This window comes from Haliotis cracherodii, unplaced genomic scaffold (assembly GCF_022045235.1).
Source record: "Haliotis cracherodii isolate W230 unplaced genomic scaffold, xgHalCrac1.p SCAF_3, whole genome shotgun sequence".
Lineage (NCBI taxonomy): Eukaryota > Metazoa > Mollusca > Gastropoda > Lepetellida > Haliotidae > Haliotis > Haliotis cracherodii.
Genome location: NW_027266286.1, coordinates 7,159,769 through 7,214,234, shown reverse-complemented (window position 1 = coordinate 7,214,234; position 54,466 = coordinate 7,159,769). Strand labels below are relative to the sequence as shown.

General features: G+C 39.5%; 3 protein-coding genes and 1 long non-coding RNA gene across 4 annotated transcripts in view; 3 read left to right on the top strand and 1 right to left on the bottom strand.

Moving 5' to 3' along the window:
* The first annotated feature begins 2,396 nt into the window (after positions 1-2,396).
* On the top strand, positions 2,397-17,075 carry LOC139473709 (uncharacterized). The gene is made up of 12 exons (XM_071256429.1): positions 2,397-2,686; positions 3,686-3,845; positions 8,225-8,395; positions 9,305-9,396; positions 10,355-10,578; positions 11,631-11,881; positions 12,213-12,435; positions 12,907-13,002; positions 13,425-13,636; positions 14,699-14,899; positions 16,065-16,239; positions 16,960-17,075. The coding sequence occupies exons 1-12, from the start codon at positions 2,397-2,399 to the stop codon at positions 17,073-17,075; spliced, it is 2,211 nt and encodes a 736-aa protein (XP_071112530.1).
* A 6,651-nt stretch (positions 17,076-23,726) lies between these two features.
* On the top strand, positions 23,727-30,227 carry LOC139475831 (uncharacterized). The gene is made up of 4 exons (XR_011654026.1): positions 23,727-23,815; positions 25,895-26,084; positions 29,802-29,846; positions 30,154-30,227. It is a non-coding gene; the product is annotated as an uncharacterized lncRNA (long non-coding RNA).
* Positions 30,228-35,895: 5,668 nt separating this feature from the next.
* LOC139475960 (uncharacterized) lies at positions 35,896-39,573 on the bottom strand. The gene is made up of 4 exons (XM_071259179.1): positions 39,420-39,573; positions 38,380-38,484; positions 37,090-37,149; positions 35,896-35,915 (listed from the first exon to the last, which is right to left on the bottom strand). Exons 1-4 carry the CDS (start codon positions 39,571-39,573, stop codon positions 35,896-35,898), a joined length of 339 nt encoding a protein of 112 aa, XP_071115280.1.
* Positions 39,574-52,175: 12,602 nt separating this feature from the next.
* Positions 52,176-54,466, top strand: part of LOC139474109 (uncharacterized) — a 15,799-nt gene continuing 13,508 nt past the window's right edge. Inside the window, exons 1-2 of the mRNA XM_071256978.1 lie at positions 52,176-52,468; positions 53,608-53,767. Coding sequence (XP_071113079.1) covers positions 52,176-52,468; positions 53,608-53,767 — 453 coding nt within the window. The remainder of the gene's footprint in view (positions 52,469-53,607; positions 53,768-54,466) is intronic.

Genomic DNA, 54,466 nt, shown 5'->3' with positions numbered 1-54,466 from the left:
TGACCACCCCACGAGTCTCTCTCAACAACAGAAGCATCCGAATAACATTCCCCACGCCAGACTCTCTCTCTGCCATCTGTTGTTGAGATACAGTAACGACTCTCGTCTGAGAAGAGGACTCTTCTCCACTGCTGGTGACGCCAATGTTGGTGCTGTGTTGCCCACTGAAGACGGTCCCGGCGATGACGTGCTGTCAGAATGGGTCCTAGGTGTGGCATGTGACAGTGTAGGTGTCTGTTCCGTCAATAGTCGACGCACGGTGTCCGCACTAATGTGTCGCTGGTGTGTCCCCATGATCTGTCGAGCATTTTCAGCAGCAGTAGCAAAGTGATCTGGAAGATGCTGTCGCATAATCTGAAGATCCTGACGTCGGCTGGTGACCCTTGGTCTTCTACTACGTGGTCGGTCAGTGTAGTGTTGGTGGTCTGGTACCATTGCTGGAGCCTGTATATGGTCCTTACGTGGACTTGAAATGCACAGGCTACTTGCCGGGCGGTTTGTCCAGCTTGCAATCGTCCAAGGCCTTGGTATCGCTGATTTCTTGGCAATCTTGGCATGTGGTAGCAATTAAATAACGGATAAATGTTAACCGATCTGGGTGGATTTTTATAGGGGAAGAAATTGGGGAACGCATGTGCATTTCAATGTGCACCGAACGCACGTGCATCGGGTTACCATGGCCGTTGCCGTGATGCGTTTGAGCGTTCGGTTTTATTGACATCTGCTTTTTTTTTATCATCAAATTTCATTTTTCCGGACAAGGTAATGTTACATTTTAGAAACTTTGACAAAAATTACCTAGATATTTAAACACAACTTTTCATGCAATGTCACTTGGGTGACGTCTTTTTGCGGTTCAGTATATATAAGCCCGAGAAAAATATTCTCGAACAATGTAACCGTCAATCTATGAATTATATGATACCTGAGCACTGAATATACTCTTCAATAAAAGAAACGCAAAGCCATAATTTGTGTGAGGTAGCAAAATTCATTTACACGAGTGCCGTACAAGGTATTGAGCCATAATGATGTGGAGAGAATACTTGGTGATTGTAATCATCTCAGCTACTGGTACATAGGAATCTGGGGTGACGGTCAACTGCCATCAATAACACCGTATACGGCAACTGAAGGCAGCATAACGAATTTATCCTGCCGAAAAGTTGACACTGTCTGGTATCTTTGTCGCACATGTCATGTCAAAATAAAAAGTTGACACTAACAACGGTATAAATGGCCCAAATTCTTCCGATTCAATGCATAAACGTAAACATAACGTTAACAATAGAATATTTAATGCACAAAATATGAACGCTTAAAGTATTATAGCTAAAATTGATAATATTACACTTATATTACAAATGGACTGTACATGATCAAATTGGATCCAAAACAATAAGTCTGTGGTTGAGTTATCAACGATTCAAACATGTTGCAACACCTTTGTCAAGATACCTTTGTCACCGTTCTGATAACTGCAGGCGTCGAAATTAACGATACATGACACCATGTGTTCTTGAAGGCAATCGTGTTGGAGATGGTGGCATTATGATCTGGGTTGGTATAACGACTTCAGGAAGGACTGTAATTGGTGAGAATTTTTATGCTGCAAGATACCTGAGTGGTATTTTGCAAATGGCTGATAAGGCAATACCACATGTTGCTGGAGTATCTGACTGAGAACGATGGTGATGTGTTGCCCTGACCTGCACGATTACCTGATCGAACATGTCTGGGATGAAATGGAACCACGTCTCCCTGATCCTCAAACAACGTTTCAGAAACTCGGACGTAACCTTTCTCAGGGTGTGGAATGCCAATTTCCAGGTCGTTCTTCAACGTTTAGTGGTCTCAATGACGCGAAGGTATGTGGCGTGCATCAATGCTGCAGGTGAACACGCTGGCTACTGACTGTGAGCTTTGCCTCTGAATCCCATCGTGTGACATATGCCATAAGGACTGCATATGGAGTGTTCCTTCAGTTCGTTCCATGTGGCAAAATTCCATCCACAGCAAAAATGACCGATTATTTTTGTATGGGACAATATCGTGTGCCTTAGTTAATTTGCTGGTTATTGCATATTTTCATTGACGCATTCATGTGTAATTACACAGCTGTTTTGTTTCTTGTCCCCAATGGAATCTGTTTAGGCAGATGTTCGAGGCTAGAGTCTCTGGCGTTAGCGTTTTGTTTTATGAATAACTAATTGGTTGTGTTGGGTACAATATTTATGGACGGATAATGTTGTGTTGAAATGGTTATTTCTTGAAATGTCAGTCCCTTGAAGTTACAAGATTTATCCCAGAAGGAAAACGGGTCACGGCACAATATATATGCAAGCAATTATAGATAAGATTCAGTCTCAGTGCTGCCTTTGTGTCGTCCCCACACAATGCCTCTGCTTCTCCTCTTCGTTCCCCTAGTGGTGGGGGACTACCCCTTTAGAAATACCTCTCTACCCTGGGACGACAGAGTTAATGACCTCGTAGGTCGACTCACCCTCGACGAGATCATACTACAAATGTCACGTGGGGGTGAAGGTGCTCAAGCTGGGCCCGCCCCTGCTATACCCCGCCTGGGTATCAAACCATATTCCTGGGATACGGAGTGTCTCCGAGGGGACGTTGGGGCTGGAGACGCAACCTCCTTTCCCCAGGCCATAGGACTTGGAGCCTCATTTAGGTAAGACCACCACAGTACAAACACATACACAATTACTCTTTTCTTCATAATGTTGCACGATGTAGGTTAGGTACTAATGATAAAAATGATAATCTTACTTCAATGACAAAATCAGTCAATTTTTTTTTAAATTGGGAGTGGGAGGGGGGGGGGGGGGGGTGGGGGTATTCATGTCCACATATGCTGTGATATATATGAGATAATTCATTTAGTCATAACATCTAAGTAACTGTACGTTAAAGTCGGTTTTTCAGTTTCAAACATAATTGTCTGTAACTGAAGCTATCGGTATGTCTTTGATTTGTAACGTTCAGTAAAATGCCTGGCAAAAGTGGTAAATGTAACAATAAACTTATCTCAAGACGTTATGAGAAGAGGGGTGGCTATACCTTTATTGTCAAACAGTATTCCATCAGACCAAGCCAACATTTGAGGTATAATCGAACATGATCCTGCTACGGCTTGTGCTGAGGACGATCACCTTTTTTGTGCACACCTAGTATATATATATAAATACGTGCTTATGATAGTCGGAATCGTACTGCGGGCTATGACCATTAGTGTTTTTGCTTTTATTAACTATATGAATACAACGTGGCCCCCATGGTATTGATAGACATTTGTTAAGAAATTGTCTTCGTTGTCAATAATTGCCCTGACATCACCAATTAACACTATTCCTTGTTTAATAGTAAATATATAGCATCTGTACATACCTCGGACGATGCAATTTGCGAATTAAGTTGCGTTAGGTACATAGGTTACAGCTGCTTATATTGTCGTTTCAATAGTGATATGATATTACACAGTTTTACCCACATTTCCAAATCTTCCTTTACGAATGCAAATGTTTTATCGGTGTATTCATCAACGTGACAAAGGGGAATTTCTTGATAATACGATTTTATGCGAACATCAAAAAAGGGTCACTGTACAATGTTACTGATGTGTCAAGTGAAATGGCAGCAAAATGTAAAACCGTTTTGCCCCATCCTACAGCCCTGACTTGATATTCCGGGTAGCCCAGGCCACGGGTGAGGAGGTGAGGGCCAAGTATAACAACTATACGAAGTACGGGTCATATGGCGACCACAAGGGTATCAGCTGTTTCAGTCCAGTCATCAACATCGCGAAAGACCCCAGGTGGGGCAGGAATCAGGTGAGAGACACTGAAGGGAGCAGGAATTAGGTGAGAGTCGGAATCGGGTGAAAGACACCAGAAAGGGCAGGCATCAGTTGTGAAACGCCAGAGGGCTGCCAAAAGAGTATCTTAACAGTGACAGAAACTAGGCGAAGGACTCACTACCTCCAATGAAGCTCTTTACCTGTTGTCTTTTTTAAAACTGGGTAGAGACAAGGTCAAAATACAATGCGAAATCCCAGGAATAATCATTATGTCATTCTACACTTATCTTTGAGGTTATATTCTATAACACTTCGCCCAGAGGCATAACAAGGAATGTGTCATTTCACGTGATGTTTGCAAAGATAACTGCAGACCGTTTTGCAAAATGTATATTTAATCATGAAAGGGGATCCTCATGTATGACTATCTGTTTGATCTGTGTGACGTATATAAGTAGACTGATATTATGGCTTTTCTGCATCAATGTTATTACTGACCGTCCTTTAAAATGTATATTTACTCATAATATGTTTTTTTAAAGTAACACCATCTGTTGATCTGTGTGCCGTATATACTTAGACTCTATTGATACTTAGTTTTTGTGGGTGGGGAACTCTGAAAAATACATGGTCTGAATATATAGTTCACCATGAATTTTGTTTTCAATTACATCGGTATTAAATGCCAATGCAAATGGAAAGTCCAATGATCCCCAAAGCAACTATACAATATATGGTAATGAAGCCACAAAACCCTTTCAATATCCAACAGAAATCTCTGCATGATGCAGAGTCGACTATACGATTGCGGGCATGGGTTTATGAATCACTATTGAATAGTAATAATACCAGTAAGGTATATGTAAATGTTTTCATAAACTACGTTTGCCTCTAATATATCTATAGAGTACTAGTTCTTTTCATGAATGGAGCCATCTTTCTTTCTCAAAGAAGATTCACGCAAGGACTTTATGGGAAAAAAAACCATGAAATAAACGATTATGCTTCAATGTCTGCTATTAAAACACATTGTTTCATGGTGTTTTCCTGCTATCATCTGTAATAACTTAAAGTCTTTCTTTATTATATGATTTCTTTATACTTTCCTTTTAACATTCTTTCAATTCTTTACATTTTTTTCTCTTCTTTTCACATATAAATGTCTTTCTTTTCTTAATTACTGCTGGGGCTATTGGGTAGCCTAATGGTTAAAGCGTTCGCACGTCACGCTGAAGACCCGGGTTTGATTCTCGACATGGGTACAATGTGTGAAGCCCACTTCTGGTCTCCCCGCCGTGAAATTGCTGGAATATTGCTAAAAATGGCGTAAAACCTAACTCACTCATTCACTTTATAACTGTTATTTTCAGATTGACTAAAATACAAAATATATAAACAATAATTACTATCTTTTATCAAATGATATATTAATGCATGATAAATGAATTAACCTAATAAAATTGACTACTTTTTAGTGACATGACATACTATGCAAATGTAAACAGAAAATGTAAACAGACGCTGAAAAACACTTTATAACTAAATAATTTGCTCTAAAACATGTAAACACGTGTAGATAATGATAAAATAATATATATATAATTTTTTTGGCAAACTCACCATTGTTCTTGGACATCTTTGAAAAACCCTTTCTAATTTCGTTGAATCTTTCATGCATGCTGCATGCTTTCTGGGGCCACACGGAAAATAATACATGACTCAAAGCAGTTATTCCCCTAATTATAATTAGTAAACATGAAGTTGGAAAGGAAAAGAAATGAAATATGAAGTAATACTTGCCAAAAACAAATATGATTTACATTTTAATACTTTGATAACAAAACAAAAAGAAATAACAATTTTGACCCTTAAATCATCATTATTTGATATTGATTCATAAACACATGCTCATGACATGGTCGGAAAATCGTGCAGTCGACTCTTCTTGTGGCTTGGATTTCCTGTCTCTAATATAGGCCTCCCCAGAGAATATCAAATGGTCGGTCCCTAAATGAAAACAACAAAACCCTCCACAATCATTAATCACCATCCCTGCCAAAAGAATTGAACGATTTCCACTTGATCAGGGGCATGGGGTTATGAACCAATGGAACTACATATTTGATATAACATCATCTCACCTCATCGTTTTGTAAGGAGTTATCGCAACCGTACATCTAGCTACTTGCAATATTTTAGTCACGTCATTGGGAACGTGTTGTTTTATCGATGTAAAATAGGTATATATACTGAATCGCAAAAGAAATGTCACCATGGATAGATATATGAGAAACCTTATTTGTCCAAATACTGCAAATATACTTTGAGACATATTAAAAAGATGAAACTTGGCAAAACTGATCATCAAGGTTGAAATTAAAGTGTCAAATGCTTATAAAGTGAAACACAACACTTGTCTCTGAGAAATTGGCGTAATAAGTCAGTATCTCGTGTATCCGCCATGTGCATTGATGACTGCCGTGCAACGTCGATAGGTGGAATGGATGAGGCGGTTGATGAAGGCCATAGGAACGCCTGACGCAGTTCAGCTGCAGTTGTCGGCCTTGGTCGGACGTCATTCAGACGTCTTTGAATCTCGCCCCACAGGTGCTTAGCGGGATTTAAATCGGGACTGAGGGCAGGCTACTGCATGGTTCTGATACCATTCTGCTGGAGGAAGTCTCGCAGTGTGGGCACGGGCGTTATCATGCTGAAACTCGTGGTTGCGGCGACGTGCCAAATGAGGTATGGCGTGTGGTCTCAAGACTCGATCAATGTACCGAGCTGCCGTGACATGATGCCTCTCCTTGGACCGAAGACCACAGGACAGACCCTCTGTGCAAGACCAATTCCATCTGTCGCACAATCTGACGATCCTGACGTCGGCTGAAGATCCTTGGTCTTCCACTACGTGGTCTGTCATCTGTAGTGTTGGTGGTCTGATACCGTTGCTGAAGCCTGCATATGATCCTTACGTGGACATGAAATGCATTGGCTACTTGCCGGGCGGTTTGTCCAGCTTGCAATCGTCCAAGGGCTAGGTGTCACTGATTTCTTGTCAATCTTGTGGTAACAATTCAATTTCAATTTACACGGAACTCACGTGCATCGGGTTACCATGGCCGTTGCCGTGATGCGTTTGGGCGATCGGTTTTTTTGTCATCTGCTTTTTTTATCATCAATTTCCTTTTTACGGACACGGTAATGTTAGATTTTAGAAAGTGTGACATAAATTACCTGGATATTTAAATGACAACTTTTCATGCAATGTCACTTGGGGTGACGTTTCTTTTGCGGTTCAGTATATATAAGCCTGCGAAAAATATTCTCGAACAATGTAACTGTCAATCTATGAATTATGTGATACCTGAGCACTGAATATACTCTTCAAAAAAAAGAAATGCAAAGCCAGATTTGTTTTTTTATCATCCAATTTCCTTTTTACGGATAAGGTAATGTTAAATTTTAGAAACTTTGACAAAAATTACCCAGATATTTGAATAACAGTATTTTATGGAATGTTACTTGGGGTGACGTTTTTGAAACCCTTGAACGTTAAAACTAATAAGCAAACAATAACACCCAGGCTGTAGACTTAGAATTCCAAGATCTGGTATTGGGTGACAGCAGTTCGTTTAAATAATACCATTACAAAACTGCGTCACCTTGTTAATACACGGGACACTCGCATTTTTGCATCCATTTCATGCTCGCATCAATATCATGACATACAGTACACATGGTGTGCATGTGAGAAGTTATGAGGCTCTATGTTTACATTTTGCATGTGAACAGTTAAAAGTTGTAGCTTGGTGTAATAAAATCGTAGAACAGGTCTTCAGCAACCCATGCTTGCTGTAAAAGTCGACAATGCTTGTCGTAAGAGGCGACTAACGGGATCGGCTGACCTAGTTTATGCATGTCATCGTATTTTAATTGCATGGGTCGATGTTCATGATTTCAGTCACTGGATTTACAGACTGCCTTCACATAGCTGGAATATTGCTGAGTACAGCCTTAAACAACAAACATACAACTGGAAATTTCCAGACAATGCCATCACTTCACAAAATATTCTTTGACTCTTTATTACAGTCTGTGGTGATCGGGAGTTTTACACATCAAACCAGCATCTAAATATAGTAACTTCCTCACAACTGCTCACATTAAATAGTACCATATTCCTGACAACTAATCACTGTCCAAACACAGTGCAATAAGCTTCTAATGAATCTAATGTTTTAATGTTCTAATGTTTAACAATAAAATACACTGCCATATATAAGGTAAATGAAAGGGGGGAAATACATATGAATTGACAGTCATATTTATATTCATAATTTTAAGGAATAAATACTTAATCGTGAATCCATAATCAAGGTAGAAATAGACATGATGAATGTCTCTGCACAGGAAACGTATGGAGAGGATCCATACCTGTCAGGAGTCTTTGCTTCAAATTTCGTGAAGGGTCTCCAGGGAAGCGACCCCCGCTACATCAGAGCCAACGCCGGCTGCAAGCACTTCGATGTCTATGGTGGTCCCGAAAATATACCGGTTTCACGGTTCAGTTTTGATGCAAAGGTAACTTGAGGTCAAGGTCAGGTATGAGAACAATAAATGGAAATGTACATTTAACTGTTAAAAAATACCCTGACGAATATTTGTTTTTTTCTGACACTAAGTATACACAAACATCTTTTCATTGTTTTGATTTTTCAGGGGTCATTGAGTGAGTGTGTGAGTGAGTTGGGTTTAACGCCGCTTTTACCATTATTCCAGTTATATCACGGCGTGTCAGCTTAATGTGGGAGGAAAGCACGAAGTATGGTGCTTACAAACCAAGAAACATAATCGGGGCGAGCTGGGATTGGAACCCACAATCATAGGTTTCTGACGTGCTAAGGGACGCTACACTGCACAGCGAATCGCGACGCCTTAGACGACAGGTCCACCCGTGGCGCCTGAAAACCTTGAAGAGTATTGAATTCGACTTGAAAGTGAGGGCATTGGTCCATGTGGCATCCAGGGGATCATGTGAATATGTAAATAAGTGTTTAAGGAAACCTTGAGCGAAAAAGAAAGCATGAATTTATTGTCCGACATTTCGGATCATCACGATCGTGCTTAACAGGGGAAATAATGGAGAATTGTTCCGTGTGGGGATTCCCCATTAAAAGTAGTTCCGGTCAAAAATCGTAAAAACGTCAAAAGGTTAAGATTATGGAAACAATGTGAACGTCATTCTTAAAGTTTGATGCACAATGAACGGGTCATGTGATCAGCAAATAAACCAATCATCTCATGGGGAATCCCTTAAACTTCAAAATAAGAATTTATAGAATATTGAAGAATATTTTGAGGTACATACATTGAAATTACGTTATAGCTGATAACGGCTGTCCTTGCCTGACGTTGTCCAATACCAACATTCATATAGTATTAGAATAGAATCATTCATTGCTTCATGCAAAATACATTTGTTGTTAAAAGGTGACTGAAACAGACTTGCACACAACGTTCCTCCCAGCATTCCGCTTCTGTGTCATGGCCGGCACCTACAGTATCATGTGCAGCTTCAATAGGTGAGAAATAACATTAAAGAAACAAGTATGCTTAAACAATCTTATTGTATGGCTTTTAGCAACAGAACCCTCCCTCCACCTCTCTCCCTCGATCACACAATCTAAAAGTCCTTATATTATTATATCCCTACTGTTATTGCTATACATAAAACACCAATAGCTTCACAAAAGCTTTCACAAAATCTGCCTAGGATTGAGTGCTAATATGCAGGAGCGCCCATGCAGCATTTGCAGTCTTTTAAGTTCATGAATGCTTAGACATGCTACAAGCCTTTCGTAATCATCTCAATTTGTTGTTCAGTTATAAATAAAACTATTATTCAACTAATGATGTTATTGTTACTTGTGTTAAGATGATTCTATCAAGGCAAGGCCCCATTTGTTCTCAACGTGCAGTGAAGCTCCATTGCTGCTTCTGAATTGTTATGATCAGCAGGAAGTAATGACACAGTATCATAAATGCTATAGGTCGGGATATTGTGACTGAATAATATGCTACTTTCACACATTCTTTCAGGCTCTTCAGTATTTGCAGCTGTACATACGGGGTTTTTTCAAGTGCTGAGAGGAGTGAATGAATATGATCATGAGGCAGTTATTTTGAAAGGCAGCTGTTGAATTTGTAGCTGGATACATTTTTGTACCCCAAAGTATGATGTGATATTGTGTCAATTCCACCTCCATGGAATTGGCATATGCATACAGTTTGGTCTTCTTCCAAAAGGACAATCCTTATCAAAGGAAGTCCGGAAAATTGATAAGTACAAGTCTTCATCTTGGACATTGTGGTTAAAATGCTTACGGATGTGTCCTTGAAAAAAGAGCCACTCATGTATGCACTCACTGTGATACAAATACTCCCCAGACAGTAACACATTATTCACTGAAATCCAAGGCTAGCTACTATCATCAAATAATGTGATCTTATCATGTTGACATTTGATTCCCCATTTTCAAGAATAAACGGAGTTCCAGCATGTGCCAACCAGAAGCTTCTGACGGATATTCTAAGAACCGAATGGGGTTTCAAAGGTTACGTGGTCAGTGACGAAGGCGCCGTTGAGATCATGACGGGTCAACACTACTTCAATAACTCTGTCGACGCTGCTGCATCCTGTGTGAAGGCTGGATTGAACCTCGAATTGACCTATCACGACGATCATCCAGTCTTCTTTTCAATTGGTAAGTGGTGTCGATGTTGAAAACACAATCGCCTTGCATAACCGTAATATTTATTTTCTGATTGTTACGTGAAAAGCACGCTTCACGTTCTGCATCAAGAGGTATTTTGTACAACAAACAACAAACGTGAGAACAAAATGATGGGAAATGAATGTTTGCTAAGGTGGGTTGTAGTTTTAGGCGCCACAGCTTTTGAGCCCATGACCATCGTTAGTTCTAATAGGCAATGAGAGGGAGAGGGGAGACTGTTTTTTCCATCTACCTAACGTTATTTCAAGCACAAAATGAATCTGCACAATAATGAAAGCATGGAATTTGGTGTACGTAGAAATATATCTAGACAGCTTAAATGTCCATCTGATATATATTACCTTCAGATGTTGATGAGATTTGAGTGAGTGAGTATGGTTTTACGCTATTTTCAGCAATATTACAGCCATGATAAGATTTGAAGTAGCATCAAATATCACAAGCAAACAGTTATAATGTAAAACATAACATGTTGCAAGTCAAGAATATCCAATTACAATGGTACTGAGTAATTATACATCAGTATTAACTATAGACCCGTCTGTAGATAGTGTTTACCAACAGAGCTGAGGTTGCACTGTTTGGTGTATCGCAAACTCTGTTGGCCGTACGTGGCTCACAAGCAACCCATGTTGTTCTCCAACATAAACAAATAGAAAGTGGAGCTCATTCACTTCCTGGCTGACCTGTGAATATTCGGGTTTGAATTTGGTTTCAGCAACCAAAGATTGTCGTTAGAGGTGACTGACGGGATCGGGTGATCAGGCTCGCTGACTTCGTTGATGCATGTCATTGTATCTCGATTGCATAGATCCATGCTCATGATGTCAATTGCTGGAGTGTCTGATCCAGATTCGTTCATTAATAGACAGCTATCATATAGCTGGAAAAGTATGGCGATAAGCAATATACAAGCAAACATTACACATTGACCTGCACATTGACGTAAACAAACATTTATTACCACAACAGACACATTGTTGCAAACATCAAGGCTTGCAAGGACACTACATGCATTTCAGATGATGCTGTTAAACAAGGCAAGCTTACTGAAGACGAGGTCAGGACCAGAGTTAAGGAGCTTTTCAATGTCAGAATGAGGCTTGGAGAGTTCGACCCACCGGAAATGAATCAATACACAGAACTAAACATATCGATAATTCAGAGTGAGGCTCACAGGAACTTGTCTGTTGAGGCAGCAATGAAGACATTTGTGTTGCTGAAAAACCAAAACGTCCTTCCTTTAAATCCATCAAGCTACAAAAATGTGTCGGTAGGTACAAGCGTCAGGTAAAGATGAATGCAATTCAATTCGATACACAAAACATCAATGCCACAGAATAATATGTGTCCTATATTTGATAAGGCAGAAAGGACGTAACCGGCAAAATTATGATGAAAAAGGTATGATTGGATCACTGAAAATCAGTGACGACACAGCTGGAAATATTTTGGAAACATGCCAAGATTGCCAATGTTAAGTTTTAATACTGGCAGTTGTTCCTTTTTCTAATAATTCGTCCCGGTATATCTTATTGCCTCCCCCCCCCCCCCCCCCCCCGAGTCCTTGCCTGAGTACATAAAAATAAATCCTTGTTGATCAGGTTGTCGGACCAATGGCCAACAATACATATCAACTGTTCGGAGATTATGCTCCCACTATGAACCTCGAATATACCACCAACCCATTACAAGGCCTACAGTATCTCTGGTCTACAGTGAGGTATGGGGCAGGCTGCACGGACAACAACTGCACTCAGTATAACTCCCAGGAAGTCCAGACAGTAGCAAGTGGCTCTGATCTCATTTTCGTTTGTCTGGGCACAGGTGAGCTTATATAATGTTGTTCGGAAAACTTAAACTGGTCTTTCTATTTATTGCTAGGTCCCCTTTTCTAAAACTCTATATTTGCCTTTAGTTTAAACAGTGACAATAAAATAAGAACGAAGAACGTTTTCAAAAGTCATCGTTTTTAAGGTGTAACATTTTGCCTGTTGTACTGACTTCTTGCGTACCAAGATACAAATTGATTGCGTTTTCAGTCACTGGTGTAAAACGTCAAGGTGAAACAATGTTCTCAATCATAAACAAAAGTTTAAAAGATTTTCCTCGATTTTACTGAACGTCATAGTGGCACATTTCATTCTCATATCAAACACTGAAATTAAATGTATTTACTACGAAAATAGTTCTCTTTGCCCTGGTCAGATTCAGAATTAGTTGGAGCTTCGAACATGATTTATTCTATTGAAAACTGGATCAAAAGTTGTAACCGATGTTCCATGATATTCCATTCAGGTCAGGAAATAGAATCTGAAGGCAACGACAGAGCCAACCTAGACCTCCCAGGGCTACAGCTACATCTGCTGCAGGATGCTGTCACCTTCGGTCAGGGTAGGTGGCGGCAGGACAATTCAGCAAAACTGAGACATGCGGTATATCACATGTTCAGTGTTATTTATACTGTAATAATTTCTACTGCAATATTACCCACCATTACTCCCACGATATTAACTTTTGGAATCTACTGCCGCCATGACTAGGTATCATTACCTCTTCCCAACCAGCTTTTGGTTCCAAGATCAACCAATGATGGGTTCCTCAACATAACATTGCCTGCTGCAAATCCAAACGTCTAATTTATCATGAAGCTAATTTCCCTGACACACGCAACAGTAGAGGTATTGCAAGGAGTACATTTGGTGGAGGGAACAAAAAAGGAAAAACAGCCAAACCGTGGCCAAAGTATGTTAACACCATGGAAGAAATATACTTGTCAAAGTTACAATGTTATACTATTTATCTACTTTTTCCAGCATCTGGTGCCAAGGTCATCCTCCTTCTATTCAACGCAGGGCCGCTCAACATTACATGGGCTGTTGAGAGTCCCAATGTTCAGGTTATCATGGAACTATTTTTCCCAGCACAAGCAACAGGCGAGGCACTGCGGCGAGTACTATTGGCGGAGGGACCGAACTCAGTTCCTGCCGGGAGACTTCCGGTTACTTGGCCATTGTATATCAATTCTGTAGGTTAACATGTATAACTCAGCACCATGTATGGTTACACTATTTTAGATTGTTTAACTGTATGAATGGCGGGCGCTATCGGTAGATCACCACATGCTTACCCTTCACACAAACTCCCAATCTCATTACAATCAGACCTCAGTTCTCGCTACCGCTAAACAAAGATCTGAGGACATCCCATTAAGTGTCACGTCTTAACGACCTTTTATCCGACCAATCGGAGCATCGCTTACCAGATTAAGAAAATGACAATCGGAATGTGATTTCTAATCATGCAACCTCGAAAACTTTAACTCCGAACGATAGTTACGACTAAATCCATACAATCTAAACTATCTTTTAGCCATTCCAGAATGTTCTTTAGTTCAGGTTTCAAATTTGTAATCGAGAATTTGGCAAAATATGTTTCGAAGCGAAGTTTGCCAATTTGAAATTCATGCCGTAAAGCACAAGAAAGCTGCCTTCTGGTCATTCCATTGGTCGGTCAAAGTTCGCGCAAGGTCGGTCTGATGTGACCCGTAATGGGATGTCCTCAGATCTTTGTTTTGCTGTAGCGAGAACTAAGATCTGATTTTAATGCATTGACAAACACCTGGTGTCATCACTGATGTTCACTGATACATTCATGTACTGTTCACCGCTATTACACCGAATAGAATCTGTTTTGAGGTAAATCAAAAGCTCAACCTATTATTCCGAGCTGACGCATTTTCAATATTCATTTAAAATTTAACCATATTTTTCTTAAGCCAAGAGCAATGCTGAAATTATTTCTTTTGCGTTGTAAATATATCCTGTAAAACCTGTACAACCTATTGCGTAAAACCTATTGCGCGTGTAACCTAAATATTTCTTTATACAGTATGTGATTGATATGATTTAGGACTGCCAGGATCAAACATACTTGAAATATGCACATGAATAGTAATACGCTAAAGAACGAACTTTAATGGAGTAATGGTCAAACATGCATGAACATCGCAGTCATCTTATGTCGCCTTAGCCACATGTTATCCTGAACTACGTGTAGTTGTGCTATCTGAGTACATTTTTTTCACAAGTTACCTCAGATGACTGACTACTCAATGTACGGACGCACATACCGGTATGCCTCCCACCCAGTTCTCTTCCCCTTCGGCTACGGTCTGTCCTACACCAGCTTCTCCTACGACCTTTTGGAGTGTCCCTCTCAGGTGACGGCTGGGGACAACATCACTTGTACTGTTTCACTAACCAATCGAGGGGCTTTTGATGCCGATGAGGTATGTATTTATGAAAGTTAAGTGAGTGAGTAAGTTTGGTTTAACGATTTTTTTGCAATATTCCGACAATATCACGGCGGGGTACACCTAAGATGTATTTCACACATTGTACCCATGTCGGGACGGAAACCCTGGTCTTTGGCGTGACGAGCGAACGCTTTAGCCACTAGGCTACCCGACCGCCCCTTTACCATTAAGCCTCTGATGACATGTTTCTTACATAATTGGCGCGACGGTCAACACGACTCTTCACCTGTCAGACAACTTCATTACCAATTTGTCAGTATTGATAGTACTGTGAACAGCTTAAAAGGAGAGTGGGGTGAAGGTTTGCTAAATTGATGCAGTACTAATCCCTACTATGAAGACCAGAACTTGGTACCATGAACCAATAAATATGCAAAAGAGGTCACTGAGCAGGAACTACAGTCAGGGGTTCTATACATGGATGCAATAACAACTTGCTCAATAACGACATGTTTCGTTATACATGCTTGAGTTACTGAATAAAAATTAACAAAGCATTTCATCTTTCGTTGTCTTTCAAACTTTCCGAATGATCAAGAACGATCTATTTCATTATTCGTCTTTCAAATATCATTAGTAAATGACGATATACATGTATGTATAGACGTATGTCTCCCAACATACAGAAAGGTGTATATATTCACTTAATAACCCATCCGGCAATCATTTGTTTCAATATGGAGAACATCTCAGCTATGTCTCCCTTCTTGAAAAATTTACAACCTACTCAATATCGAGACAAAAGGTCGTTGTAATGTCTGACAACATTAAGGACGTCACCTCAGAAACAACTTCCTGGTAAACATTTGATAGACGAATAACAAATGGTTTTGCTGTCAGTTTGACGCCTTTCCCAGTCCCGAATGACGGATAATGAACTCATTTACCAGTATTTGTTTTACGAATCTTGAATGACGAAAAACAAACAACGAACTAACTTCTAGTTGTCACAAAATAGGTGGTTCGCGCAGGTGTTGTATTCCTAGGCGAGTGAATGAGAATACATCTTGGACTCAAAAGTGTCCTTATGAGGCTTTTCCCAAAAAGATATTCATAATATTATATGAAGAGAGATCGGTAAGGACGTATGAATCATGCATATCTGTACCAAGTATTAGAAGAGAATTTCTTATTTCAGGTCATCCAGGTGTATATATCTTGGGCTATGGTCCCTGTGGCGGTTCCACAGCTTCAGCTGGTGGCCTTCAACAGGGTGTTTGCACCGCGGGGAGTGCAGACTCACTGGAACTTCACCATCTCGGCAGCAGCCATGGCAGTGTGGACTGATCAGTATGGATGGGTTGTTGAGCCAAGTGAGCTTCTTCCAATTTGTTATTGATTATGATTCACAAATTAGACACCTAATGTTGTATTACACAGTAACATTGATATCTCACAAGGGTCAGTAAATAATCTAATCTGGCTGTAGAAGTTAGTAACAGGATCAAGGATGTTTTTCGTCATGGAAAGATATCACAAAGTCATCTATCCTCGCTTGTTTCGATATATACCTTAGAACTGTTCGCATCCATGGCTTCTTTTTTGAAGATAGGCCACCATCGCTAAGTATCTTATCACAAACGAAGCACACAGTTTCTCTCCTCTTTTTAGAGACATTTGAGTAGATGGCTATAGGTAGTCTTGTGCCATTCAAGCTGGAAACAAACGAAGCTGTGGTTGTGAATGAGTAAAGTATATTTATCAAAATAGAATTGGCTTCACTCCCACATCAAGCTGGCACGCCGTGATTTAACTGACATACTGTCCAAAATCGGCGTTAAACCCATCTCATTCACTCACAAACAAAGAAGTGATGCCTTGATATGGCAGTAGGTGTAGACAATTTTGTCAACATCATTCAACCTCCTGATTCAATCATGTGTTTCCAGTTTGTCCTCAGAAACAAAGTTAAAACATTTCTGCTATGAGGTTCTTTTAGACTGAATGTTCCCAACTTTAGGACCATAAATAGGTTCAAAATATCCATCAAGCGTGGACGTCATGATACACCTTTATTTCATTGTTCTTTTCAGCTGCCTTGAATGTATGGGTAGGAGGTCAGCAGCCCAGCACCAAACCAGCCATCGATTCTAATGTCATTACATTCCGACCGACGATTAATGGACAAAAAAGTCTTGGTCGATATTGAGTAAAGCTCTTTCTTGACTCTCTTTTTATTTTGCTTTAGTTACTGATCATACGCCATTCTGAAAGGTGTATTTAGGATAATTCAACGTGATAACCGGTAATGACTAATTCTAGGCGACCTGTATATGTTAGGTCCTGGGAAGCTAGTGATTGATAGAATGATTAACTAACATTAACCTCTGTTTTTTTCTTTTGACGTATATTTTATACTGTGTATCTGTCTTGGATTCCTGTTATTTCATGTGTCTAGGCCACAGTAATTGTTTTGGTAAATATTGGCTACGTCGATGTCGCCACACTCAACAAAAGACGAGCCTGTGGTAAGCTGAGCCTGCTATTGTATGTAATACACGGGCACATGAAGAAATTGACCTGTGGGAGACCAACAATTTGATATTTTTGGGGGAAATTGTTTGGGGGATATTTCATGGACACTGGACATTTTCGAATGAATAATGCGGGGTAGGATTTTTCCTGTAACCGCCTTAGGGAGGTTACAGCAGTTGCTTAATGCCAATTGGCTGTTTTAGAAATCATGTATCTTCACTGGTTAATTGTCAATTATCGGAACAACTTTCTCCCTTTCATCATGTCTTTTTATCTTTTTTCACGAACAAGCTTCTGCCAAATGTGATTTATCCATTTATAACCTACAACATAAGGCTATTTATTATATACTTCAGTGTGAAAGACTGAGTTTTCTGAAGTTGAGAAAAGTGATATGTTTATTGCAGTGAACATAACACTTGATATTTCACTGCAGTGAACATAACACTTTGACAGAACTGTTGTCATACAAACGTTACTTCCCCTTGAATTGTCTCACATTGTCGTAAGTGTCAAGCCCGTACATAAACAGTTGACGTTCTTTTTAAGTTAGTTCCACATTGACAAGGCAAAATAATGATAGATGGTAATTTATGGAGTTAATATCACTTCTTGTCATTTGTTATTCTCTCGAAAATGTTTCGTTCTAAACTGTTAATTTTTCATTGAACTTGTCAATCGAGACAAAGCGCCTTTTTTGTTACTTGACCAGCGTGTATTCTTTCGCTTCCAACAGCGTCCTCCTAGTTTTCAAGTATATATATAATCATGTCGAAATGTATGACAAAGTATTTTTGTACCCCTAACTATTTTTTTAATACTTTTGTTTACATTTTTTGGAGTTTTGGCAAACACGAAACTACTTTTTTAGTCGCAAATACAAAATACAAGGGTTGGTGAACTGTCCCTGTGTGTCAGGTAGGGAGAATTTTTGTTATAAGGTTTTACATTTGTTATGAAATAATTCCTTTTTCCGGGAGAAAACTACACAAAAAGTATCTAATAAATAGGATATTTCATGTGTCGAATGAAATATCATGTTTCTCCAATCTTTCCTCCGTCACTCGATGACAGAAACATGATATTTCACTTGATACATGAAATATGCTCTATGTTTTATTTATCCAAATAAAATATCAGTTTACACAGTTTGTTGTTGTTGAGAATGTTCAGACCTACCAGACGTTTGGTTTTCCTTGCGCTGTTATGAGAGCAAGTGACTTAAGGGCGATTGGTGGAACGCTGTCTGCGACTATGCTTCTGTCATAGGAGTAAACTTTTTTATGTCTCTTTAGCTTCTTATATTAAAAATTGACGATGGGTAATAAAAACAATAACTCCTCATGACGAGGAATGACGGCTCGGGACTTACAACTTTAATTAATCTTTCATTCCTCGTCACGAGTCAATTATTGTCTATATGGACATCCCAAGTTTGGGCGTGAGAGCTAACGGACCATCCGTTTTCATTGAAAGAATCGATATCACGACAAGGGTATCCTGTCACTGTTATGTGACGCAACAGAAAGATACGGTACCTTTGTTTCATACATGACACTAAAGGATAAATTGTTTGCATGGCAGTAACTGTTATTTAAACCAATTACCCGTGGCATTTCTCAGTTTTGTTTGTCTGTTTACTTGTTTAATGCGTTAAACAGCAATACTGCAGCTAAATGACGGCGATCTGTTGATAATAGAGTCTGGACCTGACAATACGGTGCTTGACCATCTGTTGATAATAGTCTGGACCTGACAATACGGGGCTTGACGATCTGTTGATGATAGAGCCTGGACCTGACAATACGGTGCTTGACATCATGAACATCGATCTACGCAATTGAGATATGATGACATGCATCCAAGTCACCGAGCCTGACCACACGATCCCGTTAGTATTCTCTTACGACAGACATGGGTTGCTGAACCCGGATCAGTTCTAACCCGGAACGTTATGGGGTCAGATACAAAAACAGGAAACGACACCATAAGTATCCATGTACACATCTATAAATACATAGGTCACCTCTACTTATATCCTGGTTTCTGCAGTCGTCCTACAACCGGTCATATACACAGCAAGCATGGGATGCTGAAGACCTATTCTACCCCGGATCTTCACGGGTCGGGAAAAAACCGTGGAACACCAGAGAGTATTATTGATGGCCCTTGTATCAATTATCAACTTTGTGACATTATCACACATTCGTTATCATCTGGCAATACATCAGATACTATGTTGTACGCAGGGTATATCAAATACTGTGTATTTACTGATGATGTACCTACTAAGGACCCCTTATACATATTAGATCTATTACCAAACTATAGGAACACACCTTGCATTCTATTAGGAGGAGGAGACCGGTGCTCGTGCCGGTAATTTGTCTGATTAGTCGAGAATAATATTGCTGGTGAGAATAGAGATTCTTTCGAAGCCCCCTAAAATCAAAAGATACTGTTGTAAACAAATTTGGTCAAAGCCTCATTGACGTATGTATTTCCTCATTATGAATGGTGGTTGTGGTGAGGAAAGAAACACTAGTGAAGATACATGTTTTTTTGTCACAATGGAACAAGCTTGAATGATTATTGTCTATCTACAAACCTTTTCTCTTGTCATAAATTATTTAAATTCATACCAGAACATAATAATCACACCACCCTCGTTTGTACATTACCAGCACAAGCTGTGCAATCTGAGCAAACAGTTTCTATTCGTCATGAACGTTATATATGGGACGAGAGTTGGTGTGAGGAGTTTCGTAACAGATTGCATTCTGACAGTTGTAAACAAGTCCTCATTATGTGTTACTTAACTGACAAACAGCAGCATTGATACGTCTGTAGACGTGTTTTTACGTGCATTGCTACAAGCGGCCTCTATATTTAAGGGGAATGCTAGGTTACTGAGCGATAGTTCACAGGGTAAAGCATGTCATAATAGTGAACTGGAGGCCAGGCGAGCACTTAGATGGTACAGAAGCTGTAAAAGTGCAGCTTTTTCAATAACGTTAAACAACTTCTGAACAAATACAAGTCTATCACAAGATAGCTGCATATTTTAGAGAGATCGCATGATGACAGTGATTTGGAAGCACGTTACATACAAGAGTATTAATAGTACTTCTCAAATAAATATCTATGCATATGATTGGTACGAGTATTTTAAGATTTGTTTCAAGTTTCATCTTTGAATAAAGATGGGTTTAGAGCCACACTGGATGTTCATGATGCTGTTGATGAAGCAGCTCTGCGTCATGAGCTAGAGTCCACAATTACAGAACAAGAGAAACTAAATGGTAGGGGGAAGTGTACACGCAAAAATCACTTTCTTTCTTGTTTTAAACAAAACGCAATTTTAGAATTAGTTAGTATCAGTGTTTGAAAATATACACTCGTTTTTCTCAAAGTCAATGTAGCGAGCTCACAATAAGTGTGAAAATGTCATGCCGTTATGGGGCCTTCGTTTTCCGAGCTAAACAGGCCTGAGTTATCCCCCTTAGATTATGACGTAATTGGTGCCAATTTAACTGGGAAATCAGGCTTAGATATTTTTTAACCGGATATGTTCAAAACATCATGTAAAAACAGAACTGCCATACATGCATACTTTATTCAATAGGATTTATTCAACAGGCCAGTTTCCACGCCCTTGGCGTAAAGGTATAATAGTGCCTATTTATGAAAATGGCCTAAGAGATGATCCTAATATCTACAGAGGTATAAGTTTCGATAGTGTATTAGGGAAAGATATTTGCAACAATAATTAACAGTAGATTGAAAACTTGGGCCGAAAAAATAACAAAATATGTGAGGAACAAGCAAATGATGACTCCATCTTAAAATGTAACAAGAGCAGTGTCACATTTAGCGTTAAATGGGAAAAGGTCACTATTAAATGTTTGATAATTGCTTTGGACATGTTGAAAAATACCACTCGGAACATCTTTCAAAATATTTGATTCAAAAATTAAACCCATCCGTGTTTATGGATGCGAAATATGGGGACATTAAAGATTAGAGGTAGTAGAACCTTAAGGGCCCAAGATCTAGCATGTAAATATCATCTTGGTACAGGTATTAACATTCCCAATGTAATGGCTTTAGAGGAAAGTGGACGGTACCCATTGTTTATAAACAGCTCGATGAAATGCATTAAATACTGGCTAAAACTATATGCTATCTAATAGACTTCCGCGTAAAGCATACAAAGTGTTAATCTTGATTCAGTAGGTAGACAGAACTGGGCAAGTAATGTTAGATAAATTCTGTTTAGTTCAGGTCTGGGCTATGCTTGGGTTAACCAAGGTATAGTTAGTTATCGTAGACTTTTTCAAGCCAGATTGTTGTTCAGCAAAGTATGGATAAATATATTACCATCTAGTATCAGATATAAATATTAAACACTTTTTAAAGATAAGCCTAGAAGCAAAGACATATATACATGTAATAGATTCGACTTGTGTACATTTGCTACTGATTTTGATCGTGCCCCTAGTTTTGGATGTACGAGGCTTAATATTGAAACCGGGAGACACCACAACATTCCTAAATCTGAAAGATTATGTACATATTGTAATCTAAACAATATCGAAGATATGTATCATTTCGCCTTTATATGTCCATCCTTAAAATATATTCGAAAACAATACACACTAAATAATTATGTCATTCGGTCGTCAAACAATATATTGGCCTTTTCGCAACCTCAAATTATTAAGATTTCACATTGGTTATATTTCAAATATGCCTTCAATACCAGAAATGAAACATGATTCTACTTGTACAATTATCCTGTACTGCAGTGTATACACTGCATATATTTGGGCCTATGGCATACATGATACATTAAACATTTGAAAATATGGAATTGCATCGAACATCATTTTTGTCATCGTGCGTCAAATTTTGAAATGTCCTCCAAATGTCTACCATTAAACTTTCTTGAAAATTTACAGGGATCTTGAATGTTGTAATCTTGAACAATCTTGACGCGCTTTAAAATCTTGGTAGAAAGACCATGCTCGATTGTACCTCAAAAGTTGTGAAATGTAAACATCAAAGGCTAGAGCTTATGGAATATTGCTCGAGAAAAAGCTTAGGGTAAGTCATCCCCCTTAATCATACGGTGTCGAAGAGGGTGTTTTGTAACTCTGAGTCTTTATTCCAAGATGATGCGGTCTCACTGGTCTCCTTTATTTCTAGTTCAGGTGGGTACATCAGTGTAGTGAAGTAAATTGGCTTTTTGATGGATATTGAATGATCATCGATATACCTGAAGCTTATTACTTCTTGGCCAAATTACTTTCTCTTTGTCAATCCGATTAGACATCTAATTCATATGCATAAACAAAAAGATCAACAAGAAGGGGGGGGGGGGGGGGGGGGGGGGGGGGGGACAATTCAAGCCCAGAGAGATGCCTACATTTTGCCTAAATGCTTACACGAACGCTCACAACTCGACTTTGGGCCAATCCGTGACCACCATGCATCCAAAACAAAAACCTTTTTTATTATTGACGTGATTGTTGATGGGGAATGTCAGTCTTTTCATGAGCAATTGAGCAACATTTGTTAATGACATGACACGAAATGCTGTACATTTGTCAATGCTGCAATACATACAGCTTGTTCTCTGACAGGAAGAGCCATACAATTGTGGGGGAACCATGACACTTTGTTGTTTCAGGAAGCCCTGAGTTTATACAGTGTGACAGTGCTATGTAGCCACATCCCTCGTAAGATCCTCAGAAGAAATTCACAATCATATATGAATCCAACAAGTACCAACATGAATTTATATACATTTAAACAGACACAGTTATAGTTTGTCCTGTATAGCTGAATTAAACAGGCTACTCACATGCATGCACGCACAAAATTATCTATTTTTTCCGGAATTGATATGATTATATATGTTTGGTCTAGACTCGATTATCTACAGACCGCCATCATATAGCTTGACTATTGTTGAATGCGGCGTTTAACAACAAACAGACACAATCATGTTATTTACAGAGTTAAAACTCGAGCAGAGCTCATACCATGTGTGTCAAACTAATAATAATTTAAATGTTTGATTCTATTATGGCGTATTTATGGGTAAATTATGGTTTGATTATAATGTGATTGTGATCGTTAAAGCTTCTAACGGCTAAACGCGTCAACAAAATATTTATTTATCAGAACACGTAAATCAACTAGCACCATCAACACGTTTCCCGGATTTACCACCTATGTACTGTTACACTGCCGCTGGTATCCTTCACGCATTAGCGCTGTGTCGCACTTGGACAACAGACAGCCAGATCTCCAGGCGTGAAACGAGACTACAGATGGGCTATATATGATACGTCCCTCCAATCAATAAGAGTTGAGCCGTAACTTTGGGACGTGCATCAGTTGAATAAGGTGAGTCGGCCGCATGCGTTAACGTTTCATTCGACTCGATATAAATAATATTACCACAATTTACCATCGAATTGTAACTACATGAACTTATAGTATTTGAAAAAACTTAAAGACCTGTGAAGCTCCGGGTTAGAATAGGTCTTCAGCAACCCATGCTGGTCTCAAGAGGCGACAAACGGGATCGGACGGTCAGGCTCGCTGACTTGGTTGATGCATGTCATCGTATCCCAATAGCGTGAGACCCGTGAAGATCCGGGGTAGAATAGGTCTTCAGCAACCCATGCTTTCCGTATAAAGCGACTATGCTTGTCGTAAGAGGCGACTAACGGGATCGGACGGTCAGGTTGATGCATGTCATCGTATCCTAATTGCGTGGATCAATGCTCATGATGTCAATCACTGGATTGTCTGGTCCAGACTCGATTATATACAGACCGCCGTCATACAGCAGGAATATTGCTGAGTGCGGCGTTAAACAACAAACAAACAAACATAGAGACTAAACGTCTTTAATTAAAGCCTTTAGTATTTGAAAATTCATACTTAATTTCCTTTGATGCTTTTCTAATGTTGAGGGGTTTGACAGGTTTTATGAGTCGTCATCGAATAAAATCCTTCGCATGGTTACATGTAAACACTTCGCAAATGGTCGCGAACGCATGGTATCTCTACTCTTTCACTGATTCATAAACACAGCCTTATGTTATATTCCGAATCGAAAAATTGATTCTTTGGGTTTTGTTTGTGATTATGGAAAGGATTTTGTCGCTTTTAATTATTTCGCAATTCTTCATCGACAATCCTGTACCTCGCTGTGTTCTGTGCCACTGCTTAATGTCTCAGCGCTTGTGAACTGAAGAGCCCCACAGTTGCCGTGTTCTGACGGCGGTGTTCTCGTTGCGCCAGTGCATGTGAACTCAAGAGTCACGTTTAGCGGTGTTCTCGTTGCGCCAGTGCATGTGAACTCAAGGGTCACGCGTAGTGTTGTCCTGATTGCGCAAGTGCATGTGAACTCAAGGGTCACGCGTAGTGGTGTTCTCGCTGCACAAGTGCATGTGAACTCAAGAGTCACGCGTTGTGGTGTTCTGGTTTCCCCTGAGTATATGAACTAAAGGGGGTGCTGAAATTTTATTAATAAAAAGTAAAGTATCCCTGTAAATTCTTGAAAAACATAATTATGCTTCGGGCCTTTGAACAAAAATGGAATTGCCTGCCACAAAAATTTCATTCTGCAAGGTGTTCTTAAAAAAGTATTCAGGCGCGTTTTTTAAATGAAAAAGATACCTGGTTTTGCAGATGAAGCTGAAAAATATCTTATCTCGATACAAAATCCCAGGGCCTTCCCCAGCATAACACGCGGTGATATAACTGGAATACTGTTAAAAACGGCGTAAACCCCAACTCACTCGATCACTCCTCAGCATATCAGATAGTCGGAGCCTCATCGGTTTCATGGTGATGATACAGGCCTACGGACTGTGTCACCTTGGCCTTTTCACCTTCACCTTCAAAGGGGTGTTTCTCTTTTTTGACAACATCCAGCATCAACTCACCTAATCCATACCTCACGGCTCTTTCTCTTCCCGGGACTTCCCGTGTTTAAACCCCGGTCCTTATTACGGAAAATATTTTATCCGAACTGTAGGCCTCAGGACTCCATTTCAGAAGCCTACGCTTTCTTAATTGGGCTACGCTTAATAATACAGGGGGCGACCTTTGCAGAAGAAAAGTTGTTTTAACTTAGAAATAATAATACATGGATCTTAGATTTGAACAGGAATTAACTTCATGGAATGCAAACATAAACTTGCACTTATTGTTGAATGTACATCGAGATTTGCCATGTGTAGTGCATCGCCATGTATTGACTTTCCAAGGGGGTAATGTATCAATTTAAGGAAGATCACTCCAAAATAAGTATCCGGATACAGGTCAATGGGCCTATATACGGAAATATATATTCCGTTTTTAAGCCCACTAGCATAATTCCGCGTTGGTCTAAATACGGGAAGCTCCCGTACTGGTTGGGCGTAATAAGTTCACATTATATAAAACATCGTTGTCTATTCGTTTGTCCAGATGAAGACACTGGTTCTGCTGTTAGCTTTTGTTCTGTTGCTGAGCTTAGTGAGCGGCACTAGAACCGGTAACGGGTACTGGGGACACACGCCCTGCTGGGGACGGAGACGACGGGGAACCTGTATGAGGCGCGGGGTATGGAAGCGCGGCACCCCCATTCGGATTCGAATCCCCTCTGGCAGGGATGTGGGTAGGTGAATTATTATTTTATCATTATAATTATATTTTACAGTTTAAGATAAACATATGCAGCAAAGAGGGTTTGGGTGATCCTGGCAGCCAGACTGGTTAGGTTCATCAATTAAGCGCTGCCTAGTCGAACCCACCTTGAACTTTTCGGAGAATGTGAAGACTCCCCAAAACTGCATTACCCTGGTTATCAGAAGGGCTGCATTCCTGCCAAACTCTTCCAACAATTCCTCCCAGCTTTCTCGTCCTTAACGTTTTCTGGTCGCATATAATTCAGGTCCCCACGGGAATCCCGCAGTTGCCACCAATGTTAGATCGAAATATGGTCCAGATAGCACAACGATGATATCTTGAGACAAAGTTAGTTATTTTGTCACATATTTGATAACAAAACATGTACGTGCGCACACAGCAGCACTCGCAACCAGACAAACGTCTAACCTTTCGTCTAACGTCTAACATTATTCCCCCAGCAACCTATCTCGCGTCACATATACTGTCACATAGAACATTATTACCAGTTGTGTGTTACCCAGGCAACATCGATCTCGTTATATTAATGAACTAACTGTTAACATTTAACTGGAATTTCTCAACATCACGTTCATAGAAGGGCGGAACAAGTCCACTCTCCATGGCAAAATCAAACGATCCATAACATGTTGAGATACTGTGTGAGAGATCATTGTGTTGGTCTAATTTCTTTATCAGCTTTAATTCTCATTATTTTCTTTTTTGTATCTCAACTTCAATGTTTTTAAGTCGAATTTCGTTCTCTTCCCATTTTCTGCTTCCATTTTTCTTAGCCAAGTTTAAAATTTCCATAGCCATTTTTGCTCTGAAACTCTTATTTCTTCCAAGCCCAAACAGTTTATTCTTCAAGCAAAGCGGAAGCATTATGATCCAAAATTTCTTCCTCATCCAGGTATGTTTTTTAACTTTAACCGGACATTGGCCTTAATTCAACCTGACTTGGTGTCAAATTTGTAATATTTGTCTAATTCGGCCATTTCAGACTTTTTGAGCACAGAGACTTGTTCCGTCGAGGATGGCTAACAAACTCCTTTACACTAAACACCGTATTGATTGTTGGCTTCACACGATATTAGACAATGAAATGTTTATTCAACAATTTGACTTTTGAATATGTACTAAGTTTCGATCCCGGGCGAGCTCCCAATTTCTGTTACGTGTCGATTCCCAAATTGAAACAATTAGTTAACCCAGAAATCTGTATGTAAAAGAATTTAATGTGAAACAAACAAACGACCAACAAATGATATACAATCAATAATTACAAAGGCAGTGTGCAATGGTGTGGTAGTACAATGTTCAATGGCAGCATCAAATACAAAACAATGAGACCCGTAAATAGTGAGTAAGTGAGTGAGTGAGTATGGTTTTACGCCGCTTTTAGCAATATTCCAGCAATATCACGGCGGGGGAGACCAGAAATGGGCTTCACACATTGTACCCATGTCGGGAATCGAAACCGGGTCTTCGGCGTGATGAGCGAACGCTTTAATCACTAGGCTACCCGACCGCCCAGACCCGTAAACATCCGGTTTAGAATAGGTCTTCAGCAGCCCACGCTTGTTGTTAGAGACGACCTACGGGATTGTGAAACCAGGCTCGCTGACTTGGTTGATGCATGTCATCGTATCCCAACTGCGTGGGTCGATGCTCATGATGTCAATCACTGGATTGTCTGGTCCAGACTCAATTATTTACAGACCGCCGTCATATAGCTGGAATATTTCTTAGTGCGGCGTTAGGCAACAAACAATCTATACAAAACAATGATGGAAGTCGTTACAGCTAATGGTACAGTGGCCAAGCTTCAGAGATAGTCCTTGGCTGGATATCCAGGATGAAAACAGTGACCTTCACGCATCCGCTGATCTTAATGTAAAATAGGATAAGACAGGCACGCGCCCACTCCACTTATATAGTCTAACTACCTACCAGCACTTTCCACACAGTGGTGGACCAGTGTCACCAGAACATCACAAAATAGTCCACATGTTTCGTTGACGCTTAACATCCACCCATGCTATTCCGGAATTTTACAAATTCAAGCATCTAAATATAATAACATCTGTCATTATTTTGCCTTGTCAATGTGGAACTTGTGGGATAACTGAATGTCTGCTTATTATCATTTTCGTTTTTCTCATCTCCATGTTCATCTACAGAGGAAGCGAGCGGGAGAAAATGCGAAAAAATGAAAGTAACAAAAATGCCATTTTTTAGAACATTCTGATTGGCTGTATGATATACAAGATATGTGAACAAATCGTTAATAGTTTGATCGTTATTCTGTTATATTTAACGTATATCTCTTTCTGTATCGGTGTTTGGGGGCCTGAAAGACCCGATTCGCCATGGTGAAAAGAGCAAATAAATATGCAGAGTTTACTTTCCACTTCTCGGATGGTTTTTTAATTGAACCCGACCTTTTTATTATATTATGATGACGGGATGATATGTATATATTCCACCGAGTCAATGGATGGATGTGCAAAATACTGTTTCTTTTGTTTTCGGCAGCAAATGTGGAATCAGCGGGAGACGATTACAAAATGAATTGCCCCGAAGGAAATCGTTGACAAGCATAGCATTCCGACTTTAAGTTCAGGCGAAATTGACAGATTCTTGTTTGACACTCAAAGATGGACTGGTCGCCAACCAGTTCTAGTCCTCGCAAGTTAAGGTCATATACTTCAAAATGACACAGTCAGTAACTCAAAGTCTATGCTTAATATGAGTCTGTGATTGTTCACATAAATTGGGGAAACAGATTCCAGCTTCTCATGTGCACAGTACGAATTGAAAAACTACAGAATGTGAAGAAAGTATACACTTGAAAAATCACACTTTTCTCTTCTCAGTACTATATTCTGGAGTTTGCTTTTACACCGCTTTTAGCAATATTCCAGCAATTTTAGCAATATTCAACCATAAATGGGCTTCACACATTGTACCCATGTCGGGATTCGAACCCGGGTCTTCGGCGTGACGAGCGAACGCTCGAACCACTAGGCCCCCTACTGTGAAAGCGCGATCCCCATATTCCTTTCAGTGTTGGGAGATACTCTTTGGCAAGATGCGTGTAACATCGGTTCTGATACTCGTATCCAATATATTACCAAAGACTAACCATTTTTCTTTCAAATGTTACATTTTCAGTGCACCATCAAACAGGGGCGCATACTTTTTTTGCCCGGCAGTTTAACGTGACACATTACACAATAGAAGAAAATGTTGGAAATGTATTTTTTAAGAAACAATCAATGAAATTATCATGTATGTGGGGTAAGTACTGCTTAAGTGTTACAAAAATGTTTAGATTGAGGCTCGAAAGGTGGCGCGATAGTGAATCGATAGTGGATCGAAAGTGCCGAAAAAGAACTGCGATCCTCTCAAATTGTAATACTGCGATGGCACAGAGGTATCTCGAATATGTCCCAATAAATCTCGCGTTAAACTTCAATGGTGACACTAAAATGCTGTGATAGTCTCGCATTAGTGGCAGGAAAAAAGGTGAAGTTACCTTGTGTATACTGTTTACTCTATAGTCCATCATTGGCGTTTCTTGACTATCGAGGATAGATTTGTACACAGGTCGAATGCTAATTATATACTTACACTTTACACATCAGACGTATATACAGCATGGATATCGGTTTTGTATAATTGACTGTTTTGCTATTTATAGATCTTGGAGAAAGGGACACAAATGACGTGGATTCAGACTTTGAATGTACGTATCAAGTTCAAGTTCCTAAAAACATAAATCATGTATTTATCATTTCTTCATTTTTATAATTTTCTTCACTCGTTAGCCTTTTTCACCCTATGGGATATGTTCCGGCAGATACTCCAGGCTGATTATTCTCTGGCGTTGACGTTTTATGTTGAAAATAATTTCCACGACCAAAAACAGCAGTCAATGTCTCGAAGTTAACAGAACACAAAGTCATTATCGGCCATGCATGTTATAATCACATAACACTGTATCTAATACATTAAATTTTATAAAGTGCAAACGAAATATTTTTGTTTTCCAGTTGATGACGAATGAGACCACCAGGGAACAATACTTCCACGCTGTCACATTTAACAATTAAAAGTTGGACACTTCTGCCTTTGTATTAATGATTTCAGCTTCAGCTACCGTATCTCTTTACATCTCCAAGCAGTTAAAACTGATATTCTACTGACATGCCCCTATCATCGTGTAAGACTGCCTTGAGTAATACACTAAAAGAAGGTCTTTTTCTGACTCGAGGACATGTGTCTGGCCCACTGGCCCACGCGTCTAAGACGTCGCAAATCGCTGTGCAGAGTTGCATCTCTAATGTGAGCAAGAAATCGGGTTGGTTCGAACTTCGGATTCGCCATAATTATGTTTTTTCGTTTATCGTTTTTGCATACATCTTCGGATCCGGCTTTTTTCCCGTAATTTCTGTATGTTTGATTGTAACACGCCCTGCGACCAGCAACGTCTGGTCAAGACAGAAACGGCTCCGAGGTCCGCTTTTGTACATAATTTGTGAATTTAACTCTGAGTGGTTGGGAAATCATAATAAAAACTTGCCTTGCCTTCCCATGTTTAAAAACACAAATGATGAGAAATTAGAATGATACAAGTGGTCTTGTACAGGGACTTTGACGTACGGTGAATGGTAACGGAAGATTACAATTGGAGTGAGTTGGTCTTAACGCCGCTTTGAACGGTATTCCAGTCATATCACGGCTTGTCAGCTTACTGTGGGAGGATTGGCATAGATGTAAACAACGGCAGTTCAAGCTTGTGGTCAAAGGTTAGAAGGGGCATGACAGAAACCATTTATTACTCAAACGAGTAACAATATAAGGCAAATCGTTAGTCGCTTGAGACATCCTATTCCATCATTCTGCCAACGACACAGTCGTGTATATAGAGGATATGTGCACAACCCTAACCCTAACCAACATAAATATATAGAGATGTGAAATATCTCTCTTTTCCCCCGTCATGAGATGAGAGAAACATGATATTTCACGAGACACATGGAATATCCTATTTATTATGTAGTTTTTGTGTAGTTGTCTACCGGAAAATTAAATTATTTCATTACAAATGTAAAACCTTGAAACGTAAATTCTCCCTACCTAACACAGAGGGACTGTTCACCACCCCTTGTATTTGCGACTTAAAAAATAGTTTCGTGTTTGCAAAATTAAATATAAACAAAGGTATCAAGAAATATTTCGGGTCACGAAAAGTCTTTTCCAGGCATTTAGATATGATTATATACGTGTCAGCTTACTATGAGAGGGTTGGCATAGATGTAAATAACGGCGGTTCAAGCTTGTGGTCAAAGGTCAGTTGGGGTCTTACACTTGTTCATAGTTACATGTCCCCTTGATGTTCCATTCAGTTCAGTTATAATTCAGTTCTTGATCATGCCTGGTGTCCTAAACATTCAAGTGTTAGGAACAGAAAAGATCATCCATCTGAAGATTTCCAAGCAACATGATAAGGGTTCACGTAACTTCAAATTATGACATTCATTTGGGCCAAACAGAGCCCATATTATTCCCCCGTTATATCTGTGTATAAAGGCGAGGAATGTTTTAATATTTCACTGATATAACACAGACATACAGAGTGGCATGGTGACATTTCCAATCATAGAGTCTTGAAATTCACCACCTCCCGGAACAACAGCTGTCAGTACAGAACAGGATATGTAGGTGGTAGGCAATCTGCTGGGGTGTGAGTGACAGCTATTTTTATACGCAGTGATAGAAAATGTGTAGCTCTGTGTCAGTGCATCGGGGACAGTCCACGAACATCATCAATGTGGCTATTGTTTCTACGTTTGTTTTGTGTTTTTGTTTAACGCCGAACTCAGCAATATTCCAGCTATATGACGGCGGTCTGTAAATGATCGAGACTGGGCAAGACAATCCAGTGATTGACATCATGAGCATCGATCCACGTTATTGGGATCAATGACATGCATCAACCAAGTCAGCGAGCCTGACCACCCGATCCCGTTTGACGCCTCTTACGACAAGCATAGTCGCCTTTTAGGTAAGCATGGGTTGCAGAAGACCTATTCTACCCCGGATCACGGGTCGAGTACTGTTTCTTAGTATGATTAATGTTTCAATACAAATGGACACCGTGTATTCGAATGTCTTTACAATCCGGAGTCTACTTCGATTACAGATAGGCTTAGATATACAGATTATAAAACACCAAGTACAAGTTTAATACGCTTGTGCAGATTTGGGATTCTAGATTTTGAAAGCTACAGTTCCAAAACCAGACATGTTTTTAAATAAAACTGTAAGCCTGAATACTATTTTAAATGAAAACAACATTGCAACAATGCAATATTTGTGGCAGAGAGTTTGTTTTATTGAACAGTCTGAAGCATTTTTTTCAAAACGTTTCTGGGACAAATATCTTTTCGATAAAGTCCCTACTATTGTTAAAGCTATTTTCATCTTCCACTATTGTTAAAATCTTTGATTCACACGAAGCACAGCTTGTTGATAAGCACGGCGGAATTACGAGGGAAATTGACGTGCCTTGTATGTATATAGTTTCTAAAGGTTTTTTAATGATAATTTATCCGTTTCAAAACAACATAGTTATTAATTATTAACAGCCATCAAACCTATAGGTGTTTTCGGATTATTAGAAAAGTTGTTGAAGGAAAATGACGTATTCCAGTTGTTTTAGAGTGCCGCAATATTACCAATTTTGCCAATCTCATATTTGAGTTTATGCAACGACGAACGGCAATCGATTGCTCAGGGATCATTCATTTAGCGCGTATTGTTGTTTTCATTCAGCAGTATTCCACCCATATCACTACAGTCTGTAAGTAATCGAATTTGGACCAGACAGACCATGACCACTCACATGATCATTCTTTCGACCAGCATAGGTTACTGGGGACGTTTATTAGCCTGGAATCCCGAAGGGGTTCCTTCAGGTTGCATTGGCCTTTACTAAGTCGCGTGCACGGTTTAACATGTAATAATTTAACACTTTCTTATCAGTTTGCGGCACAAGAAAAATAGTATGTAGTTTGTTTTTTTATTGATTATGTTATTATCATTGACCCTTTGCTGTTTATTTTCGTGAACGTTTATTGATTCAGATGAAAATTGTATTTGTAAATTGTAAAAGAATTTGTTTCACTCTGATGCTTGATGTTATGGTCAATTCCAACAGCACCTTGACGTGGATAGAGAACTTGGTGACCTATTCCGTCCCGGGTCTCAAGTGGTCGGTATTTGACAAATCAACCAGATTTCCGGCCCTCAACTTGGCGTTATTTGACAAACCATACAGATTCCCGGGCCTCAACTTAGCGGTATTTGACAAACCATACAGATTCCCGGGCCTCAACTTAGCGGTATTTGACAAACCATACAGATTCCCGGGCCTCAACTTAGCGGTATTTGACAAATCATACAGATTCCCAGACCTCAACTTGGCGGTATTTGTCAAATCATACGAATTCCTAGGCCTCAAATGTGCGGTATTTGACAAACCATACAGATTCCCAGGCCTCAACTGGGCGGTATTTGACAAATCATACAAATATCACGCAACAAAAAAAACTCAATTCTCATATAATTTTCAATTTCTAATTTTTCTTATCAAGACTAAACTACACACTACCCTTTCGATAAAGGCAATTTCCTTTTTTTGTGGAAATTAACTGTAGTTTTTTTATATATTTCAGCTTAAAGTGTCGTCTTCAGATAGGTTCAATGCAGGTATGACCCAGTGTAACATTTGTCGAATACATCAGCGTATGTTATTGCTGTCCTGATGGCCTTCATTACAAATACACCGCGATATAACTGGAATACGGTTAAAAGCAGAGTTAAACCTCATTACAAATACATATTACAAAATGGAGCGATTGAGTTGTGTTTAACGCTGTGTTGAAAAATATTTCAGTCATAAACTAGCTTGTTGGCTTATTGGAGGAGATCAGGATAAGTGCTGTGGAGTACATCGTCGAGTTCCTGATGTTTACAAAAAATGCAATGATATAACAACGTGAAAGTATGTGCGTGTGTCTGGCTCTGTGTACTGGTACGGACTTATGGCGGTATTATAGTACAAGGCCACGGAGATATCATGCCACATTTCAAGAAGACACCACACTCAGACACATTATACTCCTTGTGTTATCATCTTATTGCCGAGCGCCAGGCAGGGTAACAACAAGTAGCACATTTAACGTCCTCTTCGAATGACACGGCCAGAGCATCGAAACACTGACCTTCAGCTCTCAGGGCAGATGCTTTATCAGCTACACCATGAAGGACACTACTCCGCGCAGAGAAACGTAAGGCATCAGAGTAGAGTTCAAAGAGCGTTATACAACACTTGCTAGTTGTTTGATCAGGGTAACAACATTCTTGACCTCAGTAAAGTTTTCAAAAAATTGTATAGTAGACATGTGGAGAATATTTCCAAATTTCACGCGTCAGTGACAAAAATCATGCTAAAAGTAAATCCCTTTTTTTTATTTGTACCACATGGTTCCGGGTTTTTTCTTGTGTGTCGTCGGTGGAGCACGATACGCTTTTCGCGCACACTCGGTGTCATCACTATTTCAGGAATGATTCATAAACTCACAGAAAGGACATAGTCGCAATCATATTATCGACTTAGCTTTCAGCAGAGAATTCTTTTATGAGTATGGAAAGAGTTAAGTCGCATCTCTTTGAGCCGTATGACGACGAAAGGAACAACGGTGGACTCATGTGGGGAATCGAACCCTATATCACAAAACAACGCTTCCATCACTGTGTACGTACGAAAAAGGCCATACACGTTTCCATTCTCGCATGTGTTAGCCAAACTGGACATCTATACAAACAAAGCTTGTTATTACATAGTTACGTCCATAGTCATTTCGCTCACAATGTACCGACCAATGTTTATATATGGCTACGGTTCCTATTAGTTTCTTATCTTTATTTGTTTTGTTTTTGTAGAAACTTTCATGAATAAATTGTTGCAGATATTAAAGGATACATGTATTTGATATTGGAATTCAGTGACGGATAATTCATCAAAACCTAGATATTGCAGAACTTACAAACAATTGTTTGAACCCGAGCGTTAACTACAATCTAAAACTGTTAAACGCTATCGTCATATTACACTACATTTTAGATGGCATTTGGGATTGCAAAGAAATGACAGAATCTGTCAATTATGAAATAATGGTGAATAGAAGATGAATTTCACGTTTTGCTCATATGTGTTAGACTGTTATCTATCAGTGTAGAATGGATTAATAATGTTTACAACCCTTAATGTAAAAATTACTCTTAATGTAAAAAAATACAAAATAACTTTGAAAAAAATCTTTGGAAATGTGTTCAATTCTGAACATACATATTGTGAATGTAAGATTTGGAACTGACTATCAAATCGTTCACTGTACATTTATTGGGCATTTAGTGAGTGAGTAAGTTGGGTTTAACGCCGCTTTTAACAGTATTCCAGTTATATCGCGGCGTGTCAGCTTAATGTGGGAGGAAAGCCCTATATATAGTCTCACTGGTCTCCTTTATTTTTAGTTCAGGTTGGTAATCAGTGGAAAGGATATGGCTATTTGGTGGTTATTGAACTTCTATAACAAAAAAATCCGATTCATATGCATAAATAAACATATCCGACATGAAGTAAGAAAGACACAAACCATGTATACACACATCAAACTTTTTATTGATGAAATTGCCAAGTAATGTGAAAACAATGTGCAGGTGCATTATTAATCTTCCAGTGCGTCCACTGCAACAAAAGAGGTTAATGTTTGTTTAACACCCTCAGACGGTTTCATAATTATGTAACGATTTATTTGCGTTAATATGAACAAAATATCCTTTGATTTGATTTACTGGAGGGAAGATGTTTATGTACTTAACTACCTGATGAGATGACGGTGCATTCTTTAAACCGCCGAATACTTTCTTGAAAGCATTTAGCATTGTGACTGACTGGCATGTAGTTGGTCTGGAAATTGGCAACGACTACTTTCTAATTTGTAAAGTTCAAATACATATCCTGGTGTACGATTTACTTGTTTTAAAATGTTAGTGTTCTTTTCACATATCATGGTCAAATTGAAGTCCATTTTTAATTCCAATTGGCGATGGACTACAGAAAATTAAGGGTAGGCCATTGCAAATCTGCCATTATTTTATCACTCGAACATCGAAAACGCATTAGTTTTTATTAGTTTTCTACAATAAAATATGCATAAATACTATTTTATTTTTGTTAGCGTTATCAAAATCAGTTATCCTATTCCTACAACTGCTGGTATAACGACAAGGTTGCAGTCAGTAAAATTAACCTCGTCATAACTAAGTAATCCTTGTACTCCAATTTTTTAACGACTAGAACTGACTGCAGTGAGACTGGGAAAGAAAGTTCTTATGACAAAGGAAGGTTGACAATGTCCAACTACCAAAGGTCATGTAGATATTACTCGTGGTTCCAAACATGTATTACGTCGCCTGTGTCTACCTGTGATCGAGTCAGAATTGAATATCAAGGATTTGGACAAATAACTGGGATAACAGATCAATTAAGAAATCATTCTTGGTCCATTGAATGATCGTATTGATCGCGAAGGACGACTTGAACGGCTCATCGATACCATCAATAATCAAATTCCTTGTGGACTAATTTTATCAGACTGAGTGAGTGAGTTGTCTACTCCAGTACTCAAGTTGTACAACGGCGTGTCAGCTTAATGTGGGAGGAAAACCCAACGTGATGCAGGTCTTAGACGTTTAGAAACCTAGAGTAAGGTATGGTGCTGACAAACCTAGAAACATAATCGGGGAGAACCGGGATTAGAACCCACAATCATAGGTTTCTGGCGTGCCCAAAGGACGCAACTCTCCACAGCTCCTAAGACGACTGGGCCCCCATTTTATTAGATGAGTAGATTACTTACTTTGATCCATTAGATCTCGAGCATCACGCTGGATGTTGCTCAATTCGGCCTTGTCTGCGTCTGTGGAAATCAAGTTGATGACGTAAAAGTATGTTGAATGTTTCAAGCATATTAATACAACAAGAAGCAAAATCCTATCCATCATGATGAGCATATTTTACGATTCAAACATGAGCATGTGTTAATGAATCACTATCAAATGGTTATGATGCCAGGTGCTCGCGAAAAGGTGAGCGTATCCTGCCCCATTGATCGCCTCCGACACAAACGCCTGCAAAGGCAAGTCATTTGTTCACCTACAAAAACATAATTACTTTTGGTATTTGGTACAAGTCACGATAGGGAATTACATCGGACTGATAAGTCATATTCGGAAATGTCTCCGGATGTCTATTGGGAAATATTCTAAAAGCTTTAAGAAGGCCTTGAATGTTGTCAACCTTTGGACAAGAGGAGTAGGAGGAGCGTGCCCCATTGTACTGTTAAATAGTTTTGTGGGCAGTTATTTGTGTAACCCTGAATAATTTTGATGATATATATATTTAACAGATGAGGCGGTTTCACGTATCACCTTCATTTCTAGTTCATGTGGGTAGATCAGTCCAAGGGAATTGGTTATTTGACCATTATTGATCGTTATCAGATCATCTGAAATTTAATTAAAACTTCTTAGCCATAAATCCTTTTTTTTTAGTTTCGAGAAGACATTCTGACTTGTATGCATACAGAAAAAAATCAGCAAGGAGGGGAGCTGAATTGGTGCTCTACTTCTTGCCTAAATGCCCTTTTTTTCTCTATAAACGTCTGATAACATTTGCTTTCCTGTATATCTTGATACGTGTTTTTGTAATTTTTTTACTGGTTTGTTAAATAATGTTTGTACTGGCTTGTTAATTAACGACATATAATACAATTATAGCTTGTCTGACATTAAAAATAGAAACGTACATTACAGACTAATACAATTGGAGGTCCGATTCAAAATCTCCGAAACAGTTGAATGAGTATTGTTTCACAGGGATGTTATCTATAGGATTTCTACACACCCCCCCGCGCCACACAGTTCTGCCACACAGTTCTCCGCAGGCGGTATATGCCAGTCAATAGGGTACGGACACTTATTCTGTTCAAATTTAATATGAACGTGCTGATCCTCACGTTGGGCACCAACTGAGCGGACATAACTTTTCCGAGATAACCACAGATGCTACCCCCGTCATCAAGGATGGCATCTGTAGGATGACGCCGGTTTTGATTTAAAAAAGAGAAAGACTAAACTTTGTATCTTACCAGTGAGTTGGTCAACTTCAACCAGTTCATTGATGTCTCTGGTGGCCAACGTCTCTATCATTTCCTCCTCCGTCAGGTCTTCATGTAGAGCGCGTATAGCTCGACCTGAAATATGAACGTCAACATAAATTATGGAAGAAGTGAGTGAATTGGATTTAATGCAGCTTTGGAAAGTAATAAAGTTATGTCAACCCGCGTAGTGTGAGGAACCGTTTGTTGTATAGGGTTACCACGAATTCAGACGCTAGACGGCTTGGCAATACGTGGCAATACATGTTCAAATAATGACAAGGTACATCTGTGTACCATTCTTGTTTTCCAAAGAAAAGGGCAATTTGGGCATTATAGTAATCAGATTTCACGTAAGTAGAAGTAAGTAAGCCGAGATGGTACACACTTGAAAACTAAATAGAATGGGAACTGTAATGACGTGCCATGGATGATAGAATATAGGATAATAAGTAGCACTGCGTTTGGAAACAGATCTTGCCAAAACATGCATGTCTGTCACATTCTATTTCAGCTGAAATGAGCGTTTGCAGTAAACGTTGATGTATTTCTACAAAGTTAAGAAAACATTTCCTTTGTCCTTTGTCTAGGGAACTGTCTGCTAACATATAGGGTCCATAGAATCTTCAGACGTACCAATTAAATGTATGACTTATAAAGAGAGTGTGTTCAGCCGAATTAGTCATATTCCAGCAATATTACGTCATGCAGCTACCAGGAATGGACTTTACAAAATGTACACATGCGGGTTATCGAACCAGCGTCATGAGCAAACGGTTTCTCCTCCTAGGAGAGACTATACCAACGGGAATAGAGAACTAGATATACCTAACACTGAAAGCAACATAACCCATGTCTTCAAAACACAGAGTTGAATTATTTACTTCAGTCGGGGTGGCGACAAAGAGATACTAATGACTGACAGCCTGATAGATATTTTAATGTACAGGTTTCTGTCAATAACTCAAGGAGGTTAGTTTTCTTTGTTCGTGTCGTGTGGCTCCGTCGCTGAAATGTAACAACCAGCCTACCGTTTTTGTTTCTCCATCTGTTGAACTTGTTTACAACTTTCTTCACACCACCATAACCCTTTTGTGCGACTCTTCTAAACCATTCCCATGCGCTGGTTTCTGAGGGAAGGGCGGCCAAGACAACAAACATCAGCAGCAGAGCAACAGCCTTCATCTGCAACAAATTATTTCAAAATATGTACCGACTATGACCCAGGTAGAAGTACTTTTCTATGTGTACTAGCTACCGTGGTGAATCAATCAGGGATAGTTAAGTATTACCAGTCACAATAGCATAGGCATTGGTTCTCAATCTTTGATTCGAGCGATTATATACAAGTTTTCGTTGTACAGTAAAGTACGGTTATAACGAACTCAAAGGGACTACTAATTTTAGTTCGTTATAACCGAAGTTCGTTATAAGCATATATACAGCATAACTAGAGCAAATAGTCGGGACCAAAAAGTAAGTTCGTTATATCCGTCAGTTCGTTATAAGCGTGTTCGTTATAACCGTAGTTTACTGTATATTACATTTACTAATTGATTTGAAAATTGATGTTTGAAATTTTAAAAAAACCGTATTGTTTTCCAAATTGGAAACACAACAAACAGGAACACAGACGCAAATTTCAAACTAGATTCCAATCAATAAGGTGTCTCTTAACAGGTAACATAAATTATTACCTTATCTTTTTACATAATGTCGGAGTGGACAGCTTTTCCCAATGAATGGAAATGACAGTGAATGCGTAAGGCCTCTGTCGTGGATACTGACAATCATATACATTTATATTATAATGATAGCGCTATTTTTAGGGCATTATCATTTGCAGAAGCCCGCTGTTTTCCATTATCTGCCCGACGAAGAGTAATGCGTTACCGTTATTATAGCTAAAATGGATAGAATTTATTATCAAATAAACATAAGCAACAATATCGGTTTTGAAACATTTACTGCAATCAACACACAACGAATGTGTTGGTTGAAGAAGAGAACAAAAACATGAATGACTGTCACTATAATTCAATAACAGGAATGTTTACTTCTAGTTTAGTTTCATTTAGGCCTAATAACGTGTCGAATACCTTATGCATATAAGAGTGAGTGTGTAAGTGAATTTGGGTTGAAAGCCAGTTTGAATAGTATTCCATTGATATCATGTTATATGTATGCGGGAGAAAAGCCCAAAGACAGACTGTACCACTTCGGCGAAGCCCACGAGCATGGGAATGGTGATGACAAACCTAGAAACATATCGGGGCAAACCGGGTCTCGAACCAACGGTCATGACCAACGGCTTTTGGTGTATCCAACTCTGGGCCCGTGCGCCCTATATATAAAAGAAGCGAAATCTCCATAGCGCCAGGAATGTTTGAACGGACGGGTTTTTTTGTGAAGGATACGCTACCACCATATTCCGTAGCTCATTCACAGCTTCCTGGAGAATATGCGATATCCCATAGCTCCATACAATCTAATTTGACAAGAGAATAGTAATGAAAATTGTTTGAAAACAATCAAATTCGCTATTCCGATTCAGTCAGAAACCATTAGTAAACGTTAGCCAATGGTTATACATGTACTACTCTTACAATGGATACCTGCACATTACAATGGATACACTGCGGCCATGGTCCTTCTGACGTCATCTTTATATCATCAACCCACATATGTATCAAGTTCGTAGACAAATATTAGTTTGGTACATGTGGTAAAATCTGCGTTGCATATCAGTATCAACAGAAAAGCTAAAATTAATCATACTCTCTGGAACTGCAATTTGGCCAATCTCATTAAAATCAGATCTTAGTTCTCGCTACCGCTTAACAAAAGCCTGAGGACATCCCATTACGGGTCACGTCAGACTGACCTTGCGCGAACTTTGACCGACCAATGGAATGACCAATCAGAAAGCAGCTTTCTCGTGCTTTACGGCACTAATTTCAAATTGGCGACTACGCTTCGAAACATATTTTGACAAATTCTCGATTACAAATTTGAAACCTAAACAAAAGAACATTCTGGAATGGCTAATAGATGGTCTACATTGTTAAAGATTTCGAGGTTGTATGATACGAAATCACATTCCGACTGCCACTTTCATGATCTGGTAAGCGATGCTCTGATTGGTCGGATGTAAGGCCGTTCTGACGTGACCCCTAATGGGATGTCTTCAGATCTTTGTTTAGCTGTAGCGGGAACTAAGGTATTATTTTAATGAGATTTGCAATTTGGCTTGAGCCTAGCCAGTTAATTTTGTTTCTGCACATACCTTCACAGACCTAGAAAAAGTAAAGACAAGTCATTAAATTATGGATTGGATGTGAAAGAGCCAACATACCTTGCTAGGGTGAATCGATGGCTGTCCCAGAAATGAACTGATTTCTGAAATGTTATGCCTTCTATATATTCATGCAGGCCTAGGGTGAGAAGAACTCTTGCAGCCATCGTTCGTACCCTTGGCCAGTGGAACATATTTTCTAACACCTTAACCCGAAACATAAAGTAGAACTTACCACGTTTTGCTGCCAAAGGGCATTTTAGACATGGCCATGTTAAATCCGATGTAGTGCTTGTAATAAAGTGTCATGCCACAAGCAGGGTACATGTATAAACTAGTGTCCAAAAGAAACGATAGAAACTTATTTTCAAAATTGTTTTTACTAAGTGAATTGTCTAGTATGAAAACATGCCAATTCGTATTGCACATCCCAAACACAGAGTAGTCGATAAAAAATACCGGGAACACGTGATCACTTCCGGGAAAAAACGTAAATTTCGTGAAAGTGACATTTCCCTCTCTAGCATGTTCTGCACGTGCATAAGAACTGTATAAAACGGCTGATCAGACACGTTGATATCACAGCAACAAAAAGAACACAAGATATGCCACGTTTGACAGCCATCGAGAGAGAGAGAGCCGTTGGAATGGTCCAACAAGAAGCGTCACACGTCGACGTCGCCAGAAGGTTGGGCTGCGTACGCATCACTATCACCAGGTTGATGCATCGGTTACGTCAGACAGGTCAGACGTCAGACAGGCCCAGGAGTGGAAGACCACGAGTAACCATGCCCCGTGAAGATCGTTACATCCGGGTATTATACCTGAGGAACCGCACCGTAACAGCGACGTCCACGGCGGCTACAGCACTGGGACACAGGATCAGTCGACAGACCGTCTACAGGAGACTACGGCAGTATGGTATCCGGCCACGTCATCCCTACCGCGGACCGCTCCTGACGCCTCGACACCGGAACAACAGACTGATCTGGGCCAGGCGAGTTCGACGTTGGCAACGGCGGGACTGGGCACGTGTTATATTCTCTGATGAGATCAGATTCCTCATCTTCAGAAACGATGGACGGCAGCTTGTATACCGACGATTTGGTGAACGTTTGGCGCCTAACTGTATCCAACAGGTCCGGCCGTTTGAAGGTGGAGGGTTAATGGTTTGGGGTGGCATATGTGGTGACGTCAAAACGATGCTTGTCGTAATTCGTGGAAACCTGAATGCACAGCGTTATCTTGATGACATCCTACGGCCTGTTGTGGTGCCCGTTATTCAGCAACGGCCTCGTGGACTCCTTTTCCAACATGACAATGCAAGGCCACACACAGCAAGATTCACACAGAACTTCCTTGCCAACGCCAACGTACAGGTTTTGCCATGGCCCGCATTTTCACCGGACATGAATTCCATCGAGCACTTATGGGACCACCTCGATCGGCAAATCCGACGTCGCCGTGTGCCTCCAGTCAACGTCCAGGACTTGGAACGATGTCTCCTCGAGGAATGGCAACGCATCACTCCCAACGTCATCAGACGTTTGACGTCATCAGTCCGTAGGCGTGTTCTGGCATGTATTGATGCTCACGGTGGACATACCCGCTACTGACTTGACTTTGAGACGTGTGGTGTGACATTTCCCGTTGTTTCTGTGATCAGTGCTCAAACGAAATGTTCATTTTTCGACCCCACCCATCTTTAAAGGCTTGTCATATTGGTTGTACAGATTTTATTGAAATGAAATTTTTGTACAGATGTTGTGAAAGGATTTCTCAAAAGCATAACACCAATCCTAAACTTCTGCATTGTTTAGTTTTTCTTTTATGTCGTTGCAAACAGGTGGTATAGTTTCTTTTGGACACTAGTTTAGTTGCATTAATCAGAGCTATTAGAGAAATCGGTTAACCATGAGCTATCCAATCAAACACAAGGTCAACGAGTATGCATCACCTTGTTCAATGTTCTGGTCAGAGAGTAACACAAGCCGTTACTTCAACTGTTTTGGAGCCTGGTTCAATAATTTGCTCGTCAGGCCGAATGCCCGGGTTCGCGATATTACTGGAATATTGCCAACTGTGGCGTTAAGCCATATTCACTCAATGGAGTTGATCCCCAATCATATAAAGTTGAAAGAGGCGATTTGATAGATCTGGTGGTCAAGCTCGTTGACGTAGATGATGGCATGTAAATGAACTCTGATTTGCCTAGCCCTAACCCTAACCACCATAAAACCATAACTGATTTGCCTGTTCTTCGAATATTAATTTAGTTCGCAGGAATAATGCGGCGTTAAGTAATTCAATTAGTCTATTTTGAGTTAGTAAGTTTCAAACACCGCCTTCTCATACAGTATTTCACTCGTTAGTTTATCACGGACCTATCACTTGTGTGACAAAATGACAAAGTATAGTTGAACAGCCAAAGGGAAACGACCCACACACATAATATGAACATGTAAGTATAGCTTCATTTGACCTGATTTTATTCACAAAAGCTTGGATCGTACACTGAGCATATCCCTATGTTATAATGGACCTGTAATAAGTAACGTTCGTGGGCGTAAAAGCTATCACAGCCTGCCAGCCACGAACAGTTTCCCAAAATACATGTGGGCAAGCTATCAAACAATCTCACTACCAACAGAATTTTTTCTACAAGACAGAAACGTTTATTAATAATACGCTCGCTCGCAAAGGCAATAACAAGTAAAATGGAACCTCATTGATCCAAACGGTATCGGTTTTCAGACAATTTCTCCGGATGAACAAATATCCGGTTTAATGAATCTTAGTTAAACCAATAAGCCACTTTGAAGTGGTTTAAAAAATATTCGTTCTGACAGAGTGTTTTCGGATTAACGGCGCCAAAACTAGGGCGGGGTCACTGAATGGTCCTACCAGCATGTGATATGTATTTAGTAATGAAAAATCTATATTCAACTGAAATTATATTATTAACGTAAGTATAAATTTATGCCGAACCTATTTTCAGTCTGCATCAGGGACATGAATGGCAAGCAACTGACCCTTCGGCAGATTTAACTAATGACATCATTGCTGGTATTATTGTAACGGACCATAGGCCTTTGAAATGCGTCAAGAGAGGAAAGTGGCTAACCTCTATCAAGGACAAGGAGAGCGGAAGGTCCGGGTATCGAATACCAAAAGACGTTAAAAGATGGTACGTTTGTCTGACGCTCGGAATTAATGGGGATACAACAAGGACTGGTAGGCTCGGAGTCACTATACTGTGTCTGAGGGTATTCATGTTGAACTGCGGCATGGTATCTCAGTTGGCCTGCAATATAAAATTGGCATAAGTCTGGACTAGTACAAGCAGCCACACACACACACACACACACGCACACACACACACACACACACACACACACACACACACACACAACACCCCAGGCAACAGTAAAAAGATCACGAGTGTGACGGGATTGGCACTCAAGTGTAACATTCCATTATGAGGTAGTCACGTTCAGTCTAATACAGGATGCACATCATGATACATCAACTAAGTACATTGTCACAGGTGCCTTTAATGTGGTTTTCTATTGTTATAAGCTTACTCCCCTACAGGCAGGTAGGTCTTTTATGGTGTGTTCCATTTTAGCTATAGATATTTTTATTCGGTATTTAAGGTCACATGGCCCATTGTACAGTTGACATTTCGGTTTCATTTGTTTAGTCACGTGATATACATGATATATAAAAACTATCTGCCAGAGAATATATGTTTCAACAATATGGCTAATGAACGTATAACAGCAGAGTTGTTGGATTTTATAAGAATGATCAGAAACATCTTGTTTGTATGCCTATTGTTAAACATCGGAATATATTTTTTCTAAGATGTTCATACTTATCACATACTAATAAAACATGAAATTCATCCTCAATTTCTCCTAATTGGCAGTTTTTACAGATACCCATTTCAACGTCCCTTTTTTCACATTTACGTCTAAAATTTCCGCTTAAATTGTGTAATGACACTCTGAATTTGCATAATGACCAAACAAGCGATGTATTATGTAACATACTTATTTACTTCTCTGGTTCTATAGCAGACTTGATATCCTTATACTGGCTAAAGAAACGAGAAGAGGATATACTATCATGTCAGTTTTGACTATACATATCCTGTATACTTTGTTCAAAAGAGTATAAGAACAAATTTGTATCCCCTTCATCTTGGGATATCCACACAAATGAATAGCCACATGAAAATAAAAAATACCTGACATTGGACGCCCAATTCGTTTTGCCTTTGTCATCGATAGGATGTAAGGATATCTTTTCGGCTCTATCCTCAGAAATTTTAAGCAATATTATGTCTTTCGAAGTTTACTTAATACATGAATGGGATAACGTCCTGTTTTACCTAAGATAGCTTTGTTGGAAGCATATGTTCCAACCACTGAAAAGCGCTTAAAGTAGGAAGCGTGTACTTTTTCAATAGCGTCATTATGTTTTGCGCCCCATATTTCTACTCTACAGAACAAGATTGGTGCGATTTTGCCGTCAATTATAGTATAAGCTGTAGAAAAGGATACATGTATATTTTGCTTGAAAAAAATTATAGATAGGTATAATTGCTTTTGATGCTTTTGATGCTAGTTGTTTGCACGCAACTGACCATGATAGTTTAGATGATAGTCTCAAGCCTAAATGTTTATAAGTAACATTTTTAAGGCGATATTACTATATGTCCATTTTTCATTTTTGGCAATGATATCTCCATTTCTAAAAACAATTACATTTGTTTTTGACAAATTAACTTCCAATCCCCATCTATATCGAGTGTACTTACAGTAAAGCTTATGTCCCTTTATTTTTTATTGTTTCCATTTTCGCTTCCATCAGTATATAAGGGGCGGTCGGGTAGCCTTGTGGCTAAAACGTTTGCTCGTCACACCGAAGACCCGGGTTCTATTCCCGACATGGGTACAATGTGTGAAGCCCATTTCTGGTGTCCCCCACTGTGATATTGCTGGAATATTGCTAAAAGCGGCGTAAAACCATACTCACTCACTCCATCAGTATATAACCTAATAAAGAATCATATACAAACTATGTTATTATTGATTATCTTTTTAAAAGCAACGTATACAATTTCTTTGTTTGTGTACATAAAACACTATTAATACGATCTCCGCATGTTCCACTGTGGCCGGTGTTATTATACTAATTTATGAACAGTTGTATTGTATAGTGATTATCTGAGAATCTTGGTCCATTATTAATGTTATCCTGATCATTTTTGTAGAAATAAATTGCACAATACCGAATACTCATTACGCTTCAAGTCTCTTCATGTATATGCAATACTATACATCATTTATAAAATGCCTGCAAAGAATATTATTGTTTCGTCCCTTCCTGCAGCTCTGATCTGATATTACGGGTAGCCCAGGCCACGGGTGAGGAGGTGAGGGCCAAGTTTAATGACTACATGAGGAAAGGACAATATGGCGACCACAAGGGTATCAGCTGTTTCAGTCAAGTCATCAACATCGCGAGATACGCCAGGTGGGGCAGGAATCAGGTGAGAGATTCCAGGTGGGCAGTTATCAGGTAACCTCATATGGGCCAGCCTTGGCCTTTTTCTTGTGAAATGCTATGCACGTTCGAGGGCGTGATTAATAGTTTATTTATTTTATTCGTTTAAAGCTAGATGAATGACGTACACCTTGTTACACCTGATACGACCTTATAGCACATGTGAACAATTTCAGTCCACGCCGACAACAAATACCCTTTCACATGTGGATAAACATGCAGTTTGTGATAGCACATAAAGGCAAAGAACTTCAGAAATCATTTATCGTTAATAGGGTTTCGCACACAATGCATTTTGATTTAATATTTAAAGTGAGTATCGTACAGGAAGCCGAGGTACCGTACGTCCCCCTGATCCCCACCGAGGTGGCCTAGCTTTGGTTACTGGTGGCCTATAGCCCGTGTTTTAAACTGTATCAATTCTATTGTTATGCCCAAATACATAGATAGATAGATATTCTTTATTTCCTCCAGATATTGGAGATACGTATCATATATGATATTATGTATAATTACAGAGCTGTACAGTAGTACAATTTAACAATATTATGAGAAATGATAACTTCAAAATGCATGACAATCAAGCATTCTTATAACTGTTTTGTAACAGATATAGCAATTTCCTACAGTATCTTGACACAATTACCATAAGGTCACTCCATAGACTTTGAGATAAAGAGCTAACACAATCAGGCATACCGCCAAGTAGTACAGACATGATTATATCATCGTCCTCACTAGATAGTCTTGCAAATGTAGAGACCTCTATCACATCACACATGATTTCAAATAGTTCATTTCTGTCATTCATATTCAATGTACAATACAAAAAGACATGCTTAATAATCATGAGTTACAATTCTACATCGACATTCCCTAGATTGTATATTTAGGCATCCCAGCCGTACAAGATGAGACAGGTTTGGGAACTGTTCAGACGTTCAATTGCAAGCAGCCAGAGTCTGTGTTCTGTATCATTACGTAGCGAAACATATCTATTTAAGTTAAGTCTAGATAGCAACTTAGAGCATACAGCTTCCTGGTCTGCAAAAATGATCCTTTCCTTAACAATATCAGACCATGCCTTTTTACTTGGGAAGCTACATTTAATTAGAAAATATTCTATTTCCGCATAGAGATTGTATTTTTTGAAAGTCTAAACATGTTATATACAGGTGACAAAGCACATCGTTTTCTGAAGTTGTCCAACGCTATTTCGTATCTAGTAATGAGTAATGAACACCTTTTTAAAAACATAGCTGTACCTGGACCGGCATAGTTTTCCAAGTAGTAACAGTGACTGTTTGTCAATAAAGGATTGGAGAGATATCTAGCCCATGTTGTCCACAGCAACAGTACCTGAGGTACATTTTGGAAGGCCCTGTATTTTTCTAATGAAATAACGTTGAATAACTTCCAGCATATCTATTCTTTGAGGGTTAATAGTCCCCAGACATTACAACCATAGAGCCCGCATGGGAGTATCACTCGTTCCCAGATCCTTTTTGCTGGGATTGGATTCATGCCTCCAATCTTTAGTCCAGTGTCATTATTAATATTGATTAACATTTTTAACTTTTCACAAGCTAATTGTGTTCGTTCTAAGGAAGACTTATCAGAGCTAATCCTGACACCTGCATATATTATAGATTGCTGAAGTGGAACACACATACTGCCCAAGTACAGTGATTGAGAGCAGGTAAATTTACGCTGCAAATCAAATATTAGAACAGCGCTTTTCGTAACATTGTACTTAAGCTGCAATTTATATGCATACTGATTTACAACATTGAGAAGATCTTGAAGGCCTGTTGGTGAGCTACTAAAGAGTGTTGTATCATCTGCCAAGAGCTGGCCTGGAGTATGTGCCCACGGCAGATTTATGGCTAACATATATATAATGTAAAGCGCCAAGCAGATATAACTCTGCCTTGACCAACTCCTTGGCGTATATGAAACAAGTTTGATTTATAGCCTGCAAAGCTGACATAGGAGTAGATGGACATATAAGAGCTACGTTGTATTCGCCATGTTTTACCCGTGATACCTAGGTCATAAAGTTTTAGAAAAAGTCCATCTAGCCATACCCTGACTGTCGAAGGCTTTTTCATTATCTAGAAATGCACAGTAATATGCTATTGCTTCTAATAGCGTGAGGGCCGCAGTATCTGCACCTGCATTCTTGCGAAAGCCAAATTGGAGAAGATGTGGGCAATTACATTTTTTAGTTCCCCAGGATTCGATTCTGTTGAGTATTAGCCTTTACAATTTTTTTACCAAAAGCAGATGTCATAGTTATTCCCCTGTAATTAGCAGGAGTTAATATTATTTTGCCTTCATGACTCACTCGTGTATGTATGAACTCGTTTTCGCCGCTTTATGTCTGAAATAATGCCGATGTGACGTTAACTTTTAACTCACTGACTCGCTAATTCTTAAAAGAGACAAGGAAGATATTGTTTATTTTGACAGAACATTAAAACACCACGTGCCCAGCGTTCTTCTTCACAATAATGTTTGCAGCAAATGTGATGGTACATTGCCCTTAACATGAACTGGTTCCGCGCTCAGTGATCTCAAATCCCTGGTTGATAGATATTCTACAGCATACCACACTATCCCAGCACAATGTTCATATCTGCCTTCCATTTTAATGAGATTGATCTTCCTTCCGGTTTGCATTTGGGGAATGTATATTCTTTGAAAGTTAAAACAGATTTGAGAAGTATATAATGACAAAAGTAATTGTACCGGACACTCATGACGAGGAGCCTTTCTTTACGGCGCGGTGGCCTCTCATGTTGTCATGCGTCTCCAAGACAACCGTCCACGTTATATCCGTGCAAATTCAGGCTGCAAACACTTCTATGTATATTGCGGTCCCATACCAAATACATGCCCATGTACCTACAGATCTGATTGGTATTTTGCTACCGGAAACATATGGAGAGAATCCATTCCTGACAGGGAAGCGATCCCCGCTACGTCAGAGCCAACGCCGGTTGCCAACACTTCAATGTTCATGTTGGTCCAGAGACTTTATCTGTTTCACGTTTCTCATTTGTTGCAAAGGTACGTTGAGGTCAAGGATGGATGCGAGGTCATGCCAAGAGATGAACCATGCAATAGATGTCCCTGGCATCATGCAAGATTTATGTTTGTGGCGGGTGCCACAGGTAGGGGAGGGTAAGCTCATCTTTTCGCGAACACCTGGTATCATCACCATTTGATGGTGATTCATAAATACACGCTCATGATCATGATAGAGTCAGGATTGTAGAATCGACACTGCTTTTGGTTGCGTCTTGTGGATATGGACAGCGTCTTGCTGCTTTTATATACATGCACCCAGGTGTCACTAAATGTGTAATTTCCAACTCATGACATCCTTACCCGTCAGCTGGAGGGGTTAACGTCTTTGGCCATGTGAACATAGCGTCCGAACCTGGTTCGAATCCCATCACGGGACTCGGAAATATTATGGCCGGTACACCTACATTGTCTGTCCGAATCGTCTAAACAGAGATTCCCCCTGGTCCTAGTTATAGATGCGTGGGCATCACCCTTTTGCGTCTAGGTTCCCAAAGCCTTCACCTTGTAAGGCCATACTTTGTACATCACCTGCTTGTTAACAGTGTTAGAATCTACACCGAAATGTAGCTCCTATTGTAACAAAGAAGTTGTTCATCCATATCTATATTTTCCTCATTTAGTACTCCAATATCTAAATGCCTGTAAAAAAGGTCGCTACTGACTGTCAACTTGCCTCAGAAACTACTCGTGTGACAAGACTCATTTACATGTGGTCGGAGCGAAAACATTATTCTCCCCCTTGTGATATGATTCCATTCACGGCAGTAAATTGTAAACAGATTGTTTTTGTATATTGTTTTTTTTTAGTATGTACACATATTAGGAACAAATATTATAACCACATACATCTCCACGTACATACCAACTCACCTATCCACCAACCAACCTCCTTGACATACATATTTCTTGCAAAATGCACATTTCTGTCTCATATAATGATGATTTAGTCTCATTGAAGCTACTTCCACCATTACCTTTGCACAACCTTTCAAAATATTGAAAGTCTCTAGAAATTATGTAGATCGCACGAAATCAGAATATGAAAATTCAATTTTAGAGACCGTCTACTCATTATCAAAGTATGTCAACGTTAACGAATCGTTGTCAACAGTGTATTTTGCGGTAAACGTGTTCTACAAGATAGAACAAGTGCTGGATTTTTTCGCATCAGCATATAACCTCATTCTGTGTCATTCTACATCTATCTGGACACAATCATTAGGGAAGCAAAGAAGGCTATTATGATGCCGACTGATCCCCAGGAAACCTCTATAACTGTACCAAGTTGTCAGGATAATACTTGTATAAAGACAATCCAAGGGTATGAAGGTCTCCTGTAAATCACTGTATAATGCATACAGAAATCTAGAGCTAATAGAGGTCGAAGGTAACTTCATGTATTGCACAGTTTAGACATGAATACAAAGTTATTTATATGAATAATGACAGATATTTTGAACCATTCACTTTTATACATGTCAAATCTAAAGTTCCATAATAATATTCAACTAAAATACAACGTACAGTTACTCCGAATGCCGTTTCCCAATTTCTTATTGACAATTGTTGTTTTGCGCAAGAGAAATGAGGCAAACATTTTTTGTGCATTTTCAGAGGCAAAGTAACATTTTCGAAAACATCCAAGGCTACCTGGTTCCGAAATGGTTTGTCATTCAGCATAATCTATGTTATCTAAAAACCAAGCAAACGGGCCACGATACATGTTCATGCAGCCATATGTAGATAAAATGAGTCACGTTATGCCTCTGTAACATATCCCAACGAAGTCCTCAGACACTTATTCTCTCCGAGTCGTTCCAACACAATGCTCCTCCTCCTTTTCGTCTTCGTGCCCCTGGTGGTGGGGGACTACCCCTTTAGAAATACCTCTCTCCCCTGGGAGGACAGAGTCGACGATCTCGTTGGGCGCCTCACCCTGGACGAGATCCAGCTACAGATGGCCCGTGGGGGCTCAGGACTAAACGGTGGCCCCGCCCCTGCTATACCCCGTCTGGGTATCAAACCCTACTCCTGGAACACCGAGTGTCTCCGTGGGGATGTGTGGGCGGGTGCTGCTACCTCCTTCCCCCAGGCACTAGGACTTGCAGCCTCATTCAGGTGAGATACCTACACAAATTCAATTTCAAGTTCAACCCTTTGCTATGATGGTACGTGGACTAATTATTTATGTTTACCAGTTTTGCAACCAGTAGGGAATCTTTTCGCGAATTTCTGATATGATCACTAATTGATGGTGATTCATAAAATATACTTCTGATATACTAGTACTGTTTGATAGGCATTGCTAAGTTGACGGATGTCAAAGTTGACACAATTTATGGATAACAACTTCTTTAATAATGTAAAGGCGACGTTTCAGTATAGATCCTTATACCGTTGTCGCTTGAAGAAGAGATTTCTTATGATAATGGAAATGGGTTTATCGCTTTTATTCGATAAACTACAGTAGACTACGGTTATAACGAACTCGAGTGGACCACTAATTTTAATTCACTACTAATTTTAATTCGTAATAACCGTAGTTCGTTATAAGCATTCATTCAGCATATGGTCGGGACTAAAAATAAGTTCGTTGTAAGCGTGTTCGTTATAAACGTAGTTAACTGTACGCAGTATGTTATTATGTATGTATTTTAACGTTATTAAAGTGTTGATTCTGAGCTTTAAAGTCTTTTATGACTGACAACATGTTCTTCAACTCTCCAACGTTCATGTGAAGCAGCACAATAACACACAACATGGATAAATACAAACTTGGACAAACAAATTGTTATTCATGTATATGATATACTATAATAACTTAATAAACACAAACTAATTTATTATTGAAAATCTGGAATTTTTGGAACGTTATATACACTAAAGTCTTTTTAATGAACTCATACACCGAGTTAGAATTGGTCCCCAATTGGTCGTCAGAAGTGACTTAATGGATCAGATGGATTTGCTTGATTTCGTTTTATCGTTCTCCGATTGCAGGGTTCATAACATCAATCGCTGGATTGTCTGGTCAAACTCGAATATGATCATTCTGCCGTCATATAGTTGTACTAGTGCTGAACAAACTGAAGTAAGAAATGCTGAACTATTGCAACATCGTCTCGCCCATATGCAAATCACTCACCAACTGATGTTTTCATTTCCAATAGTTAAATGTAAAACACTTTATTAGCTAAACATTTAAGTGAATTTATTGACATCCAAGCAAAATGTTAAATGATTCGCCCTTCCTGCAGCACAGATCTGATATTCCGGGTAGCCCAGGCCACGGGTGAGGAGGTGAGGGCCAAGTATAACTATTTCACAGCGCATGGGATATACGGCACTTACAAGGGTATCAGCTGTTTCAGCCCAGTCATCAACATCGTGAGAGACCCCAGGTGGGGCAGGAATCAGGTGAGAGACCCCAGAGGTGACCGGAATTAGGTCTGCCTTCGGCTGGATCATGTTGGATTATGCTGCTTTGCCCTCTTCAGCCTTGTCGTTATCTTATAGATCTATTTCGATGTCGTCTTTATGATACGTGTTCAGTTACAGATCCTTTACAAACGTTCTTTGAAACATCTTACCTAAACAATGACAGCAAAGGCTAATAGCACCATTCATATATGCTTGCATAATTGAATAGAATCCAGTCTTTGGAACATAATAGCCATCTGCCATCTGTCAAGCATATCTGGGACGTCTACAGAAACTAGGCAGGTGATCAACAGGTGTCTGCTTCTCATGTCTTGTATAAAGTATTAATATGCTGTGTTACTATTAACTCGAGGAGCTTGTCCCCGAAACGTGATAGCTGTTACAACTAGTTTCATCTTGACATCTTGATATTGATTTGAAACCAAGTCCCAGTAACATTATTTCCATTTGACGTAACACAACATAAACTTGGCAGGAACAATATAAGGATAAGTATAATTTACTAATGAAATTGGTTAGTTTGGTACAAAATAAGGTTTTGTTAATGTTTTCTGATTTATGACCCAGAAATGAAATCAAGTCTTTGAAAGGCACATAAGGAAGAGGATTTATGGATGTCAACTTCTTTTTTATGAGGAAAACAATGTTTCGGGTGGTGAAGGAGTAAGTATATAC

What these genes read in the sequence shown, in the direction of transcription:
- LOC139473709 (XM_071256429.1), top strand. Translation starts at nt 2,397, where the DNA reads ATGCCTCTGCTTCTCCTCTTCGTTCCCCTAGTGGTGGGGGACTACCCC. An exon ending in CCAGGTGGGGCAGGAATCAG is followed by an intron (nt 3,846 to 8,224) that starts GTGAGAGACACT and finishes GTCTCTGCACAG; the next exon opens with GAAACGTATGGAGAGGATCC. An exon ending in TGGATGGGTTGTTGAGCCAA is followed by an intron (nt 16,240 to 16,959) that starts GTGAGCTTCTTC and finishes TGTTCTTTTCAG; the next exon opens with CTGCCTTGAATGTATGGGTA.
- LOC139475960 (XM_071259179.1), bottom strand. Translation starts at nt 39,573, where the DNA reads ATGAAGGCTGTTGCTCTGCTGCTGATGTTTGTTGTCTTGGCCGCCCTT. An exon ending in TGAAGTTGACCAACTCACTG is followed by an intron (nt 37,150 to 38,379) that starts GTAAGATACAAA and finishes TGATTTCCACAG; the next exon opens with ACGCAGACAAGGCCGAATTG. An exon ending in TCGAGATCTAATGGATCAAA is followed by an intron (nt 35,916 to 37,089) that starts GTAAGTAATCTA and finishes CTTTTGTTGCAG; the next exon opens with TGGACGCACTGGAAGATTAA.